Genomic DNA, 72,089 nt, shown 5'->3' on the forward strand with positions numbered 1-72,089 from the left:
TCCACCAATCCCCCAGAGAAAGAGATCCCAAAAAACCAACCCCTAGGAATATCATAGCCAAGTTCCAGAACTTCCAAGTCAAAAAGAAAATATTACAAGCAGCCAGAAGGGCACAGTTCAAATATCATGGAGCTGCAGTCAGGATCACACAGGACTTAGGAGCAACTACATTGGAAGCTCGTAGGGCTTGGAATATAATATACCAGAAGGCAAAAGAGCTTAGAATGCAGCCAAGAATGAACTACCCAGCAAGGCTGAATGTCCTCTTCCAGGGAAAAAGATGGACTTTCAATGAACCAGGGGAATTTCAAATGTTCCTTTTGGAATGGCCAGAGCTGAACAGAAGGTTTGATTTTCAGATACAGGACTCAGGTGAAGCATGGAGATTGGAGGAGAGGGGGAAAATATGAGGGACTTAATGATGATGAATTGCATGTATTCCCTGCATAGAAAAATGACACTGATAATACTCATATGAACCTTCTCAGTTAATAGAGCAGGTAGAGGGAGCTTTTATAGTTGAAGCACAGGAGAAAGCTGAATTTGAAGACAAAATACGGTGTAAAAATGGAGTCAATAGAAAAAAGGGAAATGTAGTGGGAGAAAGAAAAAAGGAGAGGGGGAACAGGCCAAGATATTTCATATAATAAGTTCTTTTCTTTATTACAATGAGCTATTGCAATGATATGGAAGGGGGTAGGCAAGGGGGAATGAGGGAACCTTTGATCTCATCAGAGGTGACTAGGAGAGGAAACAGCATATATATACTCAATGGGGTATAGACATCTGGAGTAAGAAGGAGGGGGGAGCAGGGGGAAGGGGTGGGGATGTGAATAAAGGAGGAGAGGATGGACCATGGGGGGAGAGTGGTCAGATATAACACATTTTCTTTTTTACTTCTTGCAAGGGGCTGGGATTGGAAGGCCTGCCCAGGACCATAGGGCCAGGTGGATTCTGGGCCTAAGGGGTGGTATGGGGGCTCAGGGCTTCTTGGCCCCAGGACCAGGGATCTGTCTGCTGCACCACTCAGCGACCCTACAGCAGAGTCAGAGTGAAAGGAGAGAGAAAATATAGTACATGGTAGTGGAGAAAAAAGAAAGGAGGTAGTTGCAATCAGCAATGGCAACATTGGAAAAATATGGAAACGAGGTAGTTGCGATCAGCAATGGCAACATTGGAAAAATATGGAAACAACTTTTGCGATGGACTTACCATAAAGAATGTGATCCACCCATGACAGAGTTGTTGGTGTTGGAACAAAGACTGAAGCACATTTTTTATTATTATTATTTTGGGGAGGGTGCAGGGCAAATGGGTCTGGGTGGCCGGCCTAGGGCCACATAGTAGGGTGATCTTTGGGTGTCTGGGGCCGGATTTGGACCCGGGTGCTCCTGTCTCAAGGGCCAATGCTCTGTCTGCCACCCAGCCACCCCTACTATGATTACTATTTTATTTTATTTTGGGTCTTTTTTTCCTTCTTTTTTGGTTTTCGCAGGGCAGTGGGGATCAGATGGCTTGCATGTCACACAGCTGGGTGATTGTTGGGTCTACAGGGCTGGATGTGCGCTCGGGTGCTCGTGGCTCCAGGGCTGGGGCTTCGTCCATTGCGCCACCTGGCCATACCTACAATTATTACTATTATTTTTTTATTTTAATTTTTTTTCTCTCCCCTTTACTTTATCGCCCAAGCAAATCTATATTCGTGGGGGGAGGGGTATTTTGTTTACTCTTAAACAAGAATATTTTATTAATGTAAAAAAAAATTTGTACAAAATGAGAATTAAAAAAATAAAATAAAACAAACAAAAAAAAAAAAAGAATCAGAAATGCTTGGATACAGAACAAGGAAGATCTATAGTACAGCCTGTAGTGTAGACTGTAGTTTTATAGTACAGGGTCTCCAGAGTGCTTTTGCAACTCTAAATCTATGCTGCTGTTAAAGTATATATATAAGGCTTAGTGTTTACTCTCCTTAATCTGCCCCCAACCCCCAGCATTGGTGAACTGATTCCCAGAAATCAAATAATTCTTCCCCTCAGAGTTCTAGGAATAAACCTGACAGTTATTGAGTAACTTTCTAATGTCATGCTCAAGCCTCCATTGACTGGTTTCTCCAAATATCTTGTAATTTTTTTTTGTTTGTTTTTGCAAGGCAAATGGAGTTAAGTGGCTTGCCCAAGGCCACACAGCTAGGTAATTATTAAGTGTCTGAGACTGGATTTGAACTCAGGTACTCCTGACTCCAGGGCCAGTGCTCTCTATCCATTTTGCCACCTAGCCACCCTGGGTTTCTCCAAATATCAATGGACCAGAGTCAATTATCTTCCCAATATTATCCAATCTGTAATTAGTACCCCAATATCATTTTGATTTTTTTTATTATTTTGGTTTTTGTAAGGCAATGGGATTATGTAAATTTCCCGAGATCACACAGCTAAGTAAATATTAAGTGTTTAAAGTTGAATTTGACTCAAGTCCTTCTGACTACAGGACCAGTGCAATATCCACTGTGCCATCTAGCTGTCCCTACCTCAATTTCATTTGACCAGTCTATATCTTTTCAATATCATTGATATTAAGCTTTAACAAGAGAATATGTACTAATTACCTAGCTGTGTGGCCTTGGGCAAGGCACTTAATCCCATTTGCCTTGCAAAAACCTAAAAAAAAAAAAAAAGAGAGAATATGTACAGAGAAGACATAGCAAAGTAAAGTAAAACTTCTCAAATCAGAAGTATATTTTCCTTCACCATCCTCAGTCCATGGGAAGCATGGGCTTATATCGATTGCTGCAAATATTCCCCTAACAAATTCACATCTGAATGCAGCAGAACTAATAAGCAAGTTGATTCCTTTCTTGCATCATATAGTGTCTCAGTGGCTAAATTGATTCACTACTTAACTAGTTAAAGCAGGACATCCTTTACCTTACTTGGTTTGGCTAATTAGGCTTGGCCGCTGCTGGACTGGGCTAGAAACCATGGACTCTGGCAGCAAGGTAGAAGTCAGGAAGAACTAAGTTTAAATTCAGTCTCAGACACTTACTAGCTATGTGTCCTTGGGCAAATCTCTTAACCCTGTTTGCCTCAGTTTCCTCATCTGTAAAATCTGTAAAACATGGCAAATCACTTCAGTATCTCCACCAAGAAACTCCAAATAGGGTCACAAAAAGTTGGATACAACTGAAATGACTAAATAACAATAATAAAACATGGAATCCAGCTACTACACTTCTAATAGTTCTGTTAACTCACAAGATCATAAGCCTAGTCCATTCCATCTCTCTTTCACCTAAGATCAAGGCAGAAGACAGTTAGGAAAAAACAGCAGCACCATGTGTTCATAATCACAAAGGTAGCCTATGTAAGATAAAGTCATTAAAGCAGATGCTCCTCTTCCCATCCAGAGGTTTATATTAGTTTCTTCCACACTCAAAAGTTACTCAAAAGGGGAGAGAGAAAGTTGAATTCCTCTTTTGGAGCCTTTTGTATGCACACCCCATTCTAGCTTAGTAGTCAATTAAAAGGGTTTTTTAAAAATCATCTTATGTTATTGCCGATAGAAAAAGTCATCAAATACCTGCACATGCTCTGAATCAGGGGCAAGTTTCCTTCATTGTGTATCCTGCTTTCATAGAAGCAGGCTCACACAATCAGGCAGGGCATTCTGTGAATTCTACTAGATTAGACAGCTAAAGACTAAATCATCTTGCCCACCCACCATTATCTTATCTCACTCCTATTCCTTATTTCCCAAAATGTCATCTTCTTCAACTCCAGTTCCATTTATCCTTACTCTGCATATTTCCTTCCTTACTTAATAATGCAATCAGCAGAAGAGAAATTATGTAAATTATCCTCAAAGAGGATGTCCCTTGACACAGAATAGTGAAGTCTCAAACCCTTCATTGCTTCCACTATGTTTCCATATCTCAGAGGATTAGTACTATCTCTCATAAAAGTATGCTAAGGGCCAAGGAAAGTGCACCCCATTTGGGCTCTATGTCCATTTTCCTTCTTCCTTTAAATCTCTCTTTGCCTTTTCCTCTTCTATCTTCTACAGTAAACTTTCCCCTTAGCCCAATTCTCTCCAGAGACCCCAGCCCAGTTTTTCACTCCCATAATCCATGCAATTCAGTTAATGAAATCACCATGACTAGGAGCCAGGCATCCTAGGATTTGTGGACAAAAAAAAATTCATGGTGGAAGTATTCATTACTGAAAGAAGTGTTCTTTCTAATAGCAATAGTAAGACTCAGGAAAAAACATATTTTGCTGGATCAGTAAGGATCAGGGGCAAGTCAAATTTGGAGAACTGACTGTATATTAAGTACAGTCTTTATATATTCGGTCATTGATTTTTAAAAGTTTTTAAATTTCAAATTTTTTAAATCCAAATATTTCTCCTTCCAGCCTCTCCCCCACTCACTGAGGTTAGCAATATGATATCCATTATACATGTGAATACATGGAAAACATAGTCTCATAATGTGTTTTAAAGACTAGAGCCAGGAAGTCAAATACTGAAGTGCTCAGAGATTACTAAAAAGGTTCCATTACCTCAGACTTTAACCCTTTAGAATTGTTTCCCATTAATAATCTAATTCCCTGATACTTGAAGAATTAAACTGGCTCATTCTTCACAGAAACTAGCTCACATGACACTTTCTCTTTAGGATATTTGCCAGACTTTCTGTCAGTGCTGAATCCTGGGATTAAGTAGAGCTAATTATCATTTTATGTGTATGTCAGAAGTAGATCGTAAAGACTGGGGGTATAAGGAAAATCTTGATTGACCCAGATTGATTGAATTCTAGTTGCTTTTATAACACTGTCCAAAGACTAGTAAGTACCAGTGAAGGAAAAATAGTTTTCCCCTTTCCCTGTTTTGCTTGACAAGGGTGCTAGGAACAGAGGATCCAGGATTGGGGGAATCCCCATAAAATGTCCCCAAACTACACTTCCCAAAATATTTCTCCCTTTTACCCAGAACAGAGAAGAGGAAAAAATATGCAAATTATCCAAACAAGGTGTTATTGATTAGGTTCAGATTTAGAAAGTAATCCCTGATTGCAACTTCTTAGAACTTGTTAGGTGTATATATTATGTGTACAACTATTTTGCCTGCTTATAGTTTTACAAAGAAAATGCAGAGCATGTACTTACCTGAAAATAGGGATATATAAGAATGATCTCTGGAAGTCCCAACAGATAAGATTTCCTTCATGAAAGTCATGGACATTGGTTCAAGGCCAAATGTACTTTAGAATCTCTCTATACATCTCTATACATGCTTCTAACTCAAAGCTAAGGAACTATAAATCATCAAATCTCAGAGATGAAAGGTATCCTCTCAGGGAGTCATCCAATCTATGCCCTTCTCCAGTTTTCTTGTCAAAGACTCACCAAGTCTTTGTTTCTAGAACTCTGTGAAAGAGAAGTTCTGAAGTAAAAAATCCTACTGTGACACAACTATTGTTAAAAATGATTTCCTTTATGCTGAGCCAAAATCTTCCCCATAATCTCCATCCATTGGTCCTAGGTTATTTTCTCTAGAAATGTTAGAAGAAATCTGTTTCCTTTACCAGATGAATCCTTCACCTGTTTTAATATAACAATTATCATATATGTCTTCTTCTTTGAAAACAAAGTTTATTTCCTTGGGTCACATACAGTTCATCTGCACACCTGGCTGTGAAGTCATATAAAACTATTTAAAAGGAGCACAGGAGGGAAGCTGTTTGATTTTGGAGAGGGGCACTTTAGGTGAGGGTCAGGATCAAGATCTATTGTGAAAGGATCTCAAGACAGCATATCCCCACAAAAAAAAAAATCATTTAAAATAATTTAAAATGTTCAGAATTACTATTTACTTAATTTATAGGTATATATGTCATGTGTGCATATATATATTCATATATTTGTGCTTTTTTTGGTCTTGCAATTAAGACATCAGCTGATTTTCATAACTCCTTTCTGCCTGCCCCTCCTCCTTCCCTTCCCTTTTATTGTTTTCTCTCTTCCTCTTCATAGTCTTTGTCTAAGACTAGTCTTTGGGGATTTCCCCTGATGGGAGTGTCTAGGGGTCTGATTTAGAAAGACTGGGCTGACAGCTTCTCTGTTTATGGTTCTATTCATTACTCTTTGTGTGTGTGTGTGTGTGTGTGTGTGTGTGTGTGTCTGTGTTCATTTTCTTTAATTTTATTTTTCTGGAAAAACCAACAGTACAATAAAATGTGTATTATTTTTAATGGAAAAAACTGCATATTAGATCCAAGAATAGGTATAACAGAAGGTAATTCATTCCCCTAAAAAGAAATTAGGCTATCTGACTCATATCTGAAAAAACATCCCCACTGTAAATCACTAAATAGGCAAGATGAATCCATGGAGAGGGTTGTACATATGCCCAGGCTGACTAGGTAGATAAAAAGATTCATATTGCAACAGATGGCTCACTCTGTACTAATTTCCTGAGAAAATGATAGAGTCACTAGAACAGCTCTTACCTTCCTTTCCAGGTCTGGTCTGTGAATTTTCCTTTTCCTGACTTGCCAAGAAAAAGAAGTCACTAAATTTCTGAGTCCTAAACCTTGACTTTGTGACCACTAGACTATGTATAGCCCACAAGATCAGGTAACTATATTGAAACTTGCAATCTCCCCTTAAACTCTGTGTAGGGTTCTTAGTCGTTCAATCACCAGGCATGTATTTAAGTGTTTACTTTGAGCCATACATACATTGTTAACTGCTGGGGAAACAAAGAAAGAAAAAAAAAAAACAATCCCTGTCCTCAGTAGTTCACATTCTGGGGGGGGCGGATAACAAGTAAATAACTAGACACATAAAAGATATATACAATGTAGATAGGAGACAATCTCAAAAAAGATAATACTAACAGCTGAACAACGAAGGAAAAGAAGGTAAGACTTGAATTGTCTTGAAGGAAGCCAGAGAAAATTAGAGATGAAGGCGGGAAGGAAGAGCAGCCATAGGAGTCAATCAGTACAAAAGAACCCATATGAGAAATGCAGTTCAAAGAACAAGAAGTAATCTATTAAGACTGGATCATAGAGTTTGTGAAGGGAAGTAACATATAAAAAGACTGGAAAAATAGAAAAGAGTCTAAGAAGACTGGAAAGATAGGAAGGGACCAGGTTGTAAAAGAGCTTTAAATGCAGAGGACTTTCTGTAGGATCCTAGAGGTCATGAGGCATTGTAGTATATTGAGTAGATGGGTGTGATCTGGTAAGAACAAGTCTTTATGGAAAATCCTCATAGCTGTGAGCAAGGCACATATGGAGCAGAGTCTCAAGGCAGAGAAAGCAATTTTAAAGCATTTGCAAAAGTCCTGGTGAGAGGTGATGAAGGTTTGAACAAGGGCAATGGTTAGGTGACTGGAGAAAAGAAGATGAAAGCCAGATTTTATGAGGTATGAATGACAAGGCTTATCACTGAATTGGATATGTGGGCTAAGAGTGAGGAATTGAATATAATACTGAAGCAAATCACATGGATGATGGTGAGAATGGTGGTACTCTCTAAGCAATAAGAGAGAAATTCAGTACATGAGAGATTACAATCCATTTTCCAAGGCTGCTTTAGTGACAGGTTTGCAATAAAGTTTAGATTAGGTGATTTCCCATGCCAGTTATCTCCTTCTCTTGAATAAATTTCTTAATTTTCTTGATATGTGGCATGACACAAGATCATTTTACAGAATTTTATCTCCATTTAAGAATTTCTATAATTTCAATATAATTCTGATTTTTAATATTTAAAATATTTGTTGGAATTCATCATTCCCCAAATTGGGTAAGACTTCCAAGGTAACTGGAAATTTAAAAATAATCCTAAATCATTATTTGTAAATGTTTTGCGGTCTGATGAAAATGTCTAGATATTACAGAATTACTGGATTGTTCTGACATTGATAGTGGTATAGCCTTGAATGGAAAAAGCTAGTTTAATCACTAAAAATTACTTTTCTCAATCTTGAGTACTTTAGCACTCCTGTCTTTCTATTATCTTGCCTGTTGCAAATAATAAGGAAATTCAAGAGAGAAGAAAGTTTGTGGGATGAGGAAAGAAATATAATGAACAGGACGGCTAGATGGTGCAGCAGACAGAGCACCGGCCCTGGAGTCAGGAGTACTTGAATTCAAATCCCACCTCAGACACTTAATAATTACCTAGCTGTATGGCCTTGTGTAAACCACTTAACCCCATTTGCCTTGCAAAAAACTAAAAAAAAAAAAATGAATTCTGTTTGTACCTGTTGAAATTGAAATGCCTATTAGAAATCTAGTTCAAAATATTTTAAAAGGCAGTTGGTGATTAGGAACTAAAGCTCAGAATGTAGAACAGGGCAGGATAGGTAGATCTGAGAATAACTAGTGTTAAGATGAAAATTGAATCTATGAGATGTGATGAGATCACCAAGTGAAAGGAGGTCTAGGGCAGAGTCTTGGGGAACATCTATAATTCGTTCTTGTACTTCATTATTGAACTCCACTATGTTAAAGGCAAATTACAGAGTGTCTGACTATGGATGATCAGACCAACATGAACCCAGAATGTTCTACCACAGGTCAAGCACAAATAGTCCATGTGAACACTTGGGGTACTTAACTCATACTTAAGAATCTCATGTTTCCTTTGAGCTGCTTCAATTCTCACTCACTCATAAGAGTATAACACCTTCTCTGATGAAGGTACACCATGCTGGGCGGTCCTGTGCCAGTGTCTCCCAATCTAAAGTTCTTAAGAGGTGTGTCTTCAGGGTGTCCCAGTATTACTTCAGATTCCCTTGTGAGGGCTTTACCTTGTGTGAGTTCTCCATAAAATAGTCTTTTTTTTTTAGCAAGCATACATTTGGTTTACTAACAACATGCCTAGTCCATTGCAGTTGCACTATTTGTAATAATGTTTGGACCTCAGTGTCTGGTATCTTCTACCAAGTGATCTTCAGAATCTTCCTAAGACAATTTAAATGGATGCAATTCAGTTTCCTTGCATGGTACTGGTAGACTGTTCATAGGCATACAACAATAAGATCAGCACAATGGCTTCAATTTGGTAGTCAATCTCTTCTCTCCCACACTTTCAGAGCCTCCCAAATAATGAGCTGGCTCTGGCAAGGTATGTGTCAACCTCATTATCAATGTGTACCTCCCTGGAATTTTTTCACAGTATACAAAACTTTTCCATTTGCTATAATCGAAGGTTCCACACAATAACAGTGTGGTGCTAACTGATGGAGCACCCATGCTTTCTTGGTGTTTTTAGGTCAAAAATAACACAAGCAGTAGAAAATCAATCAATACTTTGTTGTATTTCAGCTTCAGTGGTTGCATTGAATGCACAATCATCTACAAACACAAGATCCTGTACCAACATTCCTGCACTTTGTAGCCTTTTCAAGTTGAAGAATTTACCATAAGTGTAGTAGCTGACCTTGATGCTGGGAACAAGAATACATCCTTATTTTACTCCATTGCTGACCAGAAAATCATGAGAGCATCATTCAGTATCCAGAACCCGGTCAAGATTGCTGCATTGAAACTGATACATAGTACTGATGAACTTCTCTGGGCAACTGAATTTTGACATAATTTTCAATGACACTCACAACTGATGGCATCAAATGCTTTGGGCAGATCTACAAACACTGTATATGTTTATATACATACATATAGAGACAGACAGATTTATGTTCTACTCCTGGCATTTTCTGTCATTTGTGTGCATTTTGTGCTCCATCAGTTATTGGGCAGCAAACCCCTTATCAACTGTTACTCAACCTTTTCTGAAGGCAAATGGCTCTCAGGGAGGTGACCATCTTCCAGATGAAGGATCAGACTAATGAAGATCAGACTTGTCTCTGTCAAGAATTTTACCAACAATGACTAAAAGAGAAACACCCCTGTAATTGTCACAGGACAATCTATTTACTTTTATAGAGATGGACAATGGAGGTATCCTTGAATTCTTGAGGGACAACTTCTTTATGCCATATAACCTGGGAAATTTCAATCAGCTTTTGAATGAGCAAATGGATTGTAAATCTTAGCTGAAATAGAAACAGCACCAGGTACTTTGCCATAAGAAGGGAGCCTAATGGTTTTCAAAATCTCTTCTTGGGAGTTAGAACTTTAGATTGAGGTGAACAGACAATGGCTTCTGCATTGATTGATGATGATCTGTTAAGAACACTATGGAAGTGTTTAAACCATCTCTCTAGGATCATCATTAATCAATGTGATTCTATCAGCACTGAGTAGTTGAGATGTACCAAATGTCTTTGGCCCATAAATAGCCTTCAGGGCATCATAATATTACTTTGGATTGTTATTATCTGCTTAAAACTGAATTTTATCTACCTTCTTACTGAGCCAAGACCTGCACTTACTTTTGCTGCTACCTTCTTAGAAAGCGATGAACTATCCTGCCAGTAAACCCTCATTTTTTCTTTTAGCAACTTCTGTTTTTCTCCATCATCTTCAACAAACCAACTGTCCACTCTTTTCCAACTCCACTATTGCCAGCTGTGTGTTGGTTCAACTTTCCCCTCCAAGTTGGCAACTAACTTGAGAGGCACTCTAACTAACTAGAGAGGCACTCTAATCTCTTAATGTTAATTCTTCCAGTAGTCATTTTGCCTTGGGGCCGCCTCTTCTGTTGAATGTGAATAATTAGCTTGGAAAGGATGAGTTCAGCACTCTCATCACTCATTGCTTTTATCACTGTCGCATCATATCTGTCTCTTCTCCTGAAAATCACGTAGTCTATTAGATGCCAATATTTACTGTGAGGGTACATCCCGGAAACTTTACTGCATTTAAGTAAACAGAAGACAGGGTTTGTGATAAGAGGATCATGAGATGCTTGTCTTCAGTAGTAGGTGACCAATTACTGTTGCTATTTCTAACTCCATCCCTCCCAAGGACTCCCTACCATGTCTGGCATTTTTTAAGGGGTTTTTTGGGCAAGGCAATGGGGTTAAGTGGTTTGCCCAAGGCCACACAGCTAGGCAGTTATTGTCTAAGGTCAGATTTGAACTCGGGTACTCCTGACTCCAGGACAGGTACTCTATCCACTGCGCCACCTAGATGCCCCATGTTTGGTAGTTTTGAATCTACTCTAGTCACCCAAAATTATAAGCTTGTCCTCTTTTGGTACATTAATGATAAGGGTTCTCCAGGTCTTCATAAAATCTTTCTTTGACTTCATCAAGGTTCATCATGATAGAAGCATAGGCACTGATAATAACCTGGAGTTTTCCTAAAGGTGGCAATTTCATTGATAGAGCTTGTCAGTCACTCCTTTTGGTAGGCATTCAAACTTGATTTTTGATTGCAAAACCTATCCCACCTTCACAGTGCTCCCCTTTACTGTGTTCACTACAGAAAAACATGTATCCAGCTCCAACTTAAGTAAATTGGCCTCATTTGCCAGTCTTATTTCACTCATATTTGGATACGATACCTGCTGAGTTCTCTTGCAGCAAGAGTTGTTCATCTTTCAGGTCAATTGGATCTTGGTTTTTGTAGATATTTTTGTGTTTCAAACACAAGGTTGAGATCCCCACCTGCCATGATAATCAGGCCAGGTTTGGATAAGCAGACAATTTTTAGGGTACCTTTTCTATCTCCTTCCTCACACCAGGGGGCAATCTGTGTGATCCTTAAAGGGGCTACTTAGACACACAGGGGGGTGCCAAATCCTACCACTGCTGCTTTCAATGGGAAAATGACCCTATGGTCTAGGCAGCCTGTGTGCAGGGTTGTGACTACAGCTCCCAGTGTATTTGTACCTGCTGCTCTGTCACTTGCCTGTCAACAGGACTTTGAGATAGGAATGGCAAAATGGCATGGGTGATATCTTTGATTCAGGTGCAAATTGTCTTTAAATGAAGCAAGATTGCACAAAGTTGTCAACCTCTCTTCCAAAGTCATCATGATCCAATAGCAAGACAGAGTCAAGACAACTGGTGATGGCTCAGCTGCCTTCTTGCCACTGGAATGAAGGGTTCTCAACTGCCCATTCCACCAGAGGAAGACTTCACATTCTTGATAGACACCCCCCCAACTCCCTGAGGAGTTTGAGACTCCCTCAATTACCCTCAGTCTGGTTTAGCCTGCCTGCTGAAATGATACACTGTGGTGTAACCACTATGCATGCTACAGCTTCTTGGAGTTACAGATGAGAGTTATTTGGGTCAAGTGGACATCAAAGCAGCCCTGAAAATGGCTCAGTAGCCCTCACACCAAAGGAACTAGTCTTCCTTGAACACACCCTGCATTTACAGTTAGTGTGACAGAGATGAAGATCCAAGAAAGACTGAGGAGCAGTCAGGAGAGGAAAGAGGAGAACCAGAAGAGAAGAATGTAATGAAGACCCACAAGGAGAGAGCTATATAGAAGATCATCAATAAGTCTTGACATGACTTGACTTGAGTTAACATAAATTAGCTCATACATATCACAGGATTTAAATTGGGATGCAGGGTACCAGGTTGGCCTATGCTGCAGACTTTTCTGAAAAAACCTAGTCCTGACAAGAGTCAGCCTTGGCACTATCATGACAGAAACTGATTTCAGTAGAAATGTCATTTAAGAAGAGGCATTACTATCTGTTTTGTTGTAGCCTCCTAAGGACCATAAGACCTTACCATCTAACTTGCAGATAAAATCTTCCATATGTGAAATTTTGAACTTCTGGATTATAGGGATTATCTTACTTTTCTTTTTATTTTCAGGCAGTTAGCACAGTTCTTTGCACATAATAAGCACTTAATAGTTGCTTTATTCATTCATTCCAAGTTTCCAAAGAAGACTACAATTTCCACCTTTAGGGAAATGTGAATGGGTACTCACTCTTCCACTTGCCTTTCTCCAAGAGGGATATTGGGCTAGAATTGAACATATCTACTACATACAGGTCAGATATTTGGAGTCTATGGAGTGGGATGCTCTTTGAGGGGAGAGGTTTAGAATGAAAGCCATTTTTCCTGTCCTGTCCATAACTAGGAGGGCTGATGGTTAGCTTACATTAGAACACCTTCACTCCCTCACATCAAATGCTTATTAAACAAAAGATAATCATGGATAGCTAAGTTAACATGTATTCATCTAAGCCAAAAAGAAAAAAAAACAGAAATCAAGGGTAAATCAGAAAAGATTAGGGTAGATGACAGAATGAGAGATAGTAGATGAGTTCAACACAGTAGGAATATAAAATTTCAGCTTAATTAATGAGAGAATGATTTCGCCAGAGAATTCCACTCCTAGAAGCCTCTGATATTGCAGATGCTGGGAACAAAGGACATATTACGGGACTGATTTGAACCATATATCTGCTAGTCATTCTAAAGTTCAACCTGCATCTCTCACATTGTCTTCCTCAAATTCTACTTCTCTCTTTCAGTCTGTCCTTCCCCTTCCTTGTACACAGCCATCACCAAGCTTAGCAGAAAATGGGAGGAATGATATTCTCACAATCAGTCATCATGATGCCCTCCTTCTACTATCATTCATACCAAATCCATCTGGGGTAAGGATAGAGCTACATTTGTGACATCAGAAAATTTCTCCAATTACCTTGAGGGAGGTTCTACAAATTCTGAACACAAAATGAACTTTAGTATAATTTAATTTTTTTAAAATAACTATAAAGTCACATATAACATATTTGTAGAAAGAATAACATAGGCTGTTATAACTTCAAAGGGGAAAAATAATTCTCTGTAACCTTGTGCTTTCTCCTATAGCTCTTTGTCTTAAATAGTTCCTATAGTTCTTTCTCCAACATATTTCCTTTTCCCTTCTGAAACTTAGTTTCTCAATATATTCAAGAATGAAAAACTTTAAAAAAGTGGGGGGGGGGGCAGCTAGGTGGTACAGTGGATAGAGCACTGTCCCTGGAGTCAGGAGGACCCGAGTTCAAATCTGCCTCACAAACTTAATAATTGCCTAGCTGGGTGCCCTTGGGCAAATCACTTAATCCCATTGCCTTAAATAAATTAAACTAAAAAAATGAAATTCTTTTTTAAATAAGATTTTATTTTTCCCCAAATACATGTAAAAACAATTTTTAACATTTGCTCTTTTTTATATTTTGAGCTCTAAACTCAATGGTAAGCAACTTATAATATAAGTTATACATGGTGCAATCATTATATTAGTCATTAGTCATTTTGTAGAAGGAAGAAAGGAGGGAGGGAAGGAAAGAAGGAAGGAAGAAAGGAAGCGAGGAAGCAAGGGAGGGAGAAAGAAAGAAAGAAAAATAATATATTCAAATGTCATCAGTTCTTTCTCTGGAGGCAGAGAGCACTTTTCATCCTATTTCATGTGATTATCTTGGGATCACTTTATTGCTGAAAATAGTTAAGAAGAATGAAATTCTGTAAATTACTGATCAACTAGTTTTTTTTACTGAGTACTTTATAGTAAGAATATGCATGATTTATTTTCTTTTTTTGGCATATGTTATGTTGCCACCTTCCCTTCTTATCCCCCTGAATAGTCTGGTAAATGTTGTACATGTACATTTGTGTTCAATATAGTTACATATTAGTCATTTTATATATGAGGGATCAAGACTAACAGAAAAGAAAGAAAACCATAGGATAGGGAAGAAAAACGTAAGAGAAGTTTTTTAAAAAGCAAACACAATATATTCTATGATTTGGGGGTATTTTTCCCCCTCTGGATGTAGATGACATTGTCCTTAACAGGTCTCCCGGGGTTGTCCTTGATCTCTGAACTGCTGAGAGGAGCTTTTCCATCAGAGTGATCCACTAGATTTTTAAAAGACATACAGAGAGTTGTATAGATTAGTTACACATATATAGAAACAAAAACTATAGTATTTGATAAACTCTAAAATCTAAGCCTGGGGAGGTAAGAATTCACTATTTGACAAAAACTGCTGGGAAAACCAGAAAGTAATATGGCAGAAACTAGACAGTGACAAACATCTTACACAATTTATCCAAAATAAAGACGAAGTGAGTACATATTATAGATATAAGAGGTGATAGAAGTAAATTAGAGAAGTGTTGGAAAATTTACCTGTCAGATTTATAGCTATGAAAAGGCTTATAACCAAAGAATCACAGAAGTTAAAATGGATAATTTTGACTACATTAAAATTAAAACCAATGCAAACAAAATTAGAAGGAAAGTTGGAAACCAGAAGCAAAACTTACAGCAAATTTCTATAATGAAGGCCTAATTTCTCAAACATACAGGGAATTGAGTCAAATTTATAAAAATATAAACATAAAAATATAAAAATAAAAATTAATTCCCAATGGTCAAGGGATATGAACAGGCATTTTTCAGGAGAAAAAAATCAAAATTATCATAAATCATATGAGAAAAACTGCTTTAAAATCACTAATAATCAGAGAAATTCAGATTAAAACAACATTGATATATCAGCTCACAATTATCAAATTGGCTAACGTCACAGAAAAGGAAAATGACAAATTCTAGAGAGGATGTAGAAAAATAGGGATACCAATGTGCTGCTAGTCCATCCATTCTGAAGAACAGTTTAGAACTATGCCCACAAAAACTATAAAAATGTGCATACTCTTTAATCCAACAATAACAGTACTAAGTCTGTTTCCAAAAAGGTCAAAGAAAAAGAAAGAAATAAAGACCTATATATACAAAAAAATTTATGGCAACTTTTTGTGGTGGTAAAGTATTGAAAATTGAGGGAATATCCAGTAGTTGGGAAATGACTGAACAAATTGTCATATGTAATTGTATTGGAATATTATTATGCTATAAGAAATGATGAAGGAAATGGTTTCAAAAAACCCTGGGAAGATTTATATGAACTGATAAAAAGTAAAGTGGGTAGAACCAAAAGAACCTTATACACAGTATGGTAATGATAATCAACTGTGAAAGACTTAACTACTCTGATCAATACAATGATCCACAGTTCCAAAAGACTTCTGATGAAAAATGCTATCCTCTTTCAGAGAGAGAACTGATGAATTGTGAGCATAGTGAAAAATGTTTTTTCACTTTATTTTTCTTGCAACAAGTCCAATTATGGAAATATGCTTTGTATGACTTTATTTGTATAATAGATATTGCATACCTTTTTCTCAATGGGTAGGGAAGGATTAGAGGAAGAGGGAGAATTTAGAACTCAAAATTTTAAAGATATATGTTAAAATAATTTTTAAATTAAAAGAAACATAAAGAGGCATGCAGAAAAATGAAAAGAAAATTAACTGGGGAGAACAGTAATGATGATGTTGATGATAATGACGGTTAACAAATACATAGTGTTTTAAGGAAAAATACAGAATAGTATTACCAACTTATATGAATAATAGGAGTGACACTAAAACTTGGAACAAGCTGAATATAGCAATGAATGGAAAAGACAATATAAAGGGATTTTTTTAAGCTATCATAAACTGGAAAAAATCTCACTGAAAGAAAAAAGATGGATGATAACAGTTGATGTAAAAATGAAAAACTTTAAAAATGGAACATCTTATAATGCATAGACTTGAGGTCAACTAAGGCAAAAAACTTTTATTAAATGCTTGCTAAATTTCTGGCTTCATAATAGCAATCAAGAGACAAAGAAATGCAAAAACACTGTCTCAGTCCTCAAGAAGCTCACTGTTTATTGGGAAAGACAATATGTAAATAGTTATGTACAAAGAAGACATATACAAGATTAATTAGAGATAGGCTCATAGGGAAGGGACTAACATTAAGGAAATCAAGAAAGCTTCCTTTATAAGGCGAGATTTTAGCTGGGACTTGAATCAAGTCGGGGAGGTCAGGAGACAGTGATAAGGGGGAAAGAATTAAATAATTATAACAACTTCTATTTAAATAAAGTGATTTACAAACATCTCACTTTATCCTCATAACAACCCTAGAAGTTAGGTGCTATTATTGTCTCTATTTTATATATGAAGAAATTGAGGCAGACAGGTTAAATATCTTGTCCAGGGTCACAGTTATTAAGAAAGGAGACTAGTGTCATGGGATCAAAGAGTATGTTTGAGGACTAGGGGAGGGAGGGATAGGTGTAAGAAAACTAGAAAATAGGATGGGATTCAGGTTATTAAGAGTTTTAAATAGCCAAGCAGAAGATTTTATATTTGATCTTTGAGGTAATGAGTAGTCAATTAGAATTTACTGATATGGGGAGAAAGACTATTGACTAGGAAAGAGAGTGGAATAGATTAGATTCACAAAATACAGTGGTAAATATAATAATCCATTGTTTGATAAATCCAAGAACTCACTATTTGATAAAAAAAAAACTGCTGGGAAAACTGGATAATATTAAGATAGAAACTAAACAATGACCATATTTCCACACCCTATACCAAGATATGGTCAAAATAGTTACATGATTTAGACTCAAAGGATGATACTATAAGCAGATTAGGAGAGCAAAGTATAGTTTATCTTTCAGATCTATGGAGAAGGGAAGAATATATGACCAAACAAAAGATAGAGAAATTATGAAATACAAAATGGATAATTTTGATTACATCAAATTAAAAAAATTTTGCACAAACAAAACACAAATGCAACAGGATTAGAAGGAAAGCAGAAAGCTGGGAAATAATTTTTTCAGCCAGTATTTACACTAAAGGTCCCTTTTCTAAATCATATAGAGAACTGAGTCAAAATTATAAGAATACAGGTCATTTCCTTTGGATAAATGCTCAAAGGATATGAACAGGAAATTTTCAGATGAAGAAATTAAAGCTGTTTATAATAATATAAAAATTGTTCTAAATCACTATTACCTAGAGAAATGCAGATTAAAACAACTTGGAGGTACCATCTCACACCTGTAATATTGGCTAATATCACAGAAAAAGGAAATGATAAATATTGGAGTGGATGTGGGAAAACTGGGACACTAATGTACTGTTGGTGGAGTTGTGAACTGATCCAACTATTTTGGAGAGTAATTTGGAGTTATACCCAAAAGGCATACCCTTTGAACCAACAATACCACTAGGAGATTCCAAAGACATCATAAAAAGGGGGGAAAGACCTATATGAACATAAATATTTATAGCAGGTCTTTTTATGGTGGCAAAGAATTGGAAAATTGATGCCAAGTCTGTCAAGTGGAGAATGGTGAACAAGTTGTGGTATATTGAATGTAATGAAATACTATTGTTCTATAAGGAATGATGAGCAAACAGATTTTAGAAAAATCTGGAAAGAATTACATGAACTGACACTGAGAGAAGTAAGCAAAACCAGGAAAGTATTGTACATAATAATAGCAACCTTGTGTGACATCAGTTATGATAGACTTGGCTCTCCTCAGCAATACAATGATCAAAGACAATTCTAAAAGACTTATGATGGAAAATGCCAATCACATCCAAAGAACAACTATGGAGCCTAAATGCAGATCAAAGGATACTATTTTCACTTCTTTAAATTTGTTTTTTTTCTTTCTTGTGGTTTTTCAATTTTGCTCTGATTTTTCTCTCACAGCATGACTAATATAAAAATATGTGTAATAGGATTGTACATGTTTAACCTATATCAGATTACTTACTATCTTAGGGATGCTGAAGGGAAGTATGATATTAAAAAACTTTATAAAAATGAATGTTGAAAACCATCTTTACATTTAATTGGAAAATAAAAAGACCTGAAGAGGGAAGAAATGGACATGGACAGACCTGAACTATTAGGAATCACATTGGATACTGAGTGGAGGATTGACTGAAGTGAGAAGAGACTTGAGACAGGCAAAGTAGCCAGAAAGCAATTACAACAGTCCAGGCATGAGGTGACTCAATTGTACATACCTGTACCAGAATGTATATATAGGAAATGTTGAAAAGGTAGAAACCATTTTTGGTGTTGTTCACAGTCATGTCCAATTCTGTGTGATTCCATTTGGAGTTTTCTTGGCAAAGATACTGGAGTAATTCGTCAGTTCCTTCTTCAGTTCATTTTACAACTAAAGAACTAAAGCAAACAATTAAATGATTTGTCCTGGGTTTACAAAGCTAGTTAAATATTTGAGGTCAGATTTGAATTCACTATGATGTTGAATCTTTCTGACTCCAGCAATGGCACTTTTTCCACTTTGTTACCTACCTGCTCTGTAGAATCTATTGGACTTGGCAATATATTGGATATCAAAAAGGGGAAGGCTAGAGTCAATGAAGAGCTGAGGATGACATATGAATTGAGAACATGAGTAACTGAAAGAATGGTGGACCCTTAACAGTAATAGGGAAGTTGGGGAAACAATGAGTACAGTTTTGGACATAATGAGTTTAAAATATTTATGGTAGATCCAGTTTGAAATATCCAATAGGCAGGTGGAAATATGGAAATACTGGAGATCAGGTTTAGAATGGATAGAGCTGAGAATCATAAACATATTGATACTAATTTAATCCATTTGAGATGAGAGCATTGCTCCATGAGTGAAATAGTTCAGAGAAAGAAAACAGGGCTAAGGGGCAGATTTTTAGGGAACATAACCGTAGTTAATGGGAGATCAGCAAAAGGGACTTAAAAGGAGCAGTCTAACATTTAAGAAGAGAATCAAGAGGGGAAAATATCATGGAAAAAATCAGAGAGAAAAGAGTACACTAGAAGAAGAAGGTGACTTACAATGTGGAAAAACTACGAAGAAGTCAGGAAGAATGAGGATTGAACAAAGATCATTCATTTATTTCACAATAAAAAGATCGTTGTTAGGGGTGGCTAGGTGGCACAGTGGATAGAGCACTGGCCTTGGAGTCAGCAGTACCTGAGTTCAAATCTGGCCTCAGACACTTAATAATTACCTAGCCATGTGGCCTTGGGCAAGCCACTTAACCCCCTTGCCTTGCAAAAAAAAAAAAAAAAGATCATTGTTAACTTTGAAGTGAAACATTTCATTTGAGATGTCCAAAAGTCAAGTTGAAAAAGAAAAAAGAGTGAGAGACAATCAAGTGAAGGCACTAACTATAGATGACCTATTCAAGAAGTTTAATCACAAAAAAAGATTATAGCATGTTAAATAGCAACGGTATTGGGAGGATGAAAGAATCAAGTGAGGGTTTCTTGAGGATGTGGGAGACATGGGTGATTTTTGTCAACAAGAAAGCAAGATTCAAATCCGACCTCAGACACTTAATAATTGCCTAGCCGTGTGGCCTTGGGCAAGCCACTTAACCCCATTGCCTTGCAAAATCTAAAAAAAAAAAAAAAAAAAAAAAGCAAGAGATTGAAAGAAGAAATTGAAAATTAGTGAGACAGTTAAGTTGACAAAGGAGTCAATCTGCCGGAGAAGATGGTATGGAATGTTATCAAAGTTCCATACAGAGGGGTTTGCCTTGGTAAAGAGAAGTCAACTCTTCAGGATCACTATTACAATATGCATATTGCAAGGTAACTTTTGGGTTATATGGACTCATCTGATATAATTGACTTTTAAGTCAAGTGTGCATTGTTCACAATCTGTAAGATACCTTAATAAAATGTGAGTGGAATTCACTGGAAATTGTGCTCTAAAGAAATATGCAGTAAGTTCTAGTTTGTTGTACTCACTTGATTTTCCAGTCTCATGGTTTGCAATCATCTGATAGTAAGTTTTTGAACCAAAAAAATGGTAGTTGTCAGTTCTTCCTATCAGACATAACTGGTGTTAAATTGTCCAATTTACAACTAGGGCAAGTATTATCATATATATATGTTTATAAAATTGTGTTCAAATAAGAAAGCAAGCTTATCTGAATTAAAACTGTCTGAGTGCTAGGAGCAGGCAATTCAAGTTAGGACCATTTCCATTTTATTTCCTTCAAGCTCTGCCTACCGAAAAAAGGATAAGTAGTCCAAATGAAATGATATACAAATCTAATGAGATAATGGACTCTAGTTTGTGTGATTGATGTAAGACTTTTAATACTCTAAGATATTATAACTGAAGTTTAAAAAAACTTCATACTTCATAATGAGATTGCAAAGTCAACTTGTTACAACACTTTACTGTAACAATATAGAGAACAGTTTAAACAAGGAACGAAGTGTAATAAAACATGTTTACCCCTGGCCCTGGGCTCCGCCGCCCCCAACTCATTCTCTGAAAGCTAGTTGAGTTTGAATTGGGAGATAAAACTTCAGAAGTTCCTTCTTCAGGTCTGAGAAGAGATTGACATGATGGGGAGTGGCAGGATAAGCATCCTCTTCCTTGGTCTCCTGGTTCTGGCGATGTACTGCAGTCCAGCTGGTTCTTTGAAATGCTTACACTGTGAGACTTCTATGAAATCCTGTACCAAAAATGCCACTTGTAGAGCTGATCAAGATGCATGCCTTCAGGCTTATGGTGATGGAAGTTATTACTATTCATGTTGGAAGTATGCTGACTGCAACATCCAGAAGATTGGAGAAGTCTTTACCCTTCCCAATATCCACTACCTCTGCTGCCAACGTGACATGTGCAATGCTGCAGGGATGGGGGCCACCATCAGCCAAACAGTCATGATGGCTGGGCTGTTGGTAGTGATTGTTGGGAGCTTCCACTTTTAATTGAGTGGAAGGGGAAAGAACCCTAAGGAATAGGGGAGAGGGGTGAGTGTGTGTGTGTGTGTGTGTGTGTGTGTGTGTGTGTGTGTGTGTGTTGGTCTCTCTATGTGCTAGAGTGGGGTTTTTGATTTCTTTCCTCAAGAGATCTCCAGTATTATATAATAGAAAGATGTTGAGTTACAGCTGTTCATTCAAGAAACAGGTTCTAAAAAGCAGAGCAGGTCAAAGTGTATGAATCTCTGTGGGTTCCATTCTCATCCCCAGGCAAGCTTCTCATCCGGGGTGGGGGTGGGGACATTTTAAACTCTGCAATGATGGAAGGAGCATGTAGCTACCAGAGGCTTCCTCAAGCTGCCCTGGCCCCCTCCACCCTGCCCCTATGTCCTCATGTTGGGTGATAGGATTAATCATGAGAATCCGGGGTGGCATTTCTTCCCACTTTTCCAGATAATTCAGTTTATGATCTGACTTCTCATTCCTTGGCCTTCAAATTAAAACAATCTTTTTTTTTTTTAATGAATGCTTACATCATGGTCTGAATTATCCAGGTCCATTCTTTTGGCTCTCAAGCCAATTCAACACTCCTTCCTTGGCCACAGAGAAAGGACACATTTCCCAGTCTAAAAATACATCCTGTCCATGGAACAAGTGTCATTAAAACTCTTGTTTCATTGAGACCAGAATGGATTCTGAACTGAGAAATGTCTGGCATGACCAGGAGGAGAGAACACTAGAATAGAAAGGGCTCTAGAAACCAATCCCTCTCTAGAGGGAAATAAAAGGTATTTTCATGATGGAAGACATTTGGCTGTATCTTGAGAGAACTGGATCCTTAGAGTCAACCCTAAAATTTGAATCAAAGATAGAATTTGAACCCTAGTGGAAGCAATTATAAAACCAAAATCAATCCATTACAATTTGGCTAACCACTCTCCCTCCTACCTAGGCATGAACCCATCTTGGTTCCATAACCAAGGGTTCCATAACCCTTGGCCTTCACGCTTTGCAATATCCATTGGACCAAGTTGAGATTTAAGGTCACTGGTGGAAATGCATCTATAATTGCTTCTGAATATGGGGGAAGAATCAATGAAGCCACTACATAAGGCTCCAAATTGCATTCTCAACAGAAATAAGAATTTATTCATTGCCAGAATTATTCAAAACTCTCATAGCCACATGATTAACAAAATGGAGGTGGGAGGGAAGCCCTACCTGTTATGAAGGTTATGCTGTTGTCTAATTGGCTTCCTAGGAGACACTCCACCTGCTAACTTTGATTCCCCACCCCACCTCTTCTATATTATAAGTGTGATATTCTTCCCCTCATCCCTACCCACATAGGAGCCCCTTGCCAACATATTAGAATGATCAAAAATAAAAAGATTTTTTATTCCCCCCCCAAAAAATAAAACATGTTTAGATGACTGGAATATAGTATTTTCTATACATTCTTTTTATATAGTAATACATCACTTTACATTAATCAGGAATTTTGTTCCAACAAAGGGACATGTAGATCTTTAAAAGAAATAAAATGTTGAATGAATTATATACTTTTAAAAAACAAATTGTTCAGAATAGGAACAGTTAGATGACACAGTAGATGGAGTTCCTTACACTCAAGAGTCAGCAAATTGCTGTTTCAGTCATGTCTGACTTTTCAAAATCCCATCTGAGGTTTTCTTGGCAAAGATACTGAAGTTAGTCATTTGCTTCTCCATCTCAGGAAGAAGAAAGAACCATGACCTGAAGCATAAATCAACAGAGATCTATTAATAACAGAAGAAAAAAGACTTCCAGGTAAAATAAAAAGAATTCAGTTATCTATGAATAAGGATTACAAGGGCAAAGGAAAATTAAGCAAAATTTGATGAAGTTGATATAGATTGCCAAGTGTATGAAACCATAGAAGAATATTTGTGAATGATTTAAAAAGAGAAATAAGAATTATGAAAGCACAATTTATAACCTACAAGTAGAAATAAATGTTTTCTACAAGTAGGAAAAAAGGAGTAGAAAAGCCTGAATGATAAGTCTCATGAAAGAAACAAAAGAAAGAATAACTGATTGGAAATGCAAACATATGGAGGTGGACAACCTGGAAAAAGAGAAGTTAAAAGTAATAACATTAAAGGAAAGTATGATTTCCATACAAGCAATACACATTTCTCTCAAAGACAGGATTCACAGAGACATCATAAGGATTATATATCTCTCAGAAATTTTTCATAAGTCAAAAAGCTGAGCACCATGATACAAAAAATATTGCAAGAAAACTTCCCAGAACCTGAACGTTGAAAACAAGATGCTATCTGAATGAACCCATAGATCATCTTCAGGAAAAGCAAAAAAAAAAAAATTATATGCTACAAACACTGGTTAAATTTAACAATTCTATTGAGAAACAACAAATTCTGCAAGTGACCAAAAGAAAGACCTTCAAATAAAAAGGACAGGAATTTCAAATAACACAAGACTATTGTGAAAAAAACAGAAACCACAGGAGGAAATGGAATAATGAGTTCCAAAGGGCAAAGGTGCTCAAGACAGACTAATGTGAACTAACCCGCAAATCTAAGCTTAACAATAATTGAGAAAAAAAGAAAGACATTCAATAAAAAGAACCTTTCTAGATATTCAAATAGAAAACCAGACCTGAAGAAAGTATTTGCTTTGCAAACACCTCACACAGTAGAAACAGAAGATGATTAAACAAATATAACAACCAAAGACAACAAAATAACAATAGAGAAACCAGTAAGAGATTTCTTTCCAAATTTTCATGAGGTGACAGTGAAATCAGACATCAAATATAATTGAGAAATAAGCCTGAAACATCATGAGCTTAACTTCACAACATCTGCCTACCACAAATCAATGCATTTGTGATGCTACATTATACAGTGGGAAGACATGTGATCTATTCTAATCAAGTCAAACATTAACAATTAAGAGAAAATAAACTATTTTAATATCTCAGGAAGAAGAAAGCTTGCAGGAAAATGGGCAAGGAGGCACACTGAAGAAGGGAGAAAGAAAAGGGTAAATCTTATTTCAGCAGTGAGAAGGGGAACCACTGATGAATGCTCCCCATTTCCATCTCATATTGAGATATTTAAATTTTTTTTTGTTTTGAAGGCAATGGGGTTAAGTGACTTGCCCAAGGTCATACAGCTAGGCAATCATCAAGTGTCTGAGGCCAGACTTGAACTCAGGTACTCCTGACTCCAGGACCAGTGCTCTATCCACTGTGCCACCTAGCTGCCCCTGAAATATTTTTTAAAGAAAGATGGAAACTTTACAATGGGTATTATCCGTAGGGATTGGTGTTTAAAGTGATAGCTTCTCCTACACCTCAGAATAAGAAGAATCTGAATTTCTGGACACAGAGATGTGGAAGAGTGGTATGTCATAGGCCCAGGGAAGAAATTTCAAGGTAAATGAGACAGAGAAGGGGAATGACGAAGAGAAAAGTAATGATCAATCAATAATGAACAACACAATCAGGGACATAGGAAAAATTTTGCCATGGAGCAATATGTACTCTATAACCTGCAGGAATTAATATTTCCAAGAAAGAGGCACAATAAAAAAAAAAACAGGAGGTGGGAACAAAAAAGCAAGATCTACAAGTCAATAACAGAAAGTGTTTAGAAGGAATTCAAAAATAGGTAACTAAAAAAATTTAATTCAATGAGAACTAAAGAAGTACAAGGACCATGAATTAAAAAACAAGTCTTGAATAGATAGAAGGGAAAGATAAATCATGAAGAGAATGAGGGAAATGAATCCTTTTTTTTAAAAAAAAGTAAAATAAAATGAAATTTTTAAACTAATGATTAAAATAAGTTGAAAGAGGAGGGAAATGGGATTAACCAGATAAAAGCAAAGAAGAAAAAGAAACTAATACACCAAACTCCAAAACTAAAGAAAAGAGTAAGAAATGGGGGTGGAAGGAAAGGAGGAGGAGGTAGGGTAAAAGAAGAGCAAAAGGAAGAAAATCAGTGATAATTAATTAGATTAAATAAAGTAACTGAAGAGGAATAGCACCATAATTACAGAGGTTGGGGGGAGTATAAAAATATTAAGAGACAAAAGAAAATATAAACCTAATCTCCATAACTTTAAATGTGAATGGATTAAACAATAACATACTGATAAGAAAACAAAAGCCCACAATCTGGTACTTACCAAAATGTTTTTTTAAAAAACTACAGTAATACACAAAATGAAAATAACTGGCTAGGAAAAAAATCTGCCATGCATCAAGTAAATCCAGGATTAGTGAGGAAAAGGTTAGAGTACTCATCCCATTCTCAATGAATTCAAATCATCTAGACCTAGACAAACTACATCCCAATATATTAATAAAACAGGAAGGAGAGAGTTTGCTCTGCCAGAATCTTTGAAAAAGCCTGAAAATGGAAAATATCCTAAGGGTCTGTAAGGGGGGGGGGGGGGGGGGGAAGAGATCCACAGACAGAGAGACAAACAGCGTCAGAGAGACAGGCAGAAACAATGTAGATTTCAGTCTAAAACCTTATGAGGTTGAGTCTTTCCTGGCAAAGTTCTAGAATTATTAAAGGGATAGGTTGTGAGCAATTAGAAAGGGAAACGATTACTGAGATGTAGTATGGTTTCATCAAGAACAAGTCATCTTCAAATATCTGATAAAATTCTTAATCCAAGATATATAAAGAATTGAAACTAAAACTAAAACATAAGCATTCACTAAATTGTTCATTCCCCTTGACCCCAAAAAAAATCATACCACTCTGCAATTGCAAAAAACTGAAGACAAAGAGGGTACCTATCTTTGGAAATAGTTGGACAAATTAGTAGGATATGAATTAAAATGAATATTATTACAGTAACAACAATATGAGGAATTCAGGGAAACATAAAAAGATTCTTATGGAATGATATAGAATAAAGCAAAATTAAGAAAATAATAACCACATTATAGATATTTGTAATTATGTGTACATATATAAAATCCTAATTTCTTCCCAAAATCTCTCCATCAGAAAGGAACTCGGGGATCATGTAGTCAAACTTGTACCTCATCACAAATCCCCTCTTCAACATTCCAATATCATGAAATTTAGGAGGGGAAAAATGTGAAGTGCATGGCAGTTAAGACATGGCTAGACAAATTTTTATGTGAAATCAATCTGGGATTTGCAATGTAATGCAAATTCAACAACTATGGACAGTGTGTCACAGTGGCTAGAGTCCTAGACATGGAGTTTAAAAGGATTTGGATTTGTTTCTGATACTTGCTAGTTCTGTAACACAGCAAGCCACAATCTCCCTAGGTCACAGTACACTCATCTATGAAATGGGCATGATAATAGCTATAATACCATCCTCACAGATTTATCATAAAGTTTAAATAAGATTATAAGACTATGAACTATACAGACCTTAAAATACTGTACATATCGAATAAGAGTATGATATGACCCAAGAATATTTGTATTTAAAAAAATCTTCTTTCCAGAACAAAGATAATAATTCAACTGTATTCTGCTTTGGTCAAACCACTTTACAGAGTATTCTGTTTGGCTTGGATAAAGGGGAGGGATAAAGGAAGGCACACAAGGACACTAATCTCCTGAAAGTATCCACAGAAAAGAGTGCAAATGATGGTAATAAATTTTTTAAAAAGTTAAGACCGTGCCATCTAAGAGTTGTTGAAGTGAGAAAGCTTGGTCTGAAAAGTAAAAGGGCAAAGATTAAGGGAGGACCTAATAGATGTTTTCCAATAGTCCAAGGGCTTTCATATGTAAAAGAGATCAACTTACTTTGCCTGGTGCCAGAAGACAGAACTAGGACCAATTAAGTAAAGTTAGGGGTAGACAGATTATATAAGAAAAAAATTCTTAACTAGAGCTGTCCAAAATAAGAACAGGTTCTTTCATCAGTTTTCTCATCACTGAAGTTCTTCAGGAGAAGAATGTTTAGGCAGTAGTCAGAAATGTACACATGCTTCCTTTTCAGGTATGGATTGAACTATATGGTACCATTTCTATCTTTTTGCTAGCTATGTGACTTTGACCAAAATCATTTAACCCCTGTAAGTTGTTTCCTTCTCTGCAAAATGAGATTGGCTAAAATAATTTCTAAGGTGTATCTCAGTTTGTGATTGTTTAGTCCTGTATTTCCTTCCAATTCTAAAATCCTATGATTCTATGACTCTTTGATGAGTCATGTAGATACTAATGACCATGGAAAATTAATCATTCTTACTCATGCTTAAAACGATTGGGGTCATACAAAAATGGAGTTTAGAGCTAGAAAGGACTTGAGAGGTTATCTAGTCTGAACTCCTCATTCTTCAGATAAGGAAACTGAGACCTGGAGAGGAGAAAAGACTGGTCCAAGGTCAGACAAGTGTAAGGAAATCCCTCAACTTGGAAGTTTTAAGATACACCAAAAGAGTGATTGCTCCATCTTGATCTCTTTGATTAGAAATCAAATAGCCAAAACAATGGGAAATACACATATAGTTTTATACAGTCTTGTAGCTGACTTTACAAGTGGAAAAAAGAATCTATTAAATGAAGCTGTTCAGTCACTCTCCTTATTTGGGAGGTTAAGTAAAAGGAAAGGAATGTCAAGTGATTTGGAGACAATGGGTTAACTCTCAGGTCTTGGAAGTTGCCAAAGATTGCATTTGCTCCCATGAGGATGTTTTCTTTGTAGTTAATGTAATTAGAATAACCTTGTGTAGCAAGCTAAAATGGTGGAAACCTTCAAGATCTAAATCATTAAGGGTTCTCCTGTCGTTGCAAACCTAAGGCTCCCTATTTATATAACTCTATAGCTCTGTTTCTTTGACCTCTCTAAGGTTACATTTTCTGGAAGGAAAAGATTTTCCCCCAAACTCTATTTTGTTATTGTTCACTTATTTTCACTCTTTCCCTTGCGCCCCTAGTGGCCCAGAACTGTCAGTACTTGCCTCCATGCAGGTAGGAAATGCAAAAAATTACTATTTGAATCGAGGTCCTCTAACACTTAAATTCACAGAGTACACTGTACATGCAGTTGAACTGAGCCTTATGGAGTACTAGAAGATAATGGAAATAATATAAATAGCAAAGTCAGCACATTTCACTGGGACACTCCTCAGCCCACCCCTTCACAGGAACCTGCTTCCCTGGCATTCCAGACACCAAAAGCCAAAGTAAACAACAAAATATCCACCTGCCATATGGTGAATGGACTTTACTAATACTTAAGACTCCTCTCTCCAACCCACCCCACACAAGCAGATTTAGTATGAGTGTGCCTTTACAGGGTTTGTGTATGTATTGTTGGTTTTGAGGGGCAAGAGTACCCAGAGGTTTCTGATGTCAAAAAACCACAATGACTGATCATTTCCTGCAGGGACCAGCAGTTAACTCCCTTAGGCCAGTAGGTCAGGCTTTGGTGCCTTTTTGTTTAGTTATTTTCAGTTATATTCAACTCTTTGTCTCATTTGGGATTTTCTTGGTGAAGATACTGGAGTGATTTGCCATTTCCTTCTCCAGATCATTTTACAGATGAAGAACTGAAGCAAACAGGGTTAAGTGACTTTCTCAGGGTCAAACAACTAGTAAGTATCCATGGTCAAATTTGAATTCCCAAAAATGAGTCTTCATGATTCCAAGCCTAATGTTCTATCCACTGTGCCACCTAGCTCCCTTGACAACTGCTTTTGCTAATCCCTGGGCTAATAGAGAAATAATCACTCATTTTACCCACTCAGTCCCCACTGACCTCAAAGAAAGGCCCACAGCTGGATACCACAGATAGGAGAAAAACTCCTATAAGTAGGAACCAAAGAAGATGTGAGCTATGTCTTTGGCTTCCCATTCTACCCTACTATGACTAAGACCATACTTGCTACACCATCAATAGTCCAAAATCCATAACCTAAACCCAGATTCTTAACCAAACCCTGATCCCTCTTGAAATAATGGCTTTTAAGTGCAGAAAATACAAGGATTGTGAAGTAATTATTGTTGAAATACAATTATCAATATATTCATAAAAGCCTAAATTCATAGATTATAGGTTTGAAACTCTTACTCTAGAATAAAACACAAAATCTACAGCCTGGAAATAAATATTCTCTACAACCTAGATCCTATTTACCTTTCAATGTCAATTAATAAACATTTATTAAACCCCCACTATGTGCCGATCATAGTGCCAATCACTGGGGATACATAAAGAGGTAAAAGGTTGTCCCAAGAGCTAACATTTTGATTGATTATTGTCCTTCATTCTCAAAGAGGACCAAAAGAGAATCACCATGTTAGAGTCAAGTTATAATGTGTCCAAATGTAGTTGAACTAATACTATTCCACAATCAGGCACATATAGTTCATGTGAACATTTGGGGTGAACCCTCTAAATTTGTGCATCTTACATTTCTTTTGAGTTAACTTCTGCTTTGCTCATAGAATACAGATCCTTCACTGATGAGGGCACACTATGTTGGGCAGTCCTATCACATAATCAATTTCAATGTCTTTAGAGCATATCTTTATATCACTTTTTTTTTAAATCTCAATTGCAAGCACTTGCCTTATGGAAAGTTTCTGCAAATAGTCTTTTTGACAAACCTAGGTTTGGTATTCAAATAACATGACCAGTCCATCAGAATTGCATTCTCTGTAATAGAATTTGAATACTTGGACATTTAGTTCAAGAAAAGACCTCGGGACAGCTAGGTGGCACAGTGGATAGAGCACCGGCCCTGGAGTCAGGAATACCTGAGTTTAAATCCGGTCTCAGACATTTAGTAATTACCTGGCTGTGTGGCCTTGGGCAAGTCACTTAACCCCATTGCCTTGCAAAAAAAACTTAAAAAAAAAAAAGGACCTCAGTATCTTATGTCTTACCCTGCCAGGTGATCTTCAGAATCTTTCTAAGACAATTCAGATGTAAATGATTCAGTTTTCTGACTGTCCAGGTTTCATAAGCATATAACAAGGGAGCCAAAATGGCAGAGTAAAGATAGGGACTCTCCCGAGCTCTCCCCCAAACCACTCCAAATACCTTTATGTAATGACTCTAAACAAATTCTAGAGTGGCAGAACCCACAAAAAGACTGGGTTAAACAATTTCCTGTTGCACCAGACCCACAGTACAGCCCAGGCTGACCATCATCATCCAGGAACAGACTGCAAGGTAACTGGGTTGGAGGCAATGGTGGTGGTTTCCAGACCTCTCAGCCCAGGAATTGTAAAGGACGAGTTGGAAGAACAACAGGAAAACTCTACCACACAAGGATGAGATTGGAGCATAATCCAGTGCAGGCCTCAACAGCACAGACAAGACCCCCAAGAAGATCAGGAGCAGGTCTCAGGAAGCCCCTGAATCAGCAGGAGTATCAGGAGCTCTCAGTCCCTGGAAGGTAAGGGGATCAGAAGATTACAGGGGGTCTCTTTACTGTCACTGAGGTAAGATTCTATTGTTTTGCCCATACTTAGATGTGGGTCACAGTCTGGGGCCCCAGTTCTAGGAAGATATGCAGAAGCACAGCAGAGCTAGGGTTGGAACCCTCCTCATAGTTTCAGGGCAGAAAGGAGTACTTGGACCCCATAGACACCCATAGATCAGAGCACAGGTCAGGAGAGAAGTCAAAACCTCTCCTATGCCCTTGAAAGAATTGAAAACTTGCAGGTCCCTAGAAGTATCTCTGAAAAAGCTGCAAATACCCTCAGACATACAATGAAGTCAGCACAATGGCTCTGTAGATTTTCTTCCCGATTTTTCCTCTACCTCCCTTACTTGATTTTCAAACTCTTTTTTAGAGCTCTGTCATACTTCTATATTTCTTGGAGTCTTTAGATGCAGAAGGTTGGACTTTCTCGTCTTCTGATTATGTGTTTTGGTCCTCCATGGGACCAAAGTAATTGTCCATGGTCAGATTTCTTTTTTTGTTGTTGTTGTTGTTTATTCATTTCCCCAGCCTGTGCCTGGTTTTGGGGTGCTTCCTAAGCTTTTAAGTATTATTGGGACATCCCTGCAAGGACCTCAGTTCCTTCAAGGTCTTATGGGAGTCTCTGACTGCTCTCCCGACTGTGTTCTGATCTGTGAATGACCAAAAGCTTACCCCTCTGCCCCAAGGCTGTGAGGAAAGTCCCTGCTCTATGGGGGCCCCAGACTGCAACCAGAGTCTGAATATGGTCAAAGCCCCAGAGTCCTGTCCCAGGGACAGAGGACAGACCTTGACAGTCTCCCTCCATTCCCTTACCTTCTGTGGGCTGAGCACTCTGGAAGCAGCTGCCAGGTGGCTCCCTGCTGGGCAGTTCCACAGGCCTGCTTTGGTTTCCTGGGATCTGGGCTGTGCTGAGGAAGGCCACACTGGCCTGAGCTTCAAGCTCACTCTGGCAGAAGTCTCTCTTCTCATCTTTCAAGTTGTGCTTGGTGCTCCCTGGAGTGGCAGGTCAGGAAACTGCTTCTGTTGCCAGGTGCTGGTGTTACCAGGGACCCAGGTGCCTTGGGGCTGTTCCCAGAAGGCTGAAGCTCCTTCATTCCAGCAAGCTGCTAGCCTCTCCAACCCCATGGAACAGAGCCTTCCCACGATTTTCCAAGTTACCTTGGGCTAGAGAATTGCTTCACTGGATCTTTCTGTGAATTCTGTCTCTCAAAAATTTAGTCTCATAATTTTAAGGTTTTAGAAATATTTTGGAGAGAGTTCCTAAAAAGAGGCTGTTCTCCTTCCTCCCTCTTGGCTCTGCCCCTAGATTTTCAATTTAGTAGTCAGTCTAATACCTCCTCTATCACATTTTCCTTTGGAGTCTTCCAAACACTGATCAAGCTCTGGGCAAGGCATGGGCCAACCTCATTATCAATGTGTGCCTCCCTGGAAGGGACACTGACAAGATAAGTGAACTTATCCACAGCATCCAAAATTTCTCCATTTTCTGTAATTCAAGGTTCCACATATGGATAATGTGGTGCTGAGGGAACACTGTATTTTCTTGGTGATAATTGTTGGGCCAAAAGCAGCAGAAAATTAAACCATACTTTGTGGCATCTCAGCTTTAGAGGCTGCATTGGGAGCACAATCATCTACAAACAGAAGATCATGTACCAATACTCCCTCCATTTTATTCTTGGCTTGTAACTTTTTTCAAGTTAAACAATTTACCATCAGTGCAGTAGCTGTCCTTGATGCCATTAATCCTCCTTGAAGGTGTTTGACAGCATGGTTGAAAACATTATGGCAAAAAAGCACTTAGCACAGTTTCTGGCACACATAGTAGGTACTTAATATTAATTGGAGGTCTGGGACCACTGGCTCCTAAGAGATAGAAGAAAGCTGTCTCTGAATTAATTCCAAGACTTAAAGACAGCTAGGTGACACAGTGGGTAGAACACCAGCCCTGAACTCAGGAGAACTTGAGTTCATATTCAACCTCAGACCCGTAACAGCTATGTGTCCTTGGGCAAGTCACTTACCCTGATTGCCTCATACCCAGGGCCATCTCCAGTCATCCTGCTTTATATATGACCACTAGACCCAGATGGCTCCAGAGAAGTGAGACTGGTGACTTAGCACAGTTTTCAAACATACACACACACACACACACACACACACACACACACACATCCATTTCACAATCCAAATCACCTCCCTGATGCCACAATCATCTTCAAGAAAGAAAACAAATATCATCATCCAAGAGCTAATAACAATTCCTTCAGTCTACTGGTATCAAAAGCCTTTGCAGGGATCCAGGGATGGATGCTGAACCCTTCTGGGGCAAGGGTACAGAGCAGAAATCACACTTGAAAAGAAAAGATGATAACTGTTCTCATGCTGAATGGTCTCTGGTGGCCTTTTCAGATCTTTGCATATGACTTGTAATAAATCTGATTTAAGTCACACACACATACACATGCAGATGCACATGCAAACTATATATAAAGGCATACCCCTTTGACCAGCAATATCACTACTAGATTGTATCTCAAAGAGATCAAAGAAAAAAGGAAAAGAACTATAGGAATGAAAATATTTATCACAGTTTTTTTTTTGTGAGAGCAGAGAGTTGGAAATTAAGGGGATATATATCCATCAACCAGGGAACATATCAACAAGTTGTGGTCTGTGACTGTGATGCAATATTATTGGGCTATTAGAAAAGAGTTCATGAGCTCTGAAACTTATATGAACTGAACAAAATGAAATGAATAGAACCAGAACACTGTACACAGCAACAGCAATATTGTAATAATGACCAAGTGAAAAAGTCTAAGTTACCCTAATCCATAAAATGATCCAAAACAATTCCAAAGGATTCAATGAAAACTGTTTTCTACCTCCAGAATGAGAACTGATGAACTCTAAGGGTTTTTTTTAGGTTTTTGTAAGGCAAACGGGGTTAAGTGGCTTGCCCAAGGCCACACAGCTAGGTAATTATTAAGTGTCTGAGACCAGATTTGAACCCAGGTACTCCTGGCTCCAGGGCCAGTGCTTTATCCACTACGCCACCTAGCTGCCCCTGAACTCTAAGTTTTTTAACTTTGTTTTTCTTGCTTTTTAAATTTTTTTTTTGTAACATGTCTACATGTCTAATGTGGAAATATGTTTTGCCTGTCTTCCCATGTATAATGGGTTTCATATTATTTGCCTTCTCAATGGGTTGGGAAAGGGAGAGAATTTGGAACTCAAAATTTAAAAATGAACTTTTTCCAAAAGAGAAACTCCTTTGTATTATTTTACATAAACTATATTTAGTTATCTGTGTTGTATTCCTTTCAGGAAGAATGTAAACTCCTAGAGGGCAGAAATTGTTTTTATCTCTTTAGAAGGACTGGGCAGCATGTACTACATAGGGTTTTGCATGAATTTGAGGCAAAAGTCATAAGAAGATGCAAAGCACTATACTGAGCAATAAGAATTCAAAAAATGCCAAAATTCCCTTGAAGGACAAAAACACCAATAGGAAGGATTGCATTCTAACACAAAAGCATTTAGACTGAAGGTCAGTTTGACCATAATGAATAATGCATGAAGTCATCTATTAAAACTGTAGAAGCTGATAGAAGCCAGATTGTGTATGTATGTAGTCAGGACTACTTTTTAATAATATAATTTTGTCATCCATATGGAAGAATCATAAGAGAAGTGAGAAACTGAAAGCAGGGGGATCATTTGCCAGGTAATTGTAATAGATCTGGAGAAAAGTGATGATGTTTGTCCTTCATTCTTGCAGGCAGGACATTAGGGAGGTGATGCCATGGCAAGCACATGAATTGGAGTGAGGAGGTATTATGCTAAGTCACCAACCTCACTTTTTCCTCCAGGCCCATCTAGGTCCAGTGGCCAGATATGGATCAGGTTAACTGAAGTTGGCCCTAGATGTGAGGCAATCAGGGTTAAGTGACTTGCCCAAAGTCACATAGATAGTAAGTGGCAAGTGTCTGGATTTGAATCCCATCCTCCTGACTCCAAGGCCAGTGCTCTATCCACTGTGTCACCCAGCTCCCTGCTGAAGAAAAGTATTAGGTCTAACTGGGATTATCAGAGAGAAGTCAATGAGTGAAATTCGCCAGAGATTAGTGGGAAATCTCTGGAATGAAGACAGAGAAAAGGCCAACAGGAACATGGTGGGCAATTTCTGTCTCCTCCCTTTTGTGGCTAAACTTCTTCAGAAACCATCTACAGGGGCGGCTAGGTGGCACAGTGAGGGGAGACTAGGTGGTGCAGTGGATAGAGCACGGCCCTGGAGTCAGGAGTACCTGAGTTCAAATCCAGCCTCCTACACTTAATAATTACCTAGCTGTGTGGCCTTGGGCAAGCCACTTAACCCCATTGCCTTGCAAAAAAAAAAAAAAACTTAAAAAAAAAGAAACCATCTACAATTATCAACAATCTTGGTTTTTTTTTCTCATTCTCTTTCTGCTTCTGCATTCTGAGTACTGACCTCCTCATTCACCTGAAATTGGAGTCTCCCAACTTGCCAATGATTTCTTAATTGCCAAATGTAAAAGCCTTTTCTCATTTTTCAATCTTCTTGACTTCTATATGCCCCCTTTGACACTATTAATCAGTACCTGTGCTCCTTGATATCCTCCTAAGTCTTCTTGACATTACTCTCCTGTTTTTTTCTCATCCATGCCTTTGTTGGATCTTCATCCAGGTCATGTTCATTAACCATGTGTGTCCTCTAAGAATCTATTCTCTTCTTCCTTTATGCTATTTTGCTTGGGAATCTGTCTCATCAGATTTCATGGATTAAATTATCATTTCTATACAGATAATTCTCAGGTCTTTTTATCAGCCCTAACTTCTCTTCAATCTTCAGGCTCACATCTCCTACCATCTCTTATGTATCTTAAATAGGATGTCCCATAAACATCTTAAACTGAATGTATCCAAAACAGAATCCATTATATTCCCTCTCCAAAACCCTCTCCTCTTTATAAGTTTCCTATTACAATTGAAGGTACCATCTACTCACCTAGACTGGAAACCTTGGAGGAGTTGTGAAAGGATTCAACAATTCTGCAGAGCAATTTGGAACCATGCCCCAAAGGCTATAACCATGCCTATCTTTTGACCTAGCAGTGCCACTACCAGGTCTATATTCCAGAAAAAATGAAAAACAGGAAGGAAAAGAACCTATATGTAAAAAATATATAAGAATATTTATAGCAGTTCTTTTATGGTAGCAAAGAATTAGAAATTGAAGGGAGGCCCATCAGTTGGGGAATGGCTGAACAAATTATGGTATGTGATTAAAATGAAATGATATCCTGTTATGAGAAATGATGAACAGGATTGCTCTTAGCAAAAAACTTGCATGAGCAGATGAAATGGAAAGTATACTATATACAATGTAATAGCAATGTTGTAGGATGACTAGCTATGAATGACTTGTGTTTTTCTCAGCTATGCTTTGACCCAAAGAGAACTCTGAAGGATTTATGAAAAAGAATACTATTCCTACTATACAAAGACAGAGCTGATGGTGCCTGAATACAAATTGAAGCATACCTCTTTTTAACCTTATTTTTCTTGAGGTTTCTTTTCTTTTTGGAATGGAATTATGTTTACTTTTACAACACGATTATTGTGGTAATGGTTTTCATGACTAGACATTTTTAACCTATATCAAATAACTTGCTTTCTCAATGAGGGGGATTGGTATGAGAGGAAGGAAGAGAATTCAGAGCTCAAGGTTTTAAGTGAACAATGAAACTTGTTTTTGCATGTAAGCAGGAAAAGACAAAATAAAATAAAATACAAAAAAGTCCACCAATCAAAAAAAAAAGAAATATAGATCATATAAAAACAAAATATCTATTTTTTAAAGAAAATACATGGAACACCCTCCTCTCAAAGAGAAAAAATCCCTCTATCCTCAAAAGCAAAAAAGACAAGGGGTGGCTAGGTGGCACAGTGGATAGAGCACCGGCCCTGGAGTCAGGAGTACCTGAGTTCAAATCAGACCTCAGACATTTAATAATTACCTAGCTGTGTGGCCTTGGGCAAGCCACTTAACCCTATATGCCTTGTAAAAACCTAAAAAAAAAAGACAAAGGTATAATATTGGATACCTTCTAGCATTATGATCTAAGTATTTTTTTTTTCCTTTCAAGCAACTATTTTCTGTTTAGAAACAAAAAGAACTGGAATTCCATGGAAAAGCACTACTCTAGAGAATTCTAGAACTGAAAGCCAAATATTACTAATCTCTCAAGAAATATTTTATCAGATTTTTAACTTACATTGTTTATTCCAAAAAAAGGCTTCTTTTCTATCTTCCACAGTTTGAACCACCTCCAAGAATTGCTAGATCTCTCTTATTCAGTGAAATTTGGCCAGCTGATTGCACCAGCTGTTTCTACAGAATGCTTCATTTTAAAAGTTAACATAATTAAATAAGAAGCAAACAAGGGAAGAACCAAAATGGTGTAGTGAAAGGAAGCACTAAACTCCTCCCTACAAACTTCTCCAAACAGATCTAGAAAATGATGTGCCAAACCAAAACTTGATGGAGAAAACCAGAAAAAGTCACAGCTATTTGTTCAGTTCAGCTCAGTTCGGCTTAGGGAAACAGACAGGGAGAGCTGTGGAAATGGGAACAGGTAAGGTGGGAAGAATGCAGCACATGGGGAGAAGCTGTGCATGGAAACAAGAAGAGGTCCCAGACCTAAACTAGGGCATTCTCAGACCCACATTGAGTCATTGTGATGGGACATCTGTAACCTGGCAGCTGTCACCCACTCTCTAATCTCAGGTCACAGGTACAGGGTGGAGTGAGAAGGGAACCTGAGCTTTACAATGGTGTTTCTAGTTAAGAAGGCCACGGGCCAAAGAACAATTTCAGGAGCTAGTATCAGTAGTGGTGTGGCTCACACCTTAGGTGCAAAGCAAAGTTTCACTGTGAGCATCTAGCCCAAGAATAATAAAGCTGAAAATATTAGACAAAAAGAGGAACCTATAATCCTGTGGCTCTGAGCCAGCAGTTTCCCAACTGGCTGATAGACGCCTAAGTCCAGCACCGGTCTACTCTTACTTGCAGATCAGGATCTTGCAGAGGAGCTCAGACCATAGAAGCAGCAATCAACCTTTTCTCTGGATCAGACCATTTTAGGACCAACTGAATACTTGCAGGTCCTTAGCCTGTTCCTGAGATACTGGAATAAAACAGCATATAATATACATTATGACTCACCCAACCCAATCCCCCCCCAAAAAACTCAGTAATAGAGACCTTCCCTCCAGAAGTACCACAGAGTTCAGTTTAACATCAAATTAAAAGTTAGGAAGCAAGCTGCAAGAATGAGGAAACAAAAAATAGTAACTGCCATAATGAACTATATGGTGATAAGGACAGTCAAGACACAAAGTCAGAAGAAGAAAATGACTCCTAAAAATCTACAAACAATACCTCTGAGAAAAACACAGCTAGGGCTCAAACTCAACTAGAATTCCTGGAAGAGATGAAGTAAGAGTTTAAAAAACATTATTAAACTCTTTTTTAAACTCTTGCTTCATCTCTTCCAAGAAAACAGAACAAGGAAAAAAAATTTTAAACTCTTTGGACTATCACCATATCTCATCCAAATAAAGAACAGATATCATATTTCAAAAAGTCTTAAAAGAAAACTTAAAAGAATCAAAAGAAAAAGTGGAAATATAGAAAGAATCCACTGGACATCTGAAAGAATATCAAAAAAGAAAACTTCTAGGAACAAAATTCAGAATTTTCAGGTCAAAGAAAGAATATCACAATCAGTCAAAAGGATAAATTTCAAGTATCAAGGAGCCCCAGTTAGGATCATACCCAATTTAGAAGTGTGGAGAACATGGAAAAGATGATATTCTAGAAGGCAAAGGAAATGGGTTTATAATAACTTATCCAGAAAATTGAGTATAATATTGCAGGAAGAAAAAAAAAAGGATCTTTAATGAAATAGAGAACTTTGAAGTATTCCTGATGAAAAGAATAGACTGCAGAGAAATTCTGAAGTTCAAAGATAAGAATGAAGAGGTAAACATGAATGAATAATGATAAAGGATTAACAATAATAAAATGCTTACATTCAAATATGGAAAGATATGTATCCCTGGGGACAGAGCCAAGATGGAGGCGTGAAAACAGCATTCCCCTACAACTCCAACCCCTCAACCCTCCAAAAAACAAACAAATGAGGGCTCTAGCCAAAATTTAGAGGGACAGAACCCACAGAAAGACTGAGTGATACATTTTCCCAGTCCAAGATAACTTAGAACCTCCACAAGAAAGGTGTGCTTCACCAGGGCCTGGGGTGGGAAAAAAAGCCACTGTGCAGCCCAGCCCAGCCCAGCCCAGCTCAGCAAAGACCAGTCCAGCCCATCCCAGAGATCACCAGCAACAGCTTGAAGGGGAGAGGAGAGAACTCTGCTGCACCTGGGTGAGTGTGGAGTGAAGAGCACCAACCACAGAACCTGCAGGGAGAATGGGGAGAAAGCAGCCTGCACCCCCAGAGAAGGTAAGGGAAGTCTGCAGAGATCTCTCTGCTCTTCCTGGGGCAGGACTCTGCTGTTTGCCTACACTCAGACTCAGGGTGCAGTTTAGGCTTCCTTACAAAAATAGCTGTATGCCGCCTTATAGCCTCAGGGCAGAGGGCAGTGCTGTGGTCATCTACATATCAAAGCAAGGGCTAGAGAGCTTAAGACCTTGGAATTATTGAATAAAGGTCCCAGTGGGGTGTTCCCCCCCCAAAAAAACAACCCCAAAGCCTTGGAAGTACTGTAAATTAGCCTTGGGCTGAGGAAATGAGTAAACAACAGAAAAAGAAGGATCTGACCATAGAGAATTACTTCAGTCCTATGGAAGATCAAAACACATACTCTGATGATAAAATCAAAGCTTCTGTATCCAAAAACCTCCAAGAGATATAGAAAATGGGCTCAGACTGTGGATGAGCTTAAAAAAGACTTTGAAAAGCAATTCAGGGAGGTGGAGGAAAAATTGGGAGGAGAAATGAGAGCAATGAGGAAAAATCATGAAAACCAAATCAAAAGCTTGGTGAAAGAAATACAAAAAAAAAAAAAAACTGAAGAAAATAATGTTAAAAACTAGTTTAGGCCTAATGCAAAAAAGCAAAACAAAAGGCAAATGAGGAGAAGAATGCCTTAAAAAGCAGAATTGGCCAGCTGGAAAAGGAGATCAAAAAGCTCTCTGAAGAAAATAACTCCTTCAAATGCAAAATGAAACTAAAGGAACCTGATGACTTTGCAAGAAATCAGGAAGAAATAAAACTTCCAAAAAAAAGTCAAAAATTAGGAGAAAATGTGAAATATCTCATTGGAAAAACAACTGACCTTGAAAACAGATCCAGAAGAAATAATTTGAAAATTATTGGACTATCTGAAAGCCACGACCAGGAAAAGAGCCTAAACTTCATTTTTCAAAAAAATAATACAGCAAAGTTTCCCTGAGATCCTAGAAGCTGAGGGTAAAATAGAAATTGAGAGAGTTCACCAGTCACCCCCTGAACAGGATCCCAAAAGAAAAACTTCCAGGAATATTATAGCCAAATTCCAAAACTCTCAAATCAAAGAGAAAATTCTAAAAGCTGCCAGGAAACAGACAATTCAACTACCAAGGCTCCATAGTCAGGATTACACAGGATCTGGCAGCATCTACATTAAGGGCTCGTAGGGATTGGAATATGATATTCCAGAAGGCAAAAGATCTTGGTTTACAACTGAGAATCAATTACCCAGCAAAACTGAACATCCTCTTTCAGGGGAAAAGATGGATTTTCAATGAAACAGGGGACTTTTAAACTTTCCTAACAAAACGACCAGAGCTGAACAGAAAGTTTGATCTCCAAGTACAGGACTCTGGTGAACCACAGAGGGAGTGGAAGAGAGGGACTAACTATGAGGAACTTGATGATGTTGAACTGTTTGTATCCCTGCACAGGAAGAAGATGTTGATAACTCATATGAACTTTCTCATTTATAAGAGCTGTTAGAAGAAGCATATATAGACAGGACATAGGGAGGAGCAGAATATAATGGTATGATGTGATAAAGGGATGGAGTCAAAGGGCGATGGGTGAAAGTACTGGAAGGAAGAAAAAGAAGATGAAGAAGCTGAGAGATTTCACATAAGAGTCAAAAAAAAGCTTTTTCAATGGAGGGGAGGAGGGAAGGAAAGGGGGGGGAATGAGTGAGCCTTCATTCTCATTAGAAATGGCTCAGGGAGGAAATGACATACACACTTAATAGGGTGAGGAAATCTGTCTTGCCCTGGAGAAGGATGGGAGGAAAGGGACAGGATGAAGGGGAGTGGGGGGAGGGAAGGGGGGAATAGGTGACAGAATAGAAGAAAGATCAAGGGAGAGGGTACTCAGATGCAACATGCTTTTGGACAGGGCCAGGATGAAAGGAGAGAAAGAAAAGAATAAATGAAAGTGGGGAGGAATAGAGTGGAGGTACAGTTAGTAATAGCAACTGAGGGAAAAATATTGAAGCAATTTCTCTGGTGGATTTATGATAAAGGAACTCACCCCAGAGACAGAGCCACTGGAATCTGAACACAGACTGAAGTACAATTTTTTTTCTCTCTCTATTCTTGAGGTTTCCCATCTTCTTGGGGGGGAGGGGGTTTATGTTTATTCTTATGTTTACACTTACAACATTCAATTTACATCAATGTATGGCATGGAAACAATGTAGAGGCTGTCAGACAGCCTTGGGGGTAGGGAGGAGGGGAGAAAATTGTAGAATTCAGAGCCTTGAAAAAAATGATGGGTACAATTTACTATTGTATATAATTGGAAAACAAATAAAATGTTATAAAAAAAGATATGTATCCCCTCTGATCCCTATCATCATCAGGGAGTTCAATTAGACAAGGACTAGGGATGATTTGTCAGGCCTTTATCATCTTTAAGAAAAGATTATAAAGTGAGGGGAAGAGGAATATACCGAATGAGGGGAAGGGAAAGGAGGATTGAGGGAAATTATCTAACATACTTGGATACAGAAATGTGTTTCTCTCAACAGGGAAATTGGAGAGAAAGAGGGGAAGCAAGAAGGGGATGTTAGTGGAGGATAGAATAAAAGATTAGTCCTAAGTAAAATAAATTTTAGGGATATACAAAAATATTTATAACTCTTTGAGGTAGCAAAGAGTGAAAATCTGAGGTGAACAAAAATTAGGGAATCATTAAACAAGTTTTGATGTATAGATGTGATAGAATATTATTATACTAAACTCTTACCAGTATGATGGTGTTGTTCTTCGTTCTTCATTACTCACCTCACATTAGAGGTGTGAAAGACTCAGAATGCAGAATGAAACATTTTTTAGAACTGGTGCAATGGGCTATGTTTGTCTTCTCTTTTTAATAATGGCAGTGGGGGGAATGGAGGGTTTGGGGAAGAAGGTGAGAAGATATATTTTGACTGATTAAAACAAAGTATGTCATATATACACAGATATACGTGTGTACAAATATAAATCTATGAACTCTTGAGAACTCTGAACAATATAATACCCAATCACAATTTCAGAGGGCTCATGATGAAAAACAGAGGGGTAATGAACCCAAGATTGTAGACTGAGATTTTTTTAAGATATACTCAGTGAGAAATTATTGAATTTTGTCTTTTTTGCTTTCTCAGTGGTCAGAGGAGGGGAGTTTAATAGAGAGAGGTTGGTCTTTGAAAAGTTTATGTTGATTTAAATAAAAACTAAACTAGACTGGACTTTTAAGTTCAAAGAGTCGTAGATTTAGAGTTGGAAGGGACTTTAGGAGCCATTTAGTCCAATCTCATTTGCAAATAAGGAAGTCAGAGTCCTAGAAAGTTAAGTGATTTACCAAGAGTCACAAGGGATCAAGCATCAGAGATAGGACATGAACTGAGGGTTCATTGACTCTGGAGTACCCGTTCTTTCCACTGTCCAAGTTTCACATACCCTACTACCTTTAGAAAGGTTCACCATTTACCTTTTGTTTATGGTAGCATAGAAATATTTAGCCAAATTAGTTTCCTTAAATAAAACTATTATATATATACATATACATATACATATACATCATATACATATACATATACATATACATATACATATACATATAAATGCATGTGTATATATATATATATATATATATATAATATGAGAAAGAGAGTAATACTTTTTTTTTACTTAGTGTAACCTTTGAAGTAACTTATCAGAGAAGTTTGAATATTGGTTGTGTGACTGGGAAAATCACTTAAATTCTCAGTTCTCTCTAGGTAACTAAGACTATGAGTTCAAAGAAATGCCAACCTGTCTAGGTAGTGGAAATTTCCTTACCTGGAAGTTCCCCATATCAATGAAATCAAAGGGTTAGCCTCCATCCCCTACATCAATCTGTGAAGATGCTCTATCTTCCCCACATAGAATGTAAACTTCTTAAAAGAAGGAATTGTTTATCTTTTCTGTCTGTATATCCATTAACAAGCATACTGTTTAGCCCAAAGTAAGTACTTAATAAATATTGAATTGAGAACAGCATCAGAGTTATTATAATCTGAGTGTGAAACCATAGAAGGAAATCCTGAAAAATCTCCTTTGGAGTTTTCCTTTTCTTCTGATGTAGTATAGAAAACAATAACAGAGTACAGGAAGTCCTGATTCAGGCAACAAATTACTCTCTCCAAATTATTATGACTAATTCCCAGGGGTGTTATTTCCACCAAGGCTAGATGTCAGTTAAAATGTGGAGAGGGTAAAATTTTACATTTTACATTCTGCTGGCAAGCTTAGCTGCCCAGGACCCTCAGTTTAAGAGTCCAACTCCAAAATGTTCCCATCATATTTGGAGTTTATCTCAAGATCTTGATCTATAACTCAGTGAAGCTGAAAAACAGAATTGATTGTGCTGAGTTAACATGTTGCCCGAGGTATTCTAATCACTAGAGGTGTTCATACAAATAGCAGGTTATCCATCTGTTCTAAAGGGTTTAATAAAGCAGATTGCCATTTTTAGTTGGGTATGAACTAGAGGGGCAGCTAGGAGGCACAGTGGATAGAGTCCTGGACCTGGAATCAGGAAGATTCATGTTCCTGAGTTCAAATCTAGTTATGTGATACTCAGCAAGTCAACTCACCCTGTTTGCTTCAGTGTCCTCATTTGTAAAATGAGCTGAAGAAGGAAATGGCAAACCACTCATCTATGTCATGAAAATCCCAAATGAGGTCACAAAGACACAGACATGACTGAAAAACCATTCACCATGATGACATGAACAGGAGTCAGTGAAGTGTAATAGAAAGAGTACTTGATTTCAAATTAAGATTAGAGGTATTGGAGTTGAATCTCAGTTCTTCTGTTTGAGGTGGGCAGGAGTTTTTTCCCTGGAACTCTTTTCTCTTCTGTAAAATGGATTTAGACCAGATTCTAAGGTCACTATGGACCATAAATCACAGGAACAGAGCCCTCTCCCTCCTGGGTGAAACTAGGTCACAAACTCCATTTCTGCCACATCTCCTCTGTTCAGTATAGAAAAGTGGGCAGGCTAGTTATCAGGGGCACCTTTGGTCATCTACCCACCAGATAGAGATCAAAATGAATGGGGAGGGAGGAGTTATCAAACTCTACCGCCACCTGGTGGTCCTTGGTGGCATCACCAGCTCTAACGGAAAAGTTTTGTTCTGATTTACCCCTCAGCCAAGTCCTGCTCCCTTCTTTGTATCCTGCCCATAGATTACCCCCTTTTTCCAGGAGAAATCTTTTCAATCCCCGTTCCTGAACAGTCTAGATCCTATGGTTGGACCTGCCCTCTGAAGAAGTGTTTGCCCTTCTCCAGAACTTGAGTCTTTCAAATTCCCTAAGGAACACCAGATGTGCCAGTCATGAGACTAAGTTGCAAGGAATATGATGAAATATCTACAGTAGTGTCCACTATGTTTTTCCATCCTTATCTTTCCTTCTTTGTTCTCTCTCCCCCTAAGCAGTAAAATTAATTCAGTTCTTCATTTAGAAAATAACCACAAATTACCAAGCTCATATGTTTGTCCTTTATTTTCGAAGAAGACCACAACATCAGTGAGGTGATGTCATAACCATGTGAATTGAATTTGAGTGAGGGGAATGCTATGCTAAGTCACCTGCCTCGGGTTCTCCTCCAGAGCCATCTGGGTCCAGTGGCCAGATATGGATCAGGACGACTGGCGATGGCCCTGGGTGAGAGGTAATCAGGGTTAAATGACTTGCCCAAGGTCACACAGCTAGTATCTGAAGTTGAATTCGAACTCCTGTTCCCTTGACTCCAAGGACTGACTGTAGTCCCCCTGACTCAAGGCCACTGCGCCACCTAGCAGTTCATGTATGGAAGTACAGAAGAATAGAGAACAGGGAAAGGGGGTCAAATCGACCAATATTTATTAAGCCCAGGATCAGGGTCGCCTTGGGAGTCACTAATCAAATTTGGATCTGATCCTATAACCTTGGCAACTGGCCACCAAGGATTCCCATCATAGACAGAGTTGGGACTCAGTTTTCCTGTTTTCAAAAGTTTCTCAATCTTCTCCTATCCATCCTACTTTTGCCTCAATTTCAGACCTAGATAACCTTAGGAGAGGAGGCCTGAGAAAAAGGCTGCTTCTATTCTGAAGCAGATTGTTTTAAAGGAGGAGGTGGATTAACCAGATATATTCTGAAGCAGATTAAAAGGGGAGATGGGTTAACAAGCTATATAGTGGGAAAAATATGAGCCGAAATCAGAGATTATATTTGAATTCCCAGACCTGCTTACTTGCTTGACTTTATGAGTCAGAATCTGTTTTCTCACCTGTAAAATGATGTTAGACTATTACATCTATAAATCCTCTTCCATTCTACTTCAGCCACCAAGCAGATGGGCGGTGTCTTGTTATTCTGTGGTCCTGATAAGAATAAATCTCCTAGGCAGCCCAACCTCAACCTTAATTCTTCAGCCCTCAACCCGTATCCCTCCTCAGACCCGATTTCAGTCCCTTAGGTCTGCCATTAATAGGATGGAGGTCACCGGAGAGTACTTATGACAGGGGAAAGAAGACTGTCAAAAATACAAGTTGAACCTCACTTTTCCGTTCTCAATCACATCAGCTGCTAGCTCTCCCCACTTCTCTTCCTTCTGTCCAAAAATGGGGTTGGTCCCCGAAGACTAAAGAGTCTCGACTGTGTTCTAATCCTGGCTTTCGGGCTCCAAAGGAAGAAACGATATCAGGATCCAGGTCTCCTGTCTCTATCCCGGAGGTGGGTTAGGGAAGTGAGAAGGTCTCCCTGAAATTCGGGGCGTCACAATGCCTCCGGGTCTCCATAGCAACCGCCTCTTTTCTTTGGCCGAGTCCTGGGAGCCTGGGGCGTCTGGCCACACTCCAGCCCTGTGGCTCTGCTCTGCTTCCGAGGCTGCGGCAAGTCCCTAGGGGTGCGTGGGGAACCGGGTGTGGGAAGTGGAACTTGGCTGCTAAAACCGTCTATCATCAGGGTTCGAGGAGGAATAGGAGCAGTATGGGAAACATGTTGGGTTTGGGAGACTTTGGAGGGTGAAAATGGGAGATTGGATGATTGAGGTAGCAGTTGTGAAGGGGGTCTTCGGGGGATACTCCCAGCTCCTTGAATAGTTCTGAGGCTCGGGTGACTTCTCAGCCAAGTTGAACAGATCCCCATAAGGCCAAGAATTGGGCAGGCAGCATTTATGGCTGGGGAGGGGGGGGGAGTGGAGGCAAAAATTGAAACAGGCTTTCAAATTTCATATCTAGTAGATGTAGAATCTGAACTCTGGTTAGGTTTCCCAAGGACAGAGAAATATGCAAATCTCTTCAGTCTTGAAGACTCAGAGTTCTGGTTTCTTTCCAAAACCAAAGATGCCCTGCCAGCCCTACTTCCTTCTAGATTTCTGGCTGGGACAGCCCTCAGGGCAGGGTCAGTGTGTCCTGTTTCCTAGACATTCAAGTTAACCATGCCCTTCCCGGAATTCAAATCTCCTGCAGAAGTTTCCAGAATACAATTTTATAACCCATTTTGGAAATCTGTTCAATATGTTCATAGGGTATCAATTCTGATATATTCAGCCTACATAGTCAGAAAAAAAAGGGATAGTAGAAAGGTTTGAAGGAGGACACAATCATGATCATCTCCTTGAGAGGGCACTATTTTAGACTGTTAACTCACAAATTCATGCCTTATACTTTATAACACAGTGCTTGCTTCCTATTTGAACCCAACCCCCTAGACTCCTCCCTCAAACTCTGGACCCAGATGCTAGAAATGAGCGTGAGTGTTGTATTCATTCCCTGGGATGATGATCCTGTGATCATCTAATGGCCAACAGTGATGTTTGCTGGTCCTTTTAAATGTTGAGTATTTGAAACAGCACCAGATTTAGGAGTGAGCAGGCATAATTTAGATTCTTCATTCTGCCACTAACTCACAGTGTGACCTTGAACAAATCATCTAACCTGTCTAGCAGTCATTTTCTAATTTGTAGAAAGGAATAGTATACACACACACACACACACACACACACACACACACACACACACACACACACACCCCAGGACCTAAGGATTCTATCAAATAACTCATTTCTAGATCTTTTTTTTTCTATTACACAGCCCATTGCTAGACAATTCATCCTCACAACAAACCCAATGAGATAGATAATAAAAGTATAATTATTTCCATTGTATAGAAGAAATAGAGAATCAGAGAGGTTAGGTGACCTGTCCAAAGTCACAAATAGGAAGCAAGTGGTGGTAGCAGAATTTTAACCTGTTTTCTAACTCCCAAATCCAAGTCTCTTTCCATTTCACCAAGCTGCCCCTCAAAATATAATGTAAATGTAAGAAATCTTATTACGAGAACCCCAAAGACAGTCCTAACCCTATTGACTTCAGTTGTGTTCCTGTTTACCATTTTTTTATTGAGACGATCAGTATTTTTCCCTCTCTGCCCTGAGCAGAGAAGAGATGGAGGTCTGGGATTGACTTAAATCACTGCTAGCCCTTTTCCACAGGACTCTTCTTCCAGGAAAGATTGGGAGAAGGATTAGATTCAGTTTGGTCTGCCATCTACCAAGTGCCTTAAGGGCTCAGGCCAGGTTCCATTCATCCATTCCCTTTTCCCAGAAAAGACTGGTTGGGCAAGTTATCTCTGGCCCACACCCCATTGTCCCTAAGGGTTCTGAAGGCCCATCACAGGACTATCCTACCCTTCTGCCTTTTCTCTAGAGAAGTATCAATGGTCTGAATCCAGTCAGCTTTGGGAAGGGTGTCTCACAGTTATTGGGAAAATATCCACTTACCCAGCCAGGTACAATGCAAAGAATGATGGATTTGGAGTCAGAGAACATGAACTCAAATCTGAGCTCTGTCCGCTGACCCCCAGACCAATCACTTTAACTCCCTGGGTCTTACTTTCCTTCTCTCTATAATGGATTCAGACTAAATGACCTCTAAGGTCCCTACCAGTTCTAAATCTATGATCCTACCCTCAGGGGGAGTCTAATCTTGGTGGAGTAGAGTCACTCACCCATCTCCTTCTCAACTATGGTCCTCAGTTCCCTCCTTGCAGAGCCCTGAAAAGATGAGCTTTGGGGCAATGGACCTGGGCCTAAACAGGATGAAACTGGGCAGCCCACAGAGCCTCCAGTCTCTAGAGGAGGAGCAGCAGCCAGAGACTGAGGCCTGGAGGACATACATAGATCGGAGGAACATTCTCCGGGAGTTCCTGACCTCGGACCTGAGCCCCCACCTCCTGAAACGTCACCATGCCCGGATGGAGCTGCTAAAAAAGTGCTCCTACTACATCGAGATCCTCCCAAAGCACCTGGCCCTAGGTGACCAGAACCCCCTGATGCTGCCTAGCACCATGTTCCAGCTTATTGACCCCTGGAAATTCCAGCGCATGAAGAAAGTGGGTACAGCCCAGACCAAGATCCAGCTGCTTCTGCTCAGTGACCTACTGGAACAGCTGGACAGAGGGCGGGCCAAACTGGTGGCCCTCTTGGAATCACATGACACGCTCCCCTTCTTGTCTTGTTGGGACACAGTGGAGCAGCGGCTGGCAGACTTGTCAGCAGTGATGGACAACTTCATAGCCATGATGGTACCAGGTCGTCTGCACATCAAACATCGTTTGGTGTCAGACATTGGTGCCACCAAGATCCCCCACATACGGTTGATGCTTAGCACCAAGATGCCGGTGATGTTTGACCGCAAGGAATCAGTGGCACACCATGATTGGGCAAGCCTACGCTGGTTTGTGACAATCCAGCCAGCTGTGCCTGAGCAATTTGAGCTCCGTTTCAAGTTGTTGGAGCCCCGGAGTCAGCAGGAGCGGGTGCAGTGCGGTGTCATCCCTGTGGCCACCTGTACATTTGATATCCGAAACCTGCTGCCCAGCCGCACCTACAAGTTCACAGTCAAGAGGGCTGAGAGCTACACACTTGTGTATGAGCCGTGGAGGGACAGCCTCACCTTGAAAACCAAGCCAGCACCCCCAGAGGGGGCTCACACCCCAGAGAGCAGGGCCAACCTGGCCTGCCCCTAACCACAGAGCCTGAGAGACAATTTTCTATTTATCCGTTAATAAAAAGGAGTTTAAAAAGGGCAAAATTAAAAAAAAAACAACTTATTTTTAAAGGTAACAGCAGCCACATGAGTGTTTTTCTGAATCGGTCAAAGCGATCGCCCCAAGCGGACTCCATAAGCCCTGAGTTCCCAGTGCAGTATTCCCAAGGTTCCTCCTTTCACAACAAGCATTACAGCATCTCCTCATGTGGGCAGGAAATTTTAGCCTCTTCAGATAAAGTAGTTAAATATATGATACATCTAAAACATGGCAGGGAGTGAGAACCTCAGGTTACAATCTCTCCCCCCCATTTCAGTTGTCCAGTTGAGTTGTCTTTCTAATTCTTGGCAGGGTGGTTTTGGTCCTCTGACATGCTTGGAGATGCCTTAACAATGTTGGGAAAGGAAGAGTTGGAAGCTGGAGAAATGAGCAGGTAAAAGTAGGAAATGCCTGTGTTCCGATAGCCAATTGACTTCTTTCTCCAGGGTTATACTAAGTTTAGGATTCCTGTCATGGCTCCAAGAAGTATGGCCACTTCCCCAAGGCTCAGTCTTCTATATTTTGAATTAATCAGAGGGAATCAGAGTCCTTAGATTTAGCCCCCTGATATTCCTGTGGGACAACTTCCAAAGTCTAAAGGAACCATTCCAGGTAGGCCATGGGGTGTGATGGAAAGAGCCTTTAACAAAGAATTTAAAAAGATCCTAATCTAGTAGGTCACTACTTATCTGTATGACCTTGGGTACATCATTTCATCTCTATAATTTCCTTCCTCTGTGGAATAGGGTGATACAGTTACTCCATAAAGCCCTTTCCAACTCTAAAAATTCTAGTATATAAAATTACTTTACTCCTGTGGGCCTGATTCCTATCAAATGGGACAAATATTGCCTCACTACTGTGGGAATCAAATTAGATAATGAGAAAGAACTGTAAAAATGTTGCACTACAGAGATATTACAGATTAAAACAACCAGGTGACCTCAGGAGTGTCCAGTTTTATACAGGAAAGCTGAAGCAGCTTCCTAAGACTAGGGTTAACACCTCTCCCCAGGCCTCACTGAGCATGAATCTCCCAACACTCCTTTTCATGTGACCTTTGCAGATACAGTCTCTCCTTCAGGGAGAACTACAAAATTATTAGTCCCAGCTCCCCCCCTCTATCTCGTGCACAATAAAATAGTTCAAAAGTATTTGGCTCAAAAGAATTTTTATTATAAAATATAAAAGTTTTCTTTCTCCTCAAGAGAAACAATATAATTCTGCCTCTTTATGCCCAGCCCCTGGTTGAGAGTCTGAGAGGCAGAGGGATGGGTGAAGGTTACTCTTTTTTCACCTGCTCCCCCAACCCACTAATTTTCTTCACCAGTTCCAGATGGTCCAGACCCACACTGGCAATCAATCCATCCTTGTTCCCTGGGGAATCCAGGTAATCAATGTCCTTCCCATCCAGGGTAGTCATGTGGCCTCCTAGGGCTGAGAGTACTGCATTCCCTGCACAGATGTCCCACTTCTTGATGAAGGTGATATGGAGGTAGGCATCTGCTTGATCTGGTTGCTCAGCAGTGTTGAGGTTCAAGAGGGATAGTACCTTATACCCTTAGGAAAACAAGGAAGCATTCCCTTATCTGGTCAGAAAGTCAGTCTTTCCACCCACCCACCCCCATACTCCCATAATTCACAGGTCAAAATCTTCCCCACAAGGAGAAGTGGGGATGTGTCTCCCCCAAAAATTGCCTAACCTTTTGGATTTGTCTCAGAAGAAAAGGGAAGAACCAGTTCCATTTCCCTGCTTTCTGGATCCAAACCTGTCCATCTCCAAGTGATATTCTCTGTCCCTTCTCGTAGCTTTCACCTGGCCTTAACCATGTTCCATAGTATACATTCTGCTATTTTCCCATTTACCTGCTCCCCCAGCAGGGATGATGTTCACGTTTGTCCCAAAAGCTTTCTGGCCGAAGGTGCGCACGGTCCCAGCATGGGATCGGGAAACAATAAGTCGGGGACTTCTCTCACTGTATGACTCCCGGGCACTCACGTTGGCTCCGTGTCCAACCAGTGCCCAAGCTACAAAGAAGTTGTGAGTGTGTTAGTACTTAGCATGATGCTAGGGGAAGTCAGAAGAGCCTCAAAGGGAAGAGGGACATAGAGAGCCACATTAGGCCAATATCTGGAACCTCCTCCCTCAATAATCTTGAGATTCCCCTAACCTAGGAACAAGTTCTCTTCTGCACTTCCAACAATACCACTACCCTTTGTCTCATGTTGCCTACCTGTGAACCTTGAAAAGGGCTTGTGGATTACTCCAATGACTGGCTTCCCATCCACTGCCACACAAACCATTGTGGTCACATAAGTCAGGAGACCCTCTAGGGACACAAGAACAAAGATGAGCAGCAAGGCTGAGGGAATTTCAGCTATGGAGTGGATATGATACAATCTCTGTAAAAATTCCACATCAATACTAATTCTGGTCTTGAATGGGGGGGGGGGTTCCATTTTACTATCAAAGTACTCTCTCTTGAACTGCAGTTTCAGAGTTGAAAAAAGAATCGGGTTCCCAAATCCATCCCAGTTCCCAAGTCCTCCCTCCTCGAATCTCTGATCATTACTCCACAAACCTGTGTACTCCTGGGTAGCATCCAAAGGATCAATCCAGACGGTCACTCTCTCCATTGGCACTGTTTGGCCACTTGGGACCATTTTCTGGATTTCCAGGGGGATCTTTCCATCCCAAGGCTCTGAGAGGTCCAAGGCAGCATCATCATGCTCCTCAGAAATGACCTGAGGAGGGAGTCAGCGGCCAGTCACCCTGAGCTGGCAGTGCACGTCTCCTGTCCCTAGCGGCTGGCCTTCCACCCCCCACGAATACAGTGTTGGGAAGTAAGGAGCTTTTTTGCAGAATGTCATAGCCCCGGGGTTCAGACTGAAGACGGCTGATTAGAGGTTCCCGGGGAACGATTCCCCTTAAGTCATCCTGGAATCTCCGTTAGCATTCCTTCCCACCGCGCGGGGCTGGGCTCCGGGGCCGGGGTCCCACTCAGCCCTGACCCCATCCGGGGGCTCCGAGTGAGTCTTTACCCCCCTAGGGGGCCACGAGCTGCTGCCAGCCCCAGGGATCTGCCACAGCCCAGGCCGGGATGCTCCCGAGAAGCCCCCCCGCCCCCCGGCTGGCGCTCACCCTGACGCCGGGAAAGGCGCCGGCCCACAGGCTGGCCATGCGGCGGTGGGCCTGCAGGTCCCCCGCCGTGAGCAGCTCCTCCGCGCCCTCCTGGGTTCGCCCTTTGCTTCTCTGCTGCAGGTCCGGCCCGGCTTCCCGGACGGCGCGCACCCCCCGGCCCCCGGCCTCGGCCGCGGCCACGGACAGCGCCAGGAGCTCCCGCAAGTCCAGGCGCCGCCCGCCCGCGGCCGCGCCGAGCAGGGCCGGCAGCACCCAGAGGCCGCCGGCCGCCAGCAGCAGCCCCAGCAAGGCCCAGACCGGGCGAGGGAGGCGCCGGCCCAGAGCGGCCATGAGCTCCGCCGCCCGCCGCGCCGGCCGCCTACCCAGTGGGCAGAGGCCCAGCCCGGGAGCCGGCCCCACCCGCCCTACCGCGGGGCCCGGAGACCCGCCCCTTCCACGTCGGCTCCCGCCCGGGTGCCACCCTCTCGGACCAGCCTGGGGGGTGCTTGTTCTCCCGATGAGGGATACCTTGCAGTAGAGTTAAAGCACTGGAGCTAAACTAACGCTCGAGACGCCGTCCGAAAGCGCCCGGACGTGCCGCAGCCACAGCAGCCCCGTCTTCTCGAGTCAAGAAAAAATCGGGAGTGCCCTGTCCCTATTTAAAAAGAAAGGCAAAAACAAATTTCTTTTAAGAAAGATCCATAACCAAGCAAAACGGACTCCCTCATTGGCTGGGCACCAACTATTTCTCTCTCATTACACTAAATCTGTCGCCTTTCTGTCTGGAGGTAGATCATATGTTTCCATCATGCCTCATCTGGAATCCTAAATGGGTGATGGATTCGATCATGCCTCTCACGGCTTTTAAATTTGTTTTTTCTTTACAGAATTGTTGTTATGGTATAAATTATTCCCCTGGTTCTACTCTTTTCAGTCAGTTTATAGATATAGATGATAGAGATAGATAAATAGATAGATAAGAGAGAGAGAGATGATAGACAGATGAGAGAGATGTGAGAGAGATGATAGATAAATAGATGATAGATGATAGATAGATGAGAGAGATGATAGATGAGAGAGATGTGAGAGAGATAATAGATAAGTAGATAGATAGATAGATAGATAGATAGATAGATAGATAGATAGCTCCCCTGCATCCTCTAGTTACTTTCTTTGTATCTCTAGCCCTCTGTTCTTTTCTGTCCCCCACTCTATCTGTTCCCCTCTCTTTATTCTTTAGGTGTGTCCCTTCTCATTTCCTTCTTCCTGTTTTACACTGTCCTATCTAACTCCATTCTGCTCCCCCTTTTTTCTTATCTCTTTCTCTCCCTATTTCTTTTTCTTAATGTATCCCTGATTCTAGAATTTTTGCAGTGCCTCTGACTCTATGAAGTTTTTCTTTTTTTTTTCTGATCCTTACATTTGAAGAGTGGTTCAGATTCTCTTCCAACACTTCCACCCTGCATGAAGCCCAAAAGTCAATATAGTGGATAGGGTACTGGACTTGAAGACAGGAATACCTGAGTTCAAACCTTGATTCAGACACTTACAAACTATCTAACACTAGGCAAGCCACTTTTTTCTGCTCTGCCTCTATTTCATTTGTAAGATATGGTATGTGTTGAACTTCAGCTCAAAAAAAAGTCTACAGTCTTATTATGATTTTCCCAGGGAAGGAAACATGCAATCTTTTCTCCTGGAATCCAACCTGGAGGTGAATGCCAAAAAAATAGGGTCCTGGAGCAGCTCTAATAGTTTCCCTGTGGTTAGACAACAGTGGAACAATTGGAACTTGGACCTTTTCCAAGGTCTCAAATCTTCTTGAGCCTGGATTATGTCTTAATTCTCTGCTTCTCCCACCTTCACCCATTACACAGAGGATGAGGTACCCTCATTCCCATTCTCTATATAAACACAAAAAAGGCAATCCTGTCCTCCTGTCCCCATCCCTGTACACACAGAAAAGAAAAGCAAACACACACATTTCCCCTGTCTCATTTACTAGGGTTATCTTCCTTCCAAAATTCATTTATGAAGTATTTTTCTATGCACATATAACCACCCAGTAAACTGTAAGGTCCTTGAGCAGAGATTGATTTCTTTTTAATTCTAGCACAGTGTTATGCTTATAATAGGATCTTTTTTTTTTTTACTTTTTGCAAGGCAATGCAGTTAAGTGGCTTGCCCAAGGCCACACAGCTAAGTAATTATGAAGTGTCTGAGGCCTGATTTGGACTCAGGTACTCCTGACTCCAGGGCCGGTGTTCTATCCACTGCGCCACCTAGCCACCCCTTATAATAGGATCTTAATAACTGTTAGAATTAATATGCACAGATACATCCAAAACTCTAATAAGAAAAATTTTAGTTTTTGAGTTTTCTCTGACCTTCATTTTAGGGAAGGGAAGAAAGAAGAAGTGGGAAACAAAAACTCCAGGTTGCAGGCCTAACTACTGGAGAGATTGATCCCTGGGCAGGTGAAGGATGATATAGAAATCAGAACATGGAATGGAAGGGACCCACCCTAATGGGTCTTCTAGTTTAATCAAGGACTAAAGTCTATTGTGTACTACTAAAAGACAACAGTTTCTAGGAGCACTTGATAAGATGAGATCCAGTGTCTTTCATTTACCCTTATTATGACTCTAATTCCCATAACCACCCTGAGAGCTACATATTTACATTCTCACATACACAGAGGGACAGACACATGTTCTGTAAACAACAGGATCATCTTATATGATTTTGGAAGAGATGAACTACATTTTAAAGTATTTTTTTTTAATTTTTGAGATAATCAGGCAGGAAGGAGGGAGGGAGAGGAGCTGCTACTGCCGCCGCCGCCAAACAGAAACCCGTGTCTGCGGCAGCGATGCTGGAGGAACCCGAGAGCCTGGCGCTGGGCCTGGGGGGGGGCAGTGACAGCCATGGAGTGCAAAGATAGACCAGCTTTCCCAGCCAAGAAATTAGTATAAGCTCGACTGCCTTTCAAGAGATTGATTCCTGTACCAAAGGAGAAAATTGATGGACATTCAGATAGCAAGAAATCAAGTTCTCAAAGGGTTTCTCTTGAAAATAAAGTTTCTGATTTAGAAACATCTTTGGAGAACTTGGAAACTAACTGTCAGTTGAATTCTGGAGTGGATTTAACTTCAAAGCTTGTGAATGGGAAGGGTCCATTAGATAATTTTTTAACAAAAAAAGGTGAAAAACCAAATTGATCAACCATTGGTCATTATCGATCTGACAGAAGACTCTAATGACAGACTGAGCAAGCCTATGGACCACACTAAATTAAATTCTGAAGCATTTTCATCCAGAGAGACCATAAATGGGATTAGAGAAAAAGACAAAGATTTAATGGGGCCATCAGATGTCATTCAGAATCACAAGGTAGCAATATCAGAGGAGCCCCGTTCAGAAGATTCCTCAGCAACACATAAGAGTGAAGACTCAGGAGTCTTGAAGGATGAAGACTCAAAGAAAATTTCATTAAAATACTTCCCTGAGTTGATATATCTTCTAAAAATGTGCTCAGAAAATAAGCAGGACAGTTGGAATGAAGTTGAGGGTATCCTTTGTAAAGGGAAGGTGCCTGTAGTGGTCTTGCAGGATATCCTAGCTATCAAAGCACTTCCAATGGCATCTTTGGATGAGAGTATCAACTTTGAGAGTGAGGTCCTAGAATTATGCCCTGAAGATGACTCTGTACTTAGCCACTCCTCATTGAGCTCTCCTTCTTCCACTAGCTCACCTGAAGGACCATCTATATCTGAGAAAAAGAAAATCAATACTAGTCATTTGCCTTCTACTACACCTGTACATAAGGTACCTCGGAAGCTTATCAAAAGTTCTACAGAGAAGGAAAAGATGAGATTACAAAGAGATAAGGAACATTTGGACAAGCAGCTAAAGTTACAGGCAGAAAAGGAAGAAAAAGAGAAGCTGAAAGAAGGGGCAAAGAGAGCCAAGGAGGAAGCCAAGAAGAAGAAAGAGGAAGAGAAAGAACCAAAGGAGAAGGAAAGACGAGAGAAGAGGGAGAAAGATGAAAAACAGAAGGCAGAAAAGTGAGACTCAAAGAAGAAAAATGGAAGGAGAGACAGGAAGAACTCAAGGCTAAACTTGAAGAGAAAAGAAAAAAGGAAGAGGAGAAACAGTTAAAAGAGGAGGAAAAGCACATTAAAGCAGAAAAGGCAGAGATCACTAGGTTCTTTCAGAAACCAAAGACCCCACAAGACCCCAAGACTTTCTGGCTCTTGTGGGAAGTTTGCTCCCTTTGAAATTAAAGAGAACATGATCCTTGCCCCTCTCTGTCGAGTGGTTTTTGATCAAGACCTCTCTGATCAATTTGACCAACTTTTTAAGGATCAAAATTCTAAATTAAATTTTCTGAAAGATCTCAAGTTCCGGGAACCTCACAAATCTGGACCCACCTTGCCTTATGTCCAAAGTCCCAATACTATCAACAGTCATGTAGTAATAGTGGAGACTGGCAAAGTCAATGATGTTCCTGACAGGAAGAAATTTGGCAGGATGAAGCTCCTGCAGTTTTCTGAGAACCACCGGCCTGCATACTGGGGTACCTGGAACAAAAAGACCTCAGCTATCTGTCCACGCAACCCCTGGTCCAAAGATAGCAAACTGCTGGACTATGAAATTGATAGTGATGAAGAATGGGAAGAAGAACCTGGAGAACACCTAATAGTGAAGGGGATGATGAGGATGAAGGGGGTGAGAACAAAGATGATGATGATGATGGCTTTTTTGTACCTCATGGATACCTATCTGAGGATGAAGGAGTAACTGAAGAGGGTGCAGATTCAGAGAATCACAAGGTTTGCCAAAAGCTGAAGGCAAAGGAGTGGGATGAATTGTTAGCAAAAGGGAAGAGGTTCCATGTACCCCAACCAGTGAAAATTGGCTGCATCTGGGAAGGGGAGAAGAACAGTAATGCCAATTCAGAATTAAAGGTGTTGCAACAATTCACAGCTTGTATTCTAAACACAGTCATTCCAGAGAAGGAGCATACACCGAAGACCAACAAAAGAGAAAAAAGGGATCAACAGATCTTAGAGCAGCTACTCCCATTATTGCATGGGAATGTGAATGGCAGTAAAGTGATCATTCAAGAATTTCAGGAGTGCTGACACCAAGGCTTGTTCAATAAGGGCACAAACAGCCCTGATAGTGGCACAGCTAGCCCTACAAGCCCAAGTACCTCCCGGCCACAAACTCCAACTGCTAACAAGGATGCCATTATACCTTCCAAAGCTAGACTAAAGCGGATTATTTCTGAGAACTCGGTATATGAGAAAAGCCCATATTTCAGGATGTGTTGGTATGTTCACTTGGAGGTGCTCAAGAGCTTTGACCAAGAACACTTACCTGTGCCTTGCCAATGGAACTACATCACTCAGGTCCCATCTGCTACTAGACAGGACAATGGCAGTGGACTAAACTCGCTGGGACTCATACAAACTACTCTAGTCTCATTAAAGAGAAAGAACACAAGCAGTATGTCTATCATTCATTTCATGAAGAAACTAAGGAATGATGAACAGGTTGAAACTGTGGAAATGGATGGATTCCAGGCAGCCACTAAAGAATAGGAGGAGGATGACACTGATTGCATGATTTATAGATATCCCAGTTGGCAGAGAGGCTAAATCCCCATGTGGACTTGATTCTAAGTTTGATGATGGTGCAATGGAAACAGAACCCAGTGATGACCCCCGGCCTGTCAGTCCATCTAACAGAACTTAATACCACAAACTTACTGATCCCATAATATATGTATGTAGAATTCTTTAGACTATTTTAAAATGTGTATCAGATACTTGAAAATCTTCCTGTTTCTTTTGTAAAGAGAAGACAGCACTTTGTCCTGCTTCACAGCCCCTTTGGAGGTTTGAAAGTTTATATACAATGACTGATTAGTTCTTTGATAATTGTAAAAACAAAAACAAAAAAAACCAAACAAACCAAACTGCATATTAATCTGTCTTTAATAAAGCATTATTGAAATTTGCTATTTTGTATGAGAAATAACTTGTTCTCCTTAACAGTTCTAGAAGGTAGCCTATGTTATTGATTGTAAATGTCCTGAAAACCCCAGTACCTTAAAGCATCTTGTCAAGGACTTTTTAATAACTTTGTATAATATGAGCTTCTGGATATAATGGTGGAAATGTATACATTTTTATTCTATAGCCCTGGGAAAAAAAAGACATGATCAGAACATTTCTCTTTTTTCTTTTTCCTTTTAGTAGTATGAAAAGGAGTAATATAGCTGGAGCACCACAAATCATCTATGCATTCAAGTTTCCTAATTATCTGAGATCATTAAAAAAAATAGGTAAACATACAATGCATTCATGCACAGATAGGCAGATTCCAATGTAGGGGTTTCCTGTCACAGAACAACACAATTTTCTCTTCCAGAGTAGTCTCTCTAGAGAAAAGAAACTCAATGAATTTATCAAGCCATGAAAACTCTGGCTTGATAAATTACTTTTAAAACTAAAAAGTTAAAAACCACCTGGTCTGGGACATGAGAGGTATGTTGACAACCAGCTGAGCTAATGTGGCTAGCAAAAACAATTGTTTTTAACCAAGGTTTCTTATTCTGGATTTTTTTGTTTTGATTTCAGTAAATCTGATAATAACTTTGTCCAACTCATTCTTCAATAGTCGTAGTTACTCCCATCTAGCTGAAATAGCATGGGATCCTTAGGGAGAGAAAGGGGTAGTATTTGCTAGACAGGTCAAACCACTGCAAAAATCTTCACCACCACCTCCTAAGAACTCAACTCAAGACCTGAACCACAGGGAAAAGCAGCACCACTCAGACAACCAAGTCCTATTTCCAGCAACGTACCTGAAAACATTATCCAGAGAAACAACTCTTATGGAGAAGTGATCTGACAACTCTTTCCAAAAGCTCTCATCACCAAAGATCCTGGCTATTGTTTTAAATGATATGACATCAGAAATAGATATGGTTTTATCAATGAAAATGACATTAGAAGATCTATACCATCTGCTTTGCTATTGTATCCTAATAACTATTTACTCTTTCCAACTGATTTAAAATTCAGTATTAGAGTGAGTTCCTTGAAATGAGGGAATGGTCTAATTTTTCCATTTGTAACCACAAAGTAAATTTTTACAAATATTTTTCATTCAATTCATGGGAATCTCCTCTGTGATTACTCTAATAAATGTCCGTGGTAAACACAATACGTGTACAACCTGGATAAGATTGCTCACTAACTTGGGGGGAGGGGGAGGGAAGGGAGGATGATAGAAAAATGTGGAACTCAAAAGTCTGAAAAAAGGATATATGTCAAAAACTGCCTCTGCTTGTAATTGGAAAAAGCAGAACAAATCTACCCTCTCTTCCACATTACAGTCTTTCAAATGCTTGAATCTCCCCTAAGTCTTCTCTTCTTCAGACATAGCATTCCTAGCACTTTTCATCTAGCCTTATAAGTTGTTGTCTTTGGAATCATCTTTGTTGCTTCACCTTTGAAACTACTCTAGGTTTTTATATCCTTTCAAAAATACAATTAAGAGGCTATAAAATATACCCTTTGATCCAAAAATATTGCTACTAGGCAAATCTCCTAAAGAGATAAGAGGAAAAGAAAAAGGACTCGTGTACAAAAATATGTATAGCAGTTCTTTTGTGTTGGCAAAGAATTGGAAATTGGTAGGAAGCCCATCATAAATTGAGGAATGGCTGAACAAGTTATGATATGTGGTTATTATAGAATACTATTTTGCTTTAGGAAATGATGATGGTTTCAAAGAAATCTTAGAAGACTTAAAGGAACTGATACAAAGTAAAGAGAGCAGAACCAGAACAATGTACACGTATATTGTAACAATAATCAACTGTGAAAAGCTTAGCAACACTGACCAATATAATGATACACAACAATCTGAAAGGATTCATGATGAAAACTGATATTCACCTTCAGATAGAGAACCGATGGACTCTGAGTACATATTGAAGCATATTTTTTCCTCTTTATTTTTCTTGCCTTTTTTGAGTGGCAACATGGCTAATGTCAAAATGTTTAGCATGACTTCATATGTATAATGGGTATCATATTTCTTGCCTTCTCAATGAATAGGGAAAGATGGAGGAAGGGAGAGAATTTGGAATGGAAAACAAAAAATAAAAGATATATGATCATAAAAGAATACAATATTCCAGGCCATGTCAGACCAGATTAGAGATCGGCTGTTTGACTTGGTAAATTTAATAGCACAGGAATTTTATCTTCTATATACCCACACAAAGAAGACAGACCAATTTCCACACACAATACTGTGCCCATGTTAATGTGGTGGAGGCAAAACAGTGATTTAGGTGATAGAATGTAGTGGGAATAAGCATGTTAACTTGGGGTGAGCAACACCACTTGTCTTAAGAAATTATTGTGAAAGCTTTTTCTGTAATAGGATAAGGACTTGAACAATATAATTTGACAATAATGTGTGTTATTCCCATATTTGGTAAATAGTTACTCCTGGTGTGTATAGCTCCCAAATCTGGTAAGCAATTGTTAAATGTTAAATTTGATCTATAGTTTCTTTTCATTATAAACTAGATAATCAAGTACCAATAAGAATTCATTTGTAGGGGTGGCTAGGTGGCGCAGTGGATAGAGCACCAGCTCTGGAGTCAGGAGTACCTGAGTTCAAATTTGACCTCAGGCACTTAATAATCACCAAGCTGTGTGGCCTTGGGCAAGCCACTTAACCCCATTGCCTTGCAAAAACTAAAAAAAAAGGTCATTTGTAATTTGTTAATATCCTTAGACAGTCAACAAAAGACTTCAGATATCAACCTGCTCCCAGGTTGAGGCTAGGACAAACTCCTGCATTTCCCACACTTGGAAATGTGAGCATCCTGAGTTTCCTTCATGGCAGTATTGATTGGCAGAAGATGTTCCAGATTTCTACCTCAAATAGAACAGAGAGCCTCTGACTGGGCAGAGAAAGAACATTGCCATGAAAATGCTTACTAGGGCCTCTAGGAATAAGTCTGTGGTCTGTTCCTAGAGAGTTTGATTTCACATTATTAAGTAGTCAGTAAAGTGTGGTCGCATACATTAATGCATGTAAATCTTATTAGGGTACTATTAACCCCCTTAAGTATTATTCTTCAGCCAGCCCTTGTGATTTGCCAGAACATACTGAAAGATGACAAGGGGCAGCAGGAGAAAAGGAGCTCAAAAGATAGACTTAAGTTGCCCAGGGTGGCAAAGTGCCACCTAAATACCTTAGCTGGCTAGGATCTGTATCACAACAACATTTAAGCTATTCCCTGGGTTTATAAACTAAGGAACTAGTACAATTCTTGCTTTAAGAAAAAGTTATAGGGGCAGCTAGGTAGCACAGTGGATAAAGCACTGGCCCTGGAGTCAGGAGTACCTGGGTTCAAATCCAGTCTAGCTGTGTGGCCTTGGGCAAGCCACTTGACCCCATTTGCCTTGCAAAAACCTAAAAAAAAAAGTTATATCACAACTGAAGAGCATCAGAAAGCAAAAGTATCTTAGTGAAGAAACTCCATGGTAGCTGAAAAGTTTTAGTAACAAATAGAAGCAACCCAGTGGTGCTCCCCAGGGGAGAGATATCCAACAGCACCATGAGAAAACAACAGTGGCTCTGCAAAGCCCAAAGATGAGCCTCCTTAGTTCCCTAGCCACACATTTTCTCTGAGTTTGTTCCCTGATTATTGGCATTGTGAGAAAAAAATATACTTAGGTAAATGGGAGAATCTTTCTTGTCATTTATTTTCTTCTATTGTTTAATAAAATGTCTTTTTTTTGAACTAATGTGTTCTCCAATCGACAAGAAAAAGTAAATACATCAGTGGGAGATTGTAAACTATAATATTGAACCATGAACTATAATGCTGACCCACAAAGATCCTAAAATCTATGCAACCTTTCTGGGGGCCCACATGTGAGGATATATCTGGTGATACAGTCCATTTCTTGGCTGCTCTGTTGCATAATTGACATATTGAGTTTGAATTTAATTGAAATCCCTAGCTATATTTCATTTTAAAAGTTATTAAAATATTTTAACTCATCATAATTTCCAAATATATCCCTTCCTCAATGGGTTATCTCTTGCAAATTATGTTTTTTAAGAAAAAGAAATTAAGTAAAACCAGATGTGCATAAATTGAGATAGACAATATAGATAATAGTCCACACCCATAGTCTCTTGCATCCACAAAAATGGAAAGGAGATATATACTTTCTCATCCCTTCTCCAGGCCCAAGATTGGGACCTACAGCATTCCATTTGGATTTTTTATTCTTTGCATATACATTATAGTCATTACACATACATTTCTTGGTTCTGGATACTTTACTCTGCAACAATTCTTGTAAACCTTACTTTAATTATTTTATTCATTGTTCCTTACAACATGGTAATATTCCATTACATTCATGTACTACAATTTATTTAGCCATTTCACAATAAATGGGCAGCTACTTTGTTTCTAGGTATTCATTAATACAGAGACTGTTATGAATATTTTGGCATATAGGGAAACCTTGACAAAACAGCAGAATTTCTTTTTTCCAGTTTTCTTAGCTCTGAAGAATTACTTTGAATGAGCAGAAAATCCCTTTGTATCAAGAACCCACTTATATTGAAATGCTAAAAAGGATATGATTTTCCCCCAAGAACTGCTTTAGCTGTATCATAAAAATTTTTATTTCTTCTCAAGCCTAGTCATTTTCCCCAGATTTTCTGACCATGCCTCTGCCACCAGTCTTATTGTAGAACTTTTCTCAGAGCCATGGGCTTCCTCACCCTGGAATATCTTATAGACTTCTCAACCTGGAATATCATTCCATAAAACCCATCTTCTCTCATTTGTGGGTTCCTCCTGGGTCTTCTGTTTCATGGAGATTGGTAAACTGGCTTTCAGTTCTCCCTCCCAACCCTGTTCTTAGTTTCCAGACTTCATAATCATGTTCACTCATTAGATATCTTCATCTCATCACTCTTAGTTTTTTACCCCCTTCTGTGTGTAGTCTTTCGTCTTTAGAATGTAAGTTTCTTGTGGGCAAATACTGTCATTATTTTTGCTGGGATTTGTATTTCCCCATGATAGTACTTTCCTAGCAGCTAGTTAAATGGCTTGTTTCTCCCTTCCTTCTCTTCTCACCCCACCTTACTTTCTCCCTTAGGAATGAATTTATGCCTAGCAAGAAGATTTCTGGGTCAAAGGAAATGATATTGGTGTCATTTTCTTCCATTAATTACAGATTCCTTGATGGGATGGTTAGACTAATTCACAGTTCCACCAAGGGTCGTTAAAATGACATAGCATTAAGACTGATTTTTTATCATTTTAGTATTATGGTATCTGTCTTTCCCTCTAATAATAATTATTTCTAACTTTTTTCACATTTTCCAATTTGCTAGATGTGAAATGAAGCCTTAGTTATGTTTTGATTTGCATTTTTCATAAATTAAATGATGTGAACCCATCTTTTATATAATTATGAGTAGTTTTCAATTCTTTTTAAAACTTTTTTAATCATTTATTTTTTAGATAATGTTTTTGTTTTTATATTTTTGTGTTATTTGATCATATATCTAGATAGCAGACTCTTATCAGGGATATCTGCCATATTGATGTTTGATGCAAAGATTTTTCCCAATTGATAACTTCCTGCCTTATCCTAGATAATTGATTTTTCATACAAAAGCTTTTTTAAAAAACTGAATAGTCTGATTGATCAAAATCTGAAGCAAGTTCATATAGTAGTGTGTTTATTTTTTAATCTTAAATTCATAATATGAATAATAACATAATACAATACACATGAAATGAACAAGAAATTCATTTAAAAACTGCTGGGAATATTGAATGCTGTTATTTGAAAAAATAGGAATAGATCCCTATCTCCCAATTTACATAATAATAAATTCCCAATGGATTTACTAATGATAAATTCCCAATATAATTGTTTTTAAAATCACTTTTTTTTAAATAGTCAAATTAAATGTGTTATTTTTGACAACAGTAGAAAAGATATTCTTATCCAGCTGTATCTTGGAAAAATGATGTAATAAAACATACAAATTTGATTATTTAAATTTTTTAAAAACTTTTACACAATTAAAAAATGTATGCAGATTAAGAAACAAATAAATGGAAAAACACATCTTTGCAGTAAACATTTCTGATAAATTTTAACATCCAAAATCTATAAGGAATTGGTATATGTTGCTAAGAATAAGAGCTGTTTTTCAATAGATAAGTGATTAAAGGATCTAAACAGTCTTGAGAGAACAAACATTAACAGCCACATTTTTAAAAATTCAAGCTATCTAATCAGAAAAATTCAAATTAAAACAATTCTGAGATTCATTCATTCGATATGCAATTTTTAAGCACTTGTTCTACATGAGACTCTAGGAGACAGCAACAAAAACCAAACATTGCCTCACCTCAAAGAGTTTATGTTCTACTGGAGAGAAATAACATGAACAAAGTAAATACAAACTATATTTTAGGAGAGATCAGGATGCAACTAGGGGAGGTACCTTTAAAGGAAGTTAAGAATTCTACCAGAAGTGGGACAGTGTATTCCAGGCATGGGGGACAAGAAACAACTTGAGAAAAACATTTTTTTGCAATTAAAATTTCTGATAAAAACTCAAACATGCAAAATCTATAAAACATTACCCAAGTTTATTAACGATAATAATTGTTCTTTGTCAATAGACAAGTGGTCAAAAGATTTAAACAGTACTGAGAGAAGAAACACAAATTAACAGTTCCATTTCTAAAAGTTCAATTTCAATCAAAAATGAAAATTGATATAATTTTGCTGTTAATTCATTCAACAAGCATTTTTAAAGCTCTTGTTATTTGCTAGATAATGGAATGTTATTGAACCATAATAAATAGTAAATATGAGAAACTCAAAGAAATATGGCAAAACATATAAAGGTTGGAGATTGGTAAAATAGAACTAAAACTATATACACACTGACTATAACCATGGGAATACTAATAATAGCAATAAATTTTGGGGAAATAAATAGAAAAGTATTTAGAAACAACTTGAAAATTTTCTTTAGGAAAGTTAATACACTTTTAATTTATTTAACAATCTGTAAATAGTAGAAATTTGTAGTTACAAAAACAATCACCAGTAATCTGAATTTGTTTTTGTTTTTCTTACAGCTTTTTGTTACTGTTTGTGTACCTATCAGTGAAAAATATGTTTTTAATCTTATTGGTGTGTTTCATTCTACAGTACAAACATTTACAGCTCACTCTCACTTTTAAAAAGTCTTAACAAAAAAGTTAAATAAAATTAATAATACAATGATCTCATCTGAAAGTTCATGCAACATTTCATATCTGAAGTATCCTCCACTATTCTAATTTCTCAAAGTAACAGAAATCTATTTATTTTTCTCAATCTCACCCCATTTTTAAAAAACAAAAAAAAATTTGTGATAAATATACAAAGTGACATAAAAATGTCTAATTATTCATTTAGAGGTACTGATGACAATCATACTAATCAACACAGAGGAATTTTTAATAATTGGTTTATTATATGCCCAGAGTACAGCCCCTTGGTAAGTAAAAACCAATGGGTCCCAATCAGTATTTTAAGTAGCTCTTTATAGGTTTTAGTTACAAGACAGGATAGATGCAGTGGAAAACTGTAGAGGGCAGACGGGGAAGGTAAAGATTTACACATCAAAAACTGCAAAAAAAAGATCAACAGCACATTAAATAATATACTGATCAGCAAACTGAAAACTATTAACACTAGAAATATAGATACTGACATCTGTGAAAGAGACTCCCTAAAATAAAGAGAGATCTTCTTTGAGTTATGGTCTGTTGAAATAAATATGTGTTAAACTTCCTAGAGTTTGTTCTAATAAAGGACAAACATTTCCAGTGTTTTTAACCTTAAAAAAGAACAAAACAGAATCAGGTTAACAAGCACATTTATTGATATTTCTCTAAATCAAGAATTACAAATGTCTATGAGGAACTTGAGAACCAGACTCCTTAAGAGACCTACTGTCATCCTTAAGTAACTTTGACCATTAGAAGTCATAATCTGAAGGAAGAGATGGGGAAGGGATAACTGAAGGGCTCTTGCTGGAATTAAGCAAACAAACCCTTATTCTGTTTAAAATTGTGGAAGTTCTCTCTAAGCAAGCTTTTCAATTGCTAAATTGACTTGGTTAAGGGTTACTTGCCTTGGACCTCACCCACCAAAACTCTGTTCTTAGAGATCCAGAAATATACTTCAAATATATTTATATTTTAAAAGGGCTAAATTCACTGTTTACACAGGAAATACTCACCATAACTTAATAGTGACAATAAAGCTGAACCAGAAATTCTTTTTCACTAACCAGTTAATTACGTGAGATAAAGTTTAATGTCTTGTCTAAATTCTGCAAGCTCAAACTAGTGATATGATCAATTTTTAGAAAATGGCAGCAATATTGAAATTCTCTTTCCACAAGAGTAAAGCAAAACAAATTTAACCCAAAGGCTATACTCAAAAATGTGTATGTCTTATTCTGCAACCTAAGTCTACTGCTTCTTCATAACACCATATTTGATCATCAATTTTCTGGAATAATGAATGGTAGCTGTGTTGATAATTGATGATCAACTTACCAAAGTTGCTTGGTTGTATGTTGTTATATAAATTGTTCTCCAATTGTGGAATCTGAAATGACTAAAGAAAAAAAAGTTTGAGCTTCTGAGCACATCAGTGTATTTTAAGCAATACATGCCAATTGCCTAACAAATCAGGACCAGGCTTCTTCAACTTTGGCAATGGATCCTGAATACAGGGGGAGACAGATTTTTACTCATTAAAAACAATTAATCAAAGAAGACAAGTTAAATAAAAGAAAACTATTAACCAAGACACAAAATTAGACTTCTAATTGGAGGAAAGATTAGGGGCTTTCAAAATTGGAAGAAGGAAAGGTGTGATTCTGTGAAATCACAGAAACAGAAGTGTTCCCCTCTCCCTCCCTATGATCAAACAAAAGAATATGGAAACAATAATTGATTGATCAGTACAGGGTCAGTTCTCAGATATGACATATGCTTAACAAGTATAATTGTGAGAAAATTCCTTGTATTAGTTTTCATATCTGACTGGGTTTCTGGTCATCCCCCTACATGAGGGACTTGAGAGTCCTTACTAAAAGGGTCTCTAAGCAACAAGTTGAGGTGGTCCAGCTTCCAGTCATACAAAACTGGCTTAAATGATACAATAACAATTGAATCAAATTGTCTCACAAGACAGAAATTGAACCCATAATTGAATAGAAAGGGAAGTAAGGTAGCTCCAGAATTGAGTCACAAGATAGAGTTAGTATGGTCATTCAATTCCCACAATTCCCTCATTAGTTTATAAAAGTCTTCAAAATGTTTATTTTTATAATATTGATGTTATAGTATATAGCAGTGACTACCCTGGTCCCCACTGCTTAGAAGCTAGGCATACTATATTTCACCTCTCCCCAGGGTTATTATCCAGTATTTTTAAAGGACTATGTCTAGGCTTTCGGTCATTGGCTCCAGTTCCTACCAGTGGTATTTCTCAATTATAGGAGTCCCCTGCCCTCTAGTTCCATTTAACCACTTTATAGTCCTAAGGAATATTTATTTCAAAGGATTATCAAAAATAAATTTTAAAAATTCCATCAAATACCTGGGCACATTCCCTACCCTACTTCATACTCTAGAAGAAACAAAAGTTTGAGTTCTGAGCATATCAATGTATTAAGCAATGTATGTCATTGGTTCATAGTTTATCTCAGTTCCTTATACAACAAAGTCCCAAAGTTTAAGACCAAAACCTAAGGTTTGAGTCCTAAGCACCCTAGGTTTCTTTGCTGGACTGGCTGGTCACACATCTGGCCTGGAATCACCATGACTCAAACCCCTGAGTCCAGTGAGGAATATATCATCTGCACCTAAAACCAAAAAGAACATTCAAGGCAGGCAGTTGCAAAAACTGTATTAGAATGGTGGTAGTGTCAGAGGAGAGAAAGGGATGTAAATAAGAGGTGTTGCAAAGGTGAAATCCACAGGCCTTGGTAATAGATTGGATATGCAGGAAGAGAGATAGTGAGAAGTTCGGGATGATTCCTAGCCTTTGAACCTGGGAGGTTCTGGTGATTAGGAGAATGGTGTTGCCCTCTATAATTATAGAAAAGGCAGGAGGAGAAAGGGTTTAGTGGGAAAGAAAATAAGTTCTGTTTTGGATATACTGAATTTAAAATGTCTATTAGACATTCAAGATATCTAAAATGCAATTGGAGATAGAAAACTAAGTCAGAAGAGAGGTTTGAGATCATCAGCATAGATATGATTATTAAATTCACAGAAACTGATGAGAAAATCAATGAAATAATATAGATGGAGAAGAGAATCAGGACCAAGAGAAAAAAAAACAGTTACAGAAGAGAATCCAATAAAGGAGACAGAGAAGGAGCAGTCATAAAGGTAGAAAGAAAGCTGAGAGAGTGGTGTTCCTGAAACCTAGAAAGAAAAGAGAATTAAAGAGGAGAGAGTCATAGAGTCATCAACAGCATCAGAAACTGTAGAGAGGCAAAGGAAAATGATTGGGAAAGAATACTTGGATTAGGAAACTAAGAGATTATTAGTACTTTTGGAGAGAGCAGTGTGAATGAAAAGGTTAGACCAGACTGTAAGGAGTTAAGAGAATGAGAGGAGATAGTGTGGAGACAACTATTGTAGATGCCTTTTCAGAGAAGTTTAGTTACTACAAAAGATAGAAACTATATAGGACAATAGTTAGCAGGGACAGAAAGATCACTTAAGAGTTTTTTCAGAGTGGGTAAAACCTGGGCATGTTTGTAGGCAGTAGAAAATGAGCCAGTAGGCAGACAGAGATTGAAAATAAAAAGAATGAGGATAAAATTTAAAAAAAAAGAATGAGGATAACAGAGGGAACAATCTATTGGAGATGAGAAGGAATTGGTTTGCTTGAACAACTAGAATTAGTCTTGGGTAAGGAGTCAGTTCACTTCATCATGTCAGACAGAAGTGAAAGAAAAGCATGGCAGAAGGCATCTGAGTGATGAAATGTGAAAGAGAGGAGAAAGAAATAGCTCACAATAAAAAGCCTCAAGTTTTTCTGTAAAATATGAAGCAAAGTTCTCAGCTGAGAGAGTGACAGAGAGGAAGGGTCATGGAAGGCTTGAGGAGGGATGAAAAGGTATGAAGAGATGCTATAAAATTTTCATCATCCTATTTCAGTAGCATATGAGTAGGAGTAAAGACAGTGAGGGCTAGAAGTGATTCAAGGCTGAGATTTGGCTAATCATAGTTGGTGATTTGATAAGATTGGTGATATGATAAGGGATTCAAGAAAGTAGGACAGTTTAGCTAAATTTATTCACCAAGGGATCAAGATGGCAAGAAGATTAAAAGCTGCTACTGCAGCAGGGATGGATTAAGTGTCAAGGGTATAAAAGGTAGACAAAAGGGCTTTATAAAGGGAAGGCAAAGAGAGGTGAAAAGTCAAGAAGTTATAGTCAGGTAAGGGGACTTCAGAATTCTTCAAGCACAAGATTAAGAGTACATGACTGGGGCGGCTAGGTGGCACAGTGGATAAAGCACTGGCCCTGGAGTCAGGAGTACCTGGGTTCAAATCAGGTCTCAAACACTTAATAATTACCTAGCTGTGTGGCCTTGGACAAGCCACTTAACCCCATTTGCCTTGCAAAAAAAAACCTAAAAAAAAAAGTATATGACTATCTTAATGTGTGTTTGAGGTGGAATGGAAGAGTTGCTCATGGAAAAAGTGTTGAGGAACTGAGTGATTAGGGTGCTTGAAAGATTCAAAGTTGAAATGCCCTAAGAAGAAAACAATTCTGAAGAATTAATGAGTCAAAGTAAATTAATAGAAACAATAGAAAATTTCATTAAAGAAAATGACAATAATGAGATAACATACCAAAACATATGAGATACAGCTAAAACAATTCTGAGAGGAACATTTATATTTTTAAATGCATTTATCAACAAAAGAAAGAACACATCAATGAACGGGGCAGCTAATAAAACAACTTTAACGACACATTAAAAATTTCCAATGAAATAACAAAGTATAGATTATTAAAATCAAAGAAGAGAACAATCAAGCTGGGGGAACAGCTGGGGGACCTCTGCCAGAGTGAGCACATGAAGCCCAGCCCTCAGGGCACACAGCCAGCTTCTTGGGCACTGCATTCAAGATCCAGGAAACAGAAGCAGGCAAAGCCAGTAAGCAGGAGCCCCCAGGGCATGAGCCCATTGAACCTAGGGAGGGGAGTGGAGAGAGAGACTGCAGAGCTCTGTCCTCTGCCCCTGAAACAGGACTCTGGGGCTCTGACCACATTCAGATCCTGATTGCAGTCCAGGCCCCCCCAATAGAACAGCAGGGCCACCCCCCACCTGAGCCCTGTGGTAGAGGGGGGAAGTTTGTGGTCATTTACAGACCAGAAGGGAGGACAGAGCCTCACACATTGAGACCCTTGTGGGAGTGCCCCAAAAGCTCAGGAAGCACCCCAAAAATAGGCTTAGGCTGGGAAAATGAGCAAGCAGAGAAACAAGAGAAACACCATTGAGAAATATATTATCTATGAACCCAAGAAGGATCAATATACTCAGTCTGAAGATGAGGAAGCACAAGCTCCTGCATCTAAAGACTCCAGGAAAAATAGAATTGGGTTCAGGCTATGACAGATCAAAAAAGACTTTGAAAATCAAATGAGGGAGTTAGAAGAAAAACTGGGAAAAGAAAGGAGAGAGATGCAGGAAAAACATGAAAATGAAGTCAGCAGCCTAGTCAAGGAAATCCAAAAAAATGCTGAAGAAAATAGCATGCTAAAAACCAGCTTAGGTCAAATGGATAAAACAGTTCAAAAAGTTATTGAGGAGAAGAATGCTTTAAAAAGCAAAATTGGCCAGATGGAAAAAGAGATAAGAAAACTCTGAGGAAAACAAATCCTTCAGATAAAGAATAGAATTCCGGGAGATTGATGAATTTACCAGAAATCAGGAATCAATACTTCAAAACCAAAAACATGAAAAATTAGAAGAAAATGTGAAATATCTCATTGAAAAAAACAACTGATATGGAAAACAGACTTAGGAAAGATAATTTAAAAATTATTGGAATACCTGAAAGTCATGATCAGGAAAAGAGCCTTGACATCATTTTCAAAGAATTACTACAGGAAAATTGCCCT

At 38.8% G+C, this 72,089-nt stretch overlaps 2 protein-coding genes, 1 long non-coding RNA gene and 1 pseudogene across 3 annotated transcripts; 2 read left to right on the forward strand and 2 right to left on the reverse strand.

Moving 5' to 3' along the window:
* Window positions 1-14,422: 14,422 nt before the first annotated feature.
* On the reverse strand, window positions 14,423-46,301 carry LOC141505013 (uncharacterized). The gene is made up of 2 exons (XR_012473526.1): window positions 45,855-46,301; window positions 14,423-14,799 (listed from the first exon to the last, which is right to left on the reverse strand). It is a non-coding gene; the product is annotated as an uncharacterized LOC141505013 (long non-coding RNA).
* A 31-nt stretch (window positions 46,302-46,332) lies between these two features.
* Window positions 46,333-49,694, forward strand: FNDC11 (fibronectin type III domain containing 11). The gene is given in 3 exon segments (XM_074210470.1): window positions 46,333-46,389; window positions 46,391-46,472; window positions 48,606-49,694. Coding segments are annotated over 3 exon segments (1,116 nt in total). The 5' UTR covers window positions 46,333-46,347; the 3' UTR covers window positions 49,598-49,694.
* A 1,099-nt stretch (window positions 49,695-50,793) lies between these two features.
* LOC141505014 (Golgi-resident adenosine 3',5'-bisphosphate 3'-phosphatase-like) lies at window positions 50,794-53,144 on the reverse strand. The gene is made up of 5 exons (XM_074210472.1): window positions 52,800-53,144; window positions 52,240-52,402; window positions 51,892-51,987; window positions 51,524-51,685; window positions 50,794-51,217 (listed from the first exon to the last, which is right to left on the reverse strand). The coding sequence occupies exons 1-5, from the start codon at window positions 53,127-53,129 to the stop codon at window positions 50,940-50,942; spliced, it is 1,029 nt and encodes a 342-aa protein (XP_074066573.1). The 5' UTR covers window positions 53,130-53,144; the 3' UTR covers window positions 50,794-50,939.
* Window positions 53,145-55,650: 2,506 nt separating this feature from the next.
* On the forward strand, window positions 55,651-58,770 carry LOC141516351 (chromatin assembly factor 1 subunit A-like; annotated as a pseudogene).
* Window positions 58,771-72,089: the final 13,319 nt, after the last annotated feature.

This window comes from Macrotis lagotis, chromosome 1 (assembly GCF_037893015.1).
Source record: "Macrotis lagotis isolate mMagLag1 chromosome 1, bilby.v1.9.chrom.fasta, whole genome shotgun sequence".
NCBI lineage: Eukaryota > Metazoa > Chordata > Mammalia > Peramelemorphia > Peramelidae > Macrotis > Macrotis lagotis.

Excerpts from the sequence above, each read along its gene's own strand:
- LOC141505014 (XM_074210472.1), bottom strand. The coding sequence starts at position 53,129 with ATGGCCGCTCTGGGCCGGCGCCTCCCTCGCCCGGTCTGGGCCTTGCTG. Across the intron at positions 51,988-52,239 it reads TGCTACCCAGGAGTACACAG|AGGGTCTCCTGACTTATGTG; the intron begins GTTTGTGGAGTA and ends TTGTGTCCCTAG. Across the intron at positions 51,218-51,523 it reads CATCCCTGCTGGGGGAGCAG|GGTATAAGGTACTATCCCTC; the intron begins GTAAATGGGAAA and ends TGTTTTCCTAAG.